This window comes from Solanum dulcamara, chromosome 6 (genome assembly GCF_947179165.1).
Source record: "Solanum dulcamara chromosome 6, daSolDulc1.2, whole genome shotgun sequence".
Classification (NCBI taxonomy): domain Eukaryota; kingdom Viridiplantae; phylum Streptophyta; class Magnoliopsida; order Solanales; family Solanaceae; genus Solanum; species Solanum dulcamara.
In genome coordinates, this window is record NC_077242.1 from 70,712,472 (window position 1) to 70,773,419 (window position 60,948).

The 60,948-nt window shown below is 34.7% G+C and overlaps 2 protein-coding genes and 1 pseudogene across 7 annotated transcripts; 1 reads left to right on the top strand and 2 right to left on the bottom strand.

Moving 5' to 3' along the window:
- Window positions 1–24,941: 24,941 nt before the first annotated feature.
- Window positions 24,942–54,867, bottom strand: LOC129891365 (60S ribosomal protein L7-2). 5 transcript variants are annotated; one of them, XM_055966698.1, is made up of 9 exons: window positions 54,758–54,867; window positions 50,749–50,803; window positions 50,027–50,133; window positions 47,902–47,972; window positions 45,697–45,764; window positions 43,999–44,109; window positions 43,759–43,845; window positions 42,326–42,534; window positions 39,130–39,694 (listed from the first exon to the last, which is right to left on the bottom strand). In XM_055966698.1, exons 4-9 carry the CDS (start codon window positions 47,948–47,950, stop codon window positions 39,388–39,390), a joined length of 831 nt encoding a protein of 276 aa, XP_055822673.1. In that variant the 5' UTR covers window positions 47,951–47,972; window positions 50,027–50,133; window positions 50,749–50,803; window positions 54,758–54,867; the 3' UTR covers window positions 39,130–39,387. The 5 variants fall into 5 exon arrangements, with proteins under 5 accessions (XP_055822676.1, XP_055822675.1, XP_055822673.1 ...); XM_055966697.1 differs by lacking the exon at window positions 50,749–50,803; XM_055966701.1 differs by lacking the exons at window positions 39,130–39,694; window positions 42,326–42,534; window positions 43,759–43,845; ... (3 more) ...; window positions 50,027–50,133; window positions 50,749–50,803 and adding exons at window positions 24,942–25,280; window positions 25,527–25,629; window positions 25,729–25,808; ... (1 more) ...; window positions 26,762–26,859; window positions 26,946–27,129 and having other exon boundaries at window positions 54,758–54,828.
- On the bottom strand, window positions 29,924–33,846 carry LOC129891364 (4-coumarate--CoA ligase 2-like). 2 transcript variants are annotated; one of them, XM_055966696.1, is made up of 5 exons: window positions 32,640–33,846; window positions 31,456–31,636; window positions 30,446–30,659; window positions 30,256–30,358; window positions 29,924–30,157 (listed from the first exon to the last, which is right to left on the bottom strand). In XM_055966696.1, the coding sequence occupies exons 1-5, from the start codon at window positions 33,693–33,695 to the stop codon at window positions 30,038–30,040; spliced, it is 1,674 nt and encodes a 557-aa protein (XP_055822671.1). In that variant the 5' UTR covers window positions 33,696–33,846; the 3' UTR covers window positions 29,924–30,037. The 2 variants fall into 2 exon arrangements, with proteins under 2 accessions (XP_055822671.1, XP_055822670.1); XM_055966695.1 differs by having other exon boundaries at window positions 31,438–31,636; window positions 32,640–33,845.
- A 1,269-nt stretch (window positions 54,868–56,136) lies between the features above and the next one.
- Window positions 56,137–60,113, top strand: LOC129892962 (uncharacterized; annotated as a pseudogene).
- Window positions 60,114–60,948: the final 835 nt, after the last annotated feature.

A 60,948-nucleotide genomic window follows, 5' to 3' on the forward strand; every position in this document is an offset into this window, starting at 1 on the left:
TGAATAGGGAAACATTCTAGACTTTATGTGAAATAATCACTTGCTGGCCTATTTTGTGATGAACCTATTTTTGGTGAAATAATGTTGACTGTGGCTATGAAATTATGATTGCTTGTATGTTTGGGTCGAGTGTCATATTCTAACACATATTTAGATCGGGTGTCACATTCCAACATATATTCAGATCTAGTGTCGCATTCTGACATAAATCTAGGATCGGGTTACATATTCTGACACAAGTTTAGTATTTGTAGATCCCATGAGAGGATCCTTAAGTGAAATTGCATGATATGGACTTGGATGAACTGTGATCTTGTTGAGTACTAAATTTGGTGAAAATGGTTAACTTATTATGTATATATGTGCTTATTGTGTTGAGTTTACTTGTCCATAATCTGCTTACTGGCTAACCGAGTGATCCTACCAGTACACCATTAATTTTGTGTACTAATACTACACTTGCTATGTCATTTTTGAGTGCAGGTCATATTCATCCTCTGTGGAGAGACCTCATCTAGAGAAGTGACAATTGTTCGAGTTCAAGAGTGAGCTATTTCTTTCAAGCTATCATGGAACTCTCTCTTATTTCTAGTCCTTTTTTCCGGACCCAGATTCAAACACTGTTTAGTTCATAGTAGACTGATTTGAGTGAGAGAAAATAGGGGAGAGTGAGTGTTTCTTGATTGTGATGATTGTGTTGTACTTGTCTAGTTAAGGATAGAGGTGTGGAAAAAGAGCGAGATGAGACCCTATGATGTGCAATATATAGGTAAGAGTATGTTAGTGTGTCTCTGGGTAAGATATCATGCAATGATTAAGGTAGAAGTGTTAAAGTAAGCCTGACAATTCTTAGATTTGGTTGAGATGAGTAGAGTGATAGGCTTGAGTGTGTGGTTGTCACTGTGAAAGTGATGGTAGTAGGCTATTGATGACTTTTGGGGGAATGATTGGATGTACGTGAAGGATTTTATGAGGCTTGGAAAGAAGAAGAAGTTTAGGCACCGATATATTGTCCTTACAAAATTGTGAAGAGGATTAGGGATGCCACCCATGAATTAGAGTTACCTTCTGAGTTAGCCGTCTTTCGTCTGGTGCTTCATGTCTCGATGATCGAAGGAGTGCTTGGGATATCTTTGTTGGTAGTTCCCATTGAAAGTACTGAAATCAAGGATAGTCGGTCCTATGAGGATGACATAAAGACCAAATATCCACTTCTATTCGTGCCTAATGATGAGAATGTTAAAGGTAATGTCCCTACTTTTGACTTGAACTGATTTGCCTATTCTTGAGTCTGAATAGTTGATTGTCTAGATTGCTTGATTTGGTTGATTGGTTGATTTGATTGAATCTCGATTGTTATTCAGGCCACAATTCCATCTCTTGTTGATCTTCATTCGAGGACTAATGATCCCAAGAGGGAGATAATGTAACACCCAAAAACAAAATCGCCAAGACTCAAACCATTCTTCATATGCGTATAGACTCGAACTGAATGACTTGTAATTATATATATGAGTTAGGATCAATTCCTAATTATTTTAAGGGTATTATATGTGGATTAGGTTTATGAGAGATCTCTAACACCAAGCCAAGTTTAAAGGATTTCATTGGGCTAAGTTTCCGGATGAGTCCATATAAGGGTCAACTTCAAACGACCATAACTTTCAGAATATTAAGAGTTAGGTCGTTCATAGCTATAAAATTAAAGATCTTTGAATTCTATTTCCAACTCCACCGATTTTGCCTCATTCTGAATTCGGAGTAAAAAGTTATGACATTTTTACAAGAGACCATCACTGCAGCGATTTCAGGCCTGGCGCCGGGCATCACTATAGCGCCCAAAATCATCTACAGTAATTTTGGCTCTGGCGTCTAAACACATTTTTCAAATTTTTTCTTAAGAAAGGGCATTCCGGAATTTTCTCCACCAATTCTAAGTATAACCCTAGCCGTTTTGGGCTAAAAATTAGTTCCCTCATAATATCCAAGGAGGTTTTCCTCTCCTTCACCTTAGGAGATTTGAGAGAAGAGACTAGAAAGGAGAACAAGAGCTAAGATTTAGGATCTTCAAGCCATGTCTTTGATTCTTGGTGAGATAATCTTCATTCCAGGTATGTAAGGCTACTCATAATATTGGATTGAGTTCATCCACATGCCCTACATCTTCCTTGAGTTGAGTTGAGTTGAGTTTTGAGGTTCCATGAGTTGAGTTCTTGATTTATCTATAATTTCTATTGAGTTTTATATATAAATTCATATGCATTAATGATGTTCTTGAATTGAGTTTTGTTGAGAGTATGGATTCATGTATTCATTCACATTAAACCAAGATGAGATTTAATATTTTTCATAATTTGTCTTGAGGATGAGATTGATGGTTTCATGTATAAATAAAAATATATCTTTCAAAGTGAGATGATTGTGTATAACAAAATTTTCATGTGCATACTATAAATTTCAACACAATTCTCATAAAATAATAACCGGGTTTAATGTAATAATGAGAATCTTACATAATTGTTCATCTATGGCAAACTAATTGTCCTTGTCTATTGATTGTAATTTACATTTCTACTCATTAAATATCACGACCTGATCCATTGTGAGTGGCACCTACACTAATCCTCCGATAGGAGAACCAATACTAACTCAACTAAGATATGCAAGAAACCCAAAAAAAGCACCTCAACAAGTGTAAACATTTAAAAATATATTTATAAAGCTGAGTTTTCATAAACTTATGCAATTTATTAAAAAATACGGATATTATTCCCTAAAATCTGAAAGTCATTGTACCAAAATTCTATAAAAGGGTCTAGAATAAAGGGATGAAACCTCAAAATAATAAATATAAAACATTGCCTAACAGGTATGAGTCCGAAAAGAAAGAACTAAGCACTACGATGAACCCACGGTAGCCTAAAAAAACTAGCTCACCTTTGAATTCGATGATCACGAGTCTCCTAACTGAGGTATCTCAACAGCCAGCTGAATATGTCCTATACTCAATAAAGAAAGAGCAACTGCAGTATCAGTATACAACCACAATGTACTGGTAGGATCCATGCGGCTAATTGCAGTGAATGAGATATGAACAAGCAACTACAACATAGTAGGGGATATAATATACGATCACCTAACAGCTAATGCAACACCTGAATTCTAGTCCTCACATTCGAATCATTACACCAATGAACATAATTAGTCAAGATGCAACATTCAAATAATGGTCCTCTCATGAAACCCATACCCAACTGTTAGTGTAGCAGTGTGGTATCCATTCCAATAGTTAGTGTACCATCGTGGTACCCTTTTAAAATATACGGGCATGGTACCCGATCTAATTATACCGGCATTGTGCTCGATCCAAATAAATCAGTGTGATACGCAATCCAATATGAAATCACATATCACAATGATAACCACAATGAATAGAAATCACGCTTGCACAACCAAGTAAATAAGCCATTGCATACAATTAGATCACAATTATCATTTCAAGTCATGCTATTTCTTTCTTTCCTATTTATATATTATGCATCCAATACTAAATAAAGTAGCTAACAAACACATATAACACAATGGGAAAGCAAAACCATCACCTACCTCGAATAAAGCTTGAAAACTCTATCAAATTGGAGTTTTTCCTTTTTCCAATGTTTGGTTCATTCTTGGTCGAAAACAAACAACAAACACAAGTAATTAATGAAAATGGCCTAAATTAAACCTAAAGCTTGGCCAAGTTCATGATCTTCTCATCCAACCAGGGATTTTCCCACCATTAATTTTAGAAAAAGGCCTTCCCCTAGGAGAATTTCCATAGATTCTAAGGTCTAACAATCGAATTACAATTTAGAGGATTGCTTAACTTACCTTTACCAAAGAAATTGGTGAAAAAATGGAAGGAAACAGCCCTAGGTTATCTCTAGCTCTTCAAAACTGAAGTTGCAACTATAAAAATAGTTTTGGGACTTTTCAAACTCAAAACTCGCGAATATCCCGCTATGGCGGCCCTCAGCGCGCTATAGCCATGGTGGGATACAGCCTGCTATAGCGGCTTGTACTGAGACAGATATTTGAAATTCATGTCCAATCCTCCATTTTGCAACACAAACTCAAACCTTGATGTTCTAAACTAACCTCTTCACACCAAATTTAATTTTGGAAGTTATACCCACTCGTATTCACTTTTGTAATGCCCTATGGATTCCATAATGTCTTAGCTACTAGATCAAATAATCAAAACTCAGAAATCAACCTCAATCTATTATCAAATTATCTTAGACCTCACCTGACTTAGATTTCATCCAAGTCTGGCTTAGTCTCAAAATTTCTAAGTTATTAATCAAAAGTTTTCTAGCCCAAATTTCTTTTCCGTTGGCTCATACATAACGACAGGAATGGGTCATTACATTAAATTAATCACTATTATATTCATTATATTTTTTTTGGGGGGGGGAGGGTAATTACCTTTTCTTTTTTGTCCATTTATTTCTTATAGAAATACTAAAGACCCCCTTGAATTTGTAGCTTTTTATGTAGTGTTACGGCCCTAAACCATTGTGATTGGCACCCACTCTAATCCTCCAGTGGGAGAATCACTATTACAACCCATACTAAGCAGTAATAACAAGAATTAAGCAATTTAAGATGTGGGAACATGTTACTTAAAGACAAAGTGCTTAGTTCCCATAAACTCAAACAAAGACACTAAACTGGCGGAAAATACCCCTAGAACCTGAAAGTCATTGTATCAAAACTCTTACTAAAACAAGTCTAAAGAAAAAGGAGATGCAACCCCAAAAATCATAAAAATAAACAATGCCTGAAGAGTCTAAGCCCGTAAAGGAGGGACTATGATTAAGAAAAATTCATGGAAGCCTGAATGAACTAGCTCACCTTTGAACTATATAACTCAACGATTGTAACTCGAGGTCTCTCAACAGCCGCCTAAAGATTCTATGTACTCAACAAAAAATAGCAATTGTACTATCAGTACACATATATATAATACTTTACCACTTATTATCTCATAACAATACATATACATATACACAGGTTAACAGTCTCAAGTTCAATACAACAGTTAAAGAATGGCTCTCTTATGGAACCCATACTCAAACTGTTAGTATGCCGAAACATGACACCCGAACCAATAGTATGTTGGCAGGTGACACCTGATCCAATATTACGTCAGAACGTGACACCCGATCCTAATATATATCAAAAAATGACACTCGATCCAATTAACCACAAGCACAATCACAATGAATAGTCTCACATAGTTATAAATACCAATTAACAGGTTCATTGCATACAATTGATCATAAACAGTCATTTCATTTGGTTTATTTCACCAAATATCTCTAAATCACACGATTCATAAAGTTTATTGGAATCTATTCTAAACTTAAATCTTGTCAACTCTCATACCAAAGGGAACTTTACCCAGGCACTAATACCCTAACAAATGTTACAACGAGCACATCACCCCCATTCAAAGAGAAGTAACCATAAAGTATCTCACGAATCAAACACAAGAATCAATACACCCAAATAAGTATGCAAGGATGCTTATTCACAATGAATAATTGAGCATCAGTCACATTCATCGACAATGACATCGGCGTCACACTCGCACTGAAAATGACATCGGCAACACACTTTTGCCAGCAATGATCTTGACATTACACTCTCGCCGAAAATGACCTCGGCATCACACTCTCCATCTCATTAAGCTTTCACACTTTTCAATCACAATCATAGCAACACATTGCCTTTTTATTAACCTCATTTATTTATTAAGATCAACCGATAACCCAACACGTCAACCCGACAACATTACCCATATGAACCCAACGAACGTGGTGGATTTTGACGAACTTAAAAATTAAAGTCACTTAGACAGTATTTAAATAGATCGATATATCTAATATTTTGGGAGCTTGGAAGCTCCGATTGAACTAATTCTCAACGCGTAATGTTGGGAACGTGATTATATCTTTATTTTTCTCATTTTCCAAGAATATATATTGTTTTTTAATGTTTTGATTCACATAAAAGTATTATAGCATGTTTAAGACTATAAATTTTAAAATTCTGATAATAGACTAATATTATAATACATTAAAGATCATAAATTTTAAAATTTTAAAATTTCTCATTTATTGATTACGCTTCGCGTGAAGTTAAGATATACCATATAAATTAAAATCAAATGGATACTCAAAAATAGTAATTTATTCAGTTGACCTTTTTTTCTCTTTTTTTAGTTGTTATTTTGGAACAATGGAACTGATTTTATTGACTAGCTTCGTAACTCCCATCTTAAATATCTTAAGGAGAATATATTTAATTTTATTTCAGAAGAATATTCATCAAACCTTGATCTTATTAAAAAGAAGCATATTTTATAGAATTAAAACATCCATTATAATTCAGGAAAAAGGACGAAAATTCCCTTTAAAAATTTAATTATATCTTTCATAATTCTTTTTTTGTAGAAATTAAGCTAAGAACATGTGCAGTGACATAAAGTCTTTTGTCCAACTAATTTACAAATTCCACCACCCTCACATGATCCAGGGTCGCTAATGCATAGTTTCCAACATTTTCCATCTTTATCTGGATCATCATCTTCACCTGCTATACATGGACTGATCTCTGGGTGATCCCTACAACACTTGGAGTCTGCATCAGCTATATTATTACAACCTACAAAATATGTGAGGAATGAAAATGATCTGATAAAACATAGATAAATCAATTAATGAATGTTAAAATTACCTATGAAAAGTATAAGGACTACAAAAATAAGAACTAAACAACTCTTGATGGCCATGCTTATAGTAGAAAAATATTTGAGAATGTTTATGCTTTGTTCTGATAAGTGAGAAGGAGATGTTGTTATTTATATTGTGAGACATGGTTAGGGATCTTTGACTTTAATATTAAAAAAATCTATACTTAATTAAATTGTATATTACTAGCCTAAAAAGGAATAGTGTTTATTATCTTTCCATCATTAAAAAAGGTAAGTAACTAGAGTATTATCTTTCTAAAAATAGTTATCTAATAATGAAATTTCCATAATGATTTTAAAAATTGGAGATTGTGATGATATGACATTTGAAAGTCTGATTGATTCATATATGAAAGCATATATATGTTCTAACTCCAAAAAACATATACACAAATATATATATTCCCTCTAGATTTCAATTTCGACCTCGATCCGATATAATATATACTATATATGAATTTAAAATATTAGTAGAGAGCTAACAAATATGAAGTATAATTAATAAATAATACTCCATTTAAACCTACCAAATTGCCCTGATCCGGACCCCCGTTACTCAAAGGCACCTAGTGCGGGGTTCTAAAAATCTCTTGATATTTGGTGCCAAATTAAAAATTTAGGGTGCACAATGAATTATTAAAAATTGAATTGATTCGAGGTGACATCAGCCCACCATAGAGGGAAGCCTCTCTCTATGGCAATGCCTCTATACCGGGGCTGACGAAATCAAAACATAGAAAAATTAATGATTTTTATTTATTTATTCCCTATTTTTTTATGACAAAATAGATGAGGGTTATCCCAAAAGCCCTCCCAAGACACCCGTAGTCTGAGAACCATGGAGGAAAGAGATTCCAGCATGGGAAAGGCTAAAGCCAAAACTTCTCGATCTACTTTCACCCGAATTCGCCCCTACGGAGCCAGAAGCTTGAGTTCTGAGTTCTTCATCGGTTGCTTGGCATCCACATAGGCTAGATTCTTTTAATTAAATATTAGACTAGTGTCTAATCATATTATATCTTGTGGATTATCAGATTCAACATGCGTAGGCCTTTGGACACACAGTTTGGAGTATCGGCGCGGTACCCAATTCAAATGTACCAGCGTGGTATCCGATCTTACAAAAAAAATCATATATCATAATGACAACCACAATGAATAGCAATCACACTTATACAACCAAGCAACACATTCACTGCATGCAATTTGATCACAATTATTATTTCAATTCTGGTCCTTGCTTTTTCCTAATCATATATCATGCATGTGGAGACTAGTGGAGCAGCATAGGGAGAGGAAGAGGGACTTGCATATGGTATTCATCGACCTAGAAAAGGCTTATGATAAAGTTCCAAGAGAAATACTATGGACATGTTTGGAGGCTAAAGGTGTACCTGTGGCATACATTAGGGTGATCAAGGACATGTACGAGGGAGCCAAAACTAGGGTAAGGACAGTAGGAGGGGACTCAGAGCACTTTCCAGTGGTGATGGGGCTGCATCAAGGATCAGCTCTTAGTCCTTTTTTATTTGCCTTAGTGATAGATGGATTGATGCGACAAATTCAAGATGCGGTGCCATGGTGTATGCTTTTCGCGGATGCCATAGTGTATGCTTTTAGGAATAAAGATGATGAGGAATAAGAGGGTCGGGGATGATCGATCTAGGATTCGATGGAGGAGTTTGACCACTGCAAATGCCCTGGAGATGGGAGAGAAGTTGAAGGTCATGGGGGCTTGGGATAGTAATAGGGATGCGACCAGTATGTGGGATAGGATGGCTAGTTGTATTAGGACTGTGGCAAGGGAAGTGTTGGGAGTCTCGATTGGTAGTCATAGTCGGCATCGAGGAGACTGGTGGTGGAACGAAGAAGTGCAAGAAAAGGTGAAAGCAAAGAAGATGGCGTACGCAAAGTTTTTAGAAAGCACAGATGAGGTGGAGAAGTGAACGAATATGGAACTTTATAAAATAGCGAAAAAGGAGGCGAAGTCGGCGGTTTCGATGGCAAAAACAACAGCTTTTGAACGCCTTTATGCTGAACTAGAAGAGAAAGGTGGGGATAGAAAATTGTTCAGGTTAGCCAGGGTGAGGGAGAGAAGGGTACGCGATGTGGACCAAGTGAAGTGCATTAAGGACGAGCATGGAAAAGTATTGGTAGACGAGACCCTCATTAAACAGAGATGGCAGTCCTATTTCCATAAACTTTTGAATGAGGAAGGGGACAGAGACTTTGTGTTGGGAGATTTAGAACATACAGGGAGGCGTCGCGATTTTGGGTATTGCAGGAGTATTAAGGTCGAGGAGGTTAAGAGTGTCGTTCGTAGGATGCGCTGGGGAAGAGCAACCGGACCTGACGAGATTCCTGGGGAATTTTGGAAGAGCACGAGCTTGGTAGGTTTAGAGTGGTTGACTAGGTTATTTAATGTCATCTTTAAAATGGAAACGATGCCCGAAGAATAGAGGTCCAGCGTAATGATCCCTCTATACAAAAACAAATGGGATATCCAGAGTTGCAACAACTATAGAGGTATTAAGCTACTAAGCCATACTATGAAACTGTGGGAAAGAGTGGTAGAGATGAGGGTGAGGAGAGACGTGTCTATTTCAGAGAACCAGTTTGGATTTATGCCGGGACGCTCAACTACAGAAGCCATCCATCTTATGAGGAGACTGGTGGAGTAGCATAGGGAGAGGAAGAGGGACTTGCATATGGTATTCATCGACCTAGAAAAGGCTTATGATAAAGTTCCAAGAGAAATACTATGGACATGTTTGGAGGCTAAAGGTGTACCTATGGCATACATTAGAGTGATCAAGGACATGTACGAGGGAGCCAAAACTAGGGTAAGGACAGTAGGAGGGGACTCAGAGCACTTTCCAGTGGTGATGGGGCTGCATCAAGGATCAGCTCTTAGTCCTTTTTTATTTGCCTTAGTGATAGATGGATTGACGCGACAAATTCAAGATGTGGTGCCATGGTGTATGCTTTTCGCGGATGACATAGTCCTGATCGATGAGACTCACCGCGGAGTTAACGCTAAGCTGGAGGATTGGAGACATACCTTGGAGTCTAAAGGGTTTAAGTTGAGTAGGACAAAGACAGAGTACTTAGAGTGCAAGTTTAGTGAGACACCTCAGGAGGTTGGCGTTGAAGTTAGGCTTGGTTCTCAGGCCATCCAAAAGAGAAGTAGTTGCAAGTATCTTGGGTCTATCATGCAAGGCAGCGGGGAGATTGACGATGATGTCACACATCGTATTGGGGTAGGGTGGATGAAATGGAGGCTCGCTTCCGGAGTGCTGTGTGACAAGAATGTGCCACCAAAACTTAAGGGCAAGTTCTATAAAGTAGTGGTTAGACCGGCTATGCTGTATGGGGCGGAGTGTTGGCCAGTTAAGACTTCTCACATTCAAAAGATAAAAGTTGCTGAGATGAGAATGCTGAGATGGATGTGTGGGCACACCAGGAGCGACAGGATTAGAAATGAGGCTATTCGGGACAAGGTAGAAGTGGCCTCGGTGGAAGACAAGATGCGGGAAATGCGACTGAGATGGTATGGACATGTGAAGAGGAGAGACATAGATGCCCCAGTGCGGAGGTGTGAGAGGCTGGCCATGGATGGTTACAGAAGAGGTAGGGGTAGGCCGAAAAAGTATTGGGGAGAGGTGATTAGACAGGACATGGCACAGTTACAGCTTACGGAGGACATGACCTTAGATAGGAGGGTGTGGAGGACCCACATTAGGGTAGAATGCTAGTTCATAGTCTTGTTTTTCTTCTCTATTCATAGGCGTAGTAGTGCATTACGATCTCTTGCGCTGTGAATTCTGATTTCTGTTATTTATGTTATTATTTATTACTTTCTATGCTTTGATTACTCTATTGAACCTGTGACGCTATCTTTATTTATTTAATCGTTATTTGTTATTTGTATTTATTTATTTGTATTTATTTGTTATCTATTCGTTATTTGTTTGTTGTTTTTCTCATAAAACTTTTAATTTCCTATTCTTATGCATTTATGCTTTTACTGAGCCGAGGGTCTTTAGGAAACAGCCGTCCTACCTTGGTAGGAGTAAGGTCTGCGTACATTCTACCCTCCCCAGACCCCATGTTGTGGGATTTCACTGGGTGGTTGTTGTTGTTGTATATATCATGCATGTGATACTAACAAAGTAGTTAACAAGTATATAAAACATCAATGGGAAAAACTACCTCAAAACAAGCATGAATGCTCTAAAGAACCTCAACTTTCCCTTTTTGAAGTGTCTTGGTTTCTTATTGGTCTTAAACAAATACAAAATATAATAATAAATGAGCAATGGCCTAAAATACCTGGATTATAACTCAAATCCTAACCCTTGGCCAATTCCATGATCATTTCACCCAACTAGGATTTTTTCCACCATTAGTTTCAGGTCAAGAACTCTCTCCTAAGATAATCATTATAAATTCTAAGATCCAAGAATCAACATACAAGTTAGGCGAGTTACTAACTACGTTTATTGCAAGAATTGATAGAAAATTGAAGAAAATAGCCCTAAGTCAGCTCTCTCTCTCTATCTCTCTCTCTCTCTCAAAAACGAAATTTGCAAAAATAAAAACAGTTTTAGGACTTTTCTGTCTTTAATTTGCAATCCACCCGCAATAGTGGGATTTTCCCCGTCATAGTGGCTTGCAAAGAAATAGAACTCAAAAATTCTCCCCCAAACCCCCATTTTGCAATGCAACTTTAAATTTTGGCGTTCCAAAACTCTTTATGCCATGTTCGACATCGGGAGTTCTACTCACCTGATTTCACTTTCAAAAATTCATACGGACTCCTTAACGCCTTAGGTATTAAAACCCCAATCCTAAAATACCTGGATTATAACTCAAATCCTAACCCTTGGCCAATTCCATGATCATTTCACCCAATTAGGATTTTTTCCACCATTAGTTTCCGGTCAAGAACTCTCTCCTAAGATAATCATTATAAATTCTAAGATCCAAGAATCAACATACAAGTTAGGCGAGTAACTAACGTACCTTTATTGCAGGAATTGATGGAAAATTGAAGAAAATAGCCCTAAGTCACCTCTCTCTCTCTATCTCTCTCTCTCTCTCTCAAGAACGAAATTGCAAAAATAAAAATAGTTTTAGGATTTTTCTGTCTTTAATTTGCGATCTGCCCGCCATAATGGGATTTCCCCCGCCATAGCGGCTTGCAAAGAAATAGAACTCAAAAATTCTCCCCCAAACCCCCATTTCGCAATGCAACTTTAAATTTTGGCGTTCCAAAACTCTTTATGCCAAGTTCGACATCGGGAATTGTACACACCCAATTTTACTTTCAAAAAGTCATACAGACTCCTTAATGCCTTAGGTATTATAACCCCAATTCATTCTCGGATTGCACTAGATATCACCTTACTCATATTTCATCTGAGACTGGCCTAGACTAAAATTTTTTAAGTTACTATCCAAAAAGCTTTCTAGCCAAATTCTTTCACCATTTAGTCTACTCATAACAACGAAATGGATCATTACAGTTGCCTCGAGCAATCTGTACTTCCTTTGATCAATCTATAATCGCATCAACATATCAATCTCGTGTTAAATTCCTTATTAAGGCCAATCTGTGACTAATTTAAATACACATCCATCAGGGTTTCATGTTTGACTCTAAGTTCGACAAATTATCTCTACCCATGCTATGTGTAACCTTGCTACTTTTTATACACCTCTAGGGTATTAAATTTAAGTACCTAAAGGAATTGGATAACTTTATATCTGAATTTTAAAAGATTGACTCCAACCCCTTAAATGTTTTTTTGTATGCCATTTCGTAGGATTTTGACCCATTCGGTTCTTATTCTTATATTTTATTTTATTTTATTTATGTGGATAAAAGACTTATTTTTCCACTTTTAATTTGGGTATTTCAAGATAATGTCACTTTCATAGTTCAGCTAAAAGGAAGATATATAATAGGATACAGAACAAAAATATTTCATTAAAAAAAAATCCACATATGATCTGCAACACAATGGTTATATATATGTTCAACAAATCCATTCACGTGATAATTTGACAAATTTCTTTACTAAAGCATTATCAATATTTAAGAAGCTGAAATACAATATTGAAATGCGACGTTTTCAACATATTAAATGAAGTTTTCATTAGGGATGTCAAATATGTGTTACACTCTTTTTTTTTAGTAAGACTCTGTCCCATTGAATTTTTCTGGTAAAGTTTTTTAATGAGGCAGCATGCAAAGTGTATTATAAGATGTGTGTACTCTCTTTTCTTCAATAAGCTTTTTTCCGCTGAATCTTTCTAGTAAAATTTTAATGAGGCACACTATCTATGAGCATTCGAATCGGGGCGGGTTTTTATGAATTCATTTTTTTATGGATGTTTCATTCAATAAGATTGTAACTAGCGGATGATTTATATTCTATAAAAGTGTATTCTTCACATTTTTGAAAGCAAATCTTGAAAATATTTAAATAAAATGATTTCTACATTATACTCTCTATATTTCTTGTTTCTTATTTCTTATTACTTATTACTTATATTTTATAACAACATCTTTATTTTATGAGTCATTATGATTCCATCCGGCAAAGTGTTCAAATTATCTGTAAAATAAACTATGGAGAATCTTATGTAAATAACTTGTGTTGCTTCAATTTTTCAAAAATATTATTGCGTCTCAATATGATCCTTCAAAAATGTTATGTTGAAAGATCTAACATGCACTTTGAAAATAACTAAAAATATTTCCTCTGGTCCATTTCTGTTGGGATGCTTATTAAAACTATCTAATCTAAAATATTTATTTCGTTTATTTATATTTGTATTTATAGAAAAAATAGTTGTTTATTTTTACTTATCCAAGTTTTAAAAATCAAGTAATAATTTATCCCCTAGTTCCTAATTTATCCTTATTACTAAGTCATTTCTCAAAGTATTAAATTTAAAATTATATTCAAAGAGTGATATGATTTTTTTGACATTTGATTGATTATATTCACTATTGAACATATAAAAATGGCCGAAGGAAGTAACTGTTATTTTAAAAAATCAAAATATGATTAATTACTTCTCTTTTATTCTATCTTTAAAATTAATCTTCAAAATAATAAACATTTTATCTTATATCTTTTATATATAAAAGGATCCTTAGCCCAGTGATGTGGCGCCACACCAGCGCAAGATCCTCAATTATCTTTAATTACTATTTTTTCAATTTTTCAGGAAAAAACAAAGTCCCTTAAAATAAAAGCACCGCTTCGGCAAATGCCCCATAATCTAATCCCGAATCAAGGTTAGTATTTTCTATTTTGATGATCTTATTATTTTTATTAAAAAATATGATCTTATATTATAATATTATATGTAAATTAATCATCAATTGATCTATTTAATTTGTCATATCAATCTTGAATTATTGATGTTATATTTATTTTTGGAGAAATTACACATCAATTGAGCTCTTCACCTTTGATATACTTCTTGAATTGTTAATTCCCTTGAGATTGTATTTTTAATTTGATTATATGTCTAAGCCTTGTTCAATGATGAATGGAATAGTCTATGTCTCATGTCTTGGAATGTATGACAATTATTCAAAAGATGTATTTTTGTTGAGATAAAAGATACTTTATGCAATGAATAACTTTGAGAACATGTGAATTTCTGTAACAAACTGTTCCTGTCATTATGGATAGGCCAATGGAGAAGTATTTTGGGCCAGAAAACATCGGTTAGTAATTTTAAAAATATTTAGCCTAGGCCAGACTTGAAAGAATTCTGAGTCAAGTGAGTATAGGGTTACCTTGTGAATGGTGGAGGATTGAATCTCTTATTTGGTTGGGTAAGCAGATAGCCAAGACGATACAGAGAATTTACGGCTTCACGAGATCGCATTCGGGCGAATAAACTCTCAAAACTAGACTTGGCATGCAGGGAATAATTTAATACGTCTTTGAAAGGAGGGTGTTGTGAAATAGTGTCTTAGAGCTCAAATTCCGAGCTCACTGTTTCCTCATATCTCTCTAGAGAAGGATGGATCCCGTCAGAGTGTGACAGCATGAATTAAGATGAGAAAAACCCCATAAATGGTTTCATTCTGCAAAAACTATTCCTAAAACGATAGGAGGTGACCTAGAGTAATTTTCATCAATTTTCCATAGATTTTCATGCTTAAAGTAAGGATTTTACTCCCTAAACTCATCCTTCGATCCCTAATACTCATAAACTAGGATGGGTGATCATTGTGGAAGGGTTTGGGCTTGTGTGTAAGGGTGGAAAATAGCCCTAGGGTAGGATTAAGATCATGGGTTTGGCCTAAGATGAGAATTGTGCTATTTTTCATGATAGTTAGGCCATTTTATTGATCCTTTATATGTATTTACTATTTTCAGACCACTCATGGGTCATGTGATGACGAGCACTGAGTATGACATGCTCACCAAGTTTCTAAAGCTCAAACCTCTAGTCTTTCATGGTACTGAGAATGAGAACGCTTACAAGTTTATCTTTGACTGCTACGAGCGGTTAGATAAGCTAGGTATATTGCACCAGTATAGAATGGAGTTTGCATAATTTTAGCTGCAGGTGAGGCCAAACAATGGTGGAGAGCTTATGTAGAATTTCATTCGCCAGTGTTGCCTCCACGTACTTGGGTTAAATTTCATTCCTTTTTCCTAGAAAAGTATGTGTTATGTACTTTAAGGGACCGAAAGAAGGATGAGTTCATGGCACTGGAGTAGGGAGGGTTATTATTGGCTGCTTATGAGGCCAAGTTTTATGTGTTGTCTAGGTATGCTACTCAGTTGGTCACTACAGAGAAGGAGAGGATCAAGTTATTTGTGAAGGGGTTGAATCCCGAGTTACAGGTGATGTCAGTTCATATGACTTCGTCAGTCAGGAGTTTCAACGAAGTCACTAATTTTGTGAAAAAGGTAGAAGGTGTGAGAAGAGATGGGCAGGACAAAGCTTTAGCTAAGAAGCCCAAGAGTAGAAGTAATTTCCAAGGATCCTATTCTAGAGGTTCAGGTAGTACGATAATTGCAACCCGGCAATTGAAGGTGCATGAGAGGAACTATCCGACTCATGATTTGGAGTTAGCAGCGATAGTGTTTGCACTAAAAATCTAGAGGCATTATCTATATGGCATCAAGTGTGAGGTGTTTACTGATCACCATAATTTACAGCATGTATTCACCTAGAAGGACTTGAATTTGAGACAGCGAAGGTGGATGAAGTTGCTCAAAGACTATGATGTCACTATCTAGTATCATCCAGGTAAGGCTAATATGATAGCAGATGCGTTGAGCCATAAACCAATTAGCATGGGTAGTCTATCCTATTTGGGATCCCTTAAGCGGCCCCTAACTAGAGAAATTCAGTCCTTGGAAGCCAGTTTCATAAGGCTAGGCATCTCAGAAAAGGGTGGGGTAATGGACGGTGTTGATCTAAGGCCCATTTTTATAGGGGAGATCAAAGCCAAGCAGTTTAAGGATGTTAATTTAAATGAAATTAGAGGAAAGGTGGGGTGCTCCACTTTGGGGAAAGGATTTGTGTTTCTCGGGTAGATAGCTTAATTCAGAAAATTCTGCTTAAATCTCATGGTTCGTGATACTCTATTCACCTTGCAGTAACTAAGATGTATCAAGACTTCAAAACGCCTATATTGGTGGCCGGGTATGAAAAAAGACATAGCTGAATATGTAGCCAAGTGTCAGAATTGCTAACAGGTGAAATATGAACTCCAAAGACCTGCAGGTTTACTACAAAGAATGTCAATTCCTGAAAGAAAGTGGGAGAGAATAGCCATGGAAGTATGGCTCCATTTGGGTGGTGGTTAACAGGTCAAAAAAGTCAGCACACTTCATTCCGGTTAGAGTGGACTATAATGCAGAATAGTTGGCAAGGATATATGTGAAAAAAATAGTAAGGTTGCACGGGGTGCCCCTCTCTATAATTTTAGACTGGGTATGCAACTCAATTCTAAATTTTGGGGGAAGTTGTATAAAGAGTTGGGCACTCAACTCACTTTCAGTACAGCTTTTCATCCATAACTAGATGGGCAGTCAAAAGGGCAGTAAAAAGGGACTATCCAAGTGCTGAAAGATATGTTGAGGGCATGTGTGATCGACTTTGGGGGACATTGGACAAGTTTCTGCCTTTAAGTGAGTTCTCCTATAACAACAGCTACCACTCCAGCATTGAGATGGCACCATTCGAAGCCCTTTATGGAAAAGGGTGCAGGTCTCCTATAGGGTGGTTTGAATCTGGAAAAGTGGAGCCATTGGGGGTAGACTTAGTGAGGGATGCTCAGGATAAAGTAAGGAGCATCCAAGCTAAGCTTCTAGTGATTCAAAGTCCTCAAAAAGAGTATGTTGACCGTAAGGTGAGGGATATAAAATTCGAGGCTGGTGATCACGTACTTCTAAAGGTGTCACCCATTAAAAGGGTAATGAGATTTGGCAAAAAAGGTAAACTCATTCCTCACTATGTTGACCTTTTTGAAATTCTTGACTGTGTAGGGCTAGTGGCATACCGATTGGCCTTACAACATAGCTTTTCTGGGGTACACCCACTGTTCCATATATCGATATTAAAAAATTACCATGGGAACTACATTATTAAATAAGGCTCGGTGTTGTTAGACAAGGACCTTTGGTATGAGGAAGAGCCAGTTGCAATCCTTGATCGTGACGTTCCAAAGTTGAGGACTAAAGAGATCAATATAGTTAAAGTGCCATGGAAACATTGTTCGGTGGAGAAATCTACTTGGGAGACTGAGAAGGACATGCGAGAAAAGTATCCTCAACTGTTCGTCGAAACAGGTACTACTCTATCTCTACTTAGCCTGTTTTCCCTAGTTAGTCACTCAGGGATGACTGATGGGTAAATTGGTATCTATTATAATGATTTATCTCCGTTGTTATGGATAGGCCAATGGGGAAAGATTTTGGTCTAGAAAACTTTGGGTAGTTACTTCGAAAAAATTTAGCATAGGCCAGACTTAGACAAATTTATAGTCAGATTAAGTCAATGGAGACCTTGTGAATGGTGGGGGATCAAATCTCTTATTTTATTGGGTAAGCTGATAGACAAGACGATACGAATCATTTACAGCTTCACGAAATCACATTCGGACGAGTAAAACTCTTGAAACTAGACTTGGCGTGAAGGATATAATTTAATACGTCTTTGGAAGGGGGTGTATTATGAAATGAGGCCTCGGAGCTAAAACTCCGAACTCACTATTTAGCATATCTCGCCAGAGTAGAATTAGTCCCGCCAGAGTGGGGCTGCCAAAGCAGGATGGGTCCCACCAGAGCGAGACGGTCGCAAATTAAGAATGGGAAAAACCCCAAAAATGGTTTTATTCTACAAAAACTATTCCTAAAATGACAAGAGGTGACCTAGGGCAATTTTCATTAATTTTCCACGAATTTCCTCCTTTAAGGTAAAGATTTTACTCCCTAAACTCATTCTTCGATTTCTAATTCTCATAAACTAGGATGGGTGATCATTGTGGGAGGGTTTGGGCCTGTGGGTAAGGGTGGAAAATAGCCCTAGGGTGGGATTAGGATCATGGGTTTAGTCTAGGATGAGAATTTTGTGTTATTTTTCATGATAGTTATGCCATTTTATTGATCATTTATATGTATTTACTGTTTTTAGACCAAGAACAAGCGCAACGAATCCAAAAAGGAAAAGCTCTTGTATTTCAAGGTTTTTGAAGCTCGAATTTGAGGTAGGTGATGGTTTTATTTCCCATATGTATTTTATGTACTTGTTAAATTGCTTCATTATATGCATATGTGTCTATGAATAGGGAAACATTCTAGACTTTATGTGAAATGATCACTTGCTGGCCTATTTTGTGATGAACCTATTTTTGGTGAAATAATGTTGACTGTGGCTGTGAAATTATGATTGCTTGTATGTTTGGGTCGAGTGTCATATTCTAACACATATTTAGATCGGGTGTCACGTTCCAACATATATTCAAATCTAGTGTCGCATTCTGACATAAATCTAGGATCGGGTGACACATTCCGACACAAGTTAAGTATTTGTAGATCCCATGAGAGGATCCTTAACTAAAATTGCATGATATGGACTTGGATGAAGTGTGATCTTGTTGAGTACTAAATTTGGTGAAAATGGTTAACTTAATCTATATATATGTGCTTATTGTGTTGAGTTTACTTGTCCATGATCCGCTTACTGGCTAACTGAGTGATCCTACCAGTACACCATTAATTTTGTGTACTAATACTACACTTGCTATGTCATTTTTGAGTACATGTCATATTCATCCTCTGTGGAGAGACCTCATTTAGAGAAGTGATAATTGTTCGAGTTCAAGAGTGAGTTGTTTCTATCAAGCTGTCATGGAACTCTCTCTTATTTCTAGTCCTTTTTTCAGGACCTAGATTCAAACACTATTTAGTTCATAGTAGACTGATTTGAGTGAGAGAAAATAGGGGAGAGTGAGTGTTTCTTGATTGTGATAGTTGTGTTGTACTTGTTTAGTTAAGGATAGAGGTGTGGAAAAAGAGCGAGATGAGACCCTGTGATGTGCAATATATAGGTAAGAGTATGTTAGTGTGTCTCTGGGTAAGATATCATGCAATGATTAAGGTAGAAGTGTTAAAGTAAGCCTGACAATTCTTAGATGTGGTTGAGATGAGTAGAGTGATAGGTTTGAGTGTGTGGTTGTCATTATGAGAGTGATGGTAGTAGGCTATTGATGACTTTTGGGGGAATGATTGGATGTACGTAAAGGATTTTATGAGGCTTGGAAAGAAGGAGAAGTTTGGGCACCGATTTATTGGCCTTACAAAATTGTGAAGAGGATTAGGAATGCCACCCATGAATTAGAGTTACCTTCTGAGTTAGCCGTCTTTTGTCTGGTGCTTCATGTCTCGATGATCGAAGGAGTGCTTGGGATATCTTTGTTGGTAGTTCCCATTGAAAGTACTGAAATCAAGGATAGTCGGTCCTATGAGGATGACATAAAGACCAAATATCCACTTCTATTCGTGCCTAATGATGAGAATGTTAAAGGTAATGTCCCTACTTTTGACTTGAACTGATTTGCCTATTCTTGAGTCTGAATAGTTGATTGTCTAGATTGCTTGATTTGGTTGATTGGTTGATTTGATTGAGTCTCGATTGTTATTCAGGCCACAATTCCATCGCTGGTTGATCTTCATTCGAGGACTAATGATCCCAAGAGGGAGATAATGTAACACCCAAAAACAAAATCGTCAAGACTCAAACCATTCTTCATATGCGTATAGACTCGAACTGAATGACTTGTAATTATATATATGAGTTAGGATCAATTCCTAAGTATTTGAAGGTTATTATATGTGGTTTTGGTTCATGAGGGATCGCTAACACCAAGCCAAGTTCAAAGAATTTCTATCGGCTAAGTTTTTGAATAAGTCCATATAAGGGTCAACTTCAAACGACCACAACTTTCAAAATATTAAGTGTTAGGTCGCTCATAGCTATAAAATTTAAGTTCTTTGAATCCTCTTTCCAACTCCACCGATTTTGCCTCATTCTGAATTCGGAGTAAAAAGTTATGACTTTTTTATTAGAGACCATCACTACAGCGATTTCAGGCCTGGCGTCGGGCATCACTATAGCGCCCAAAATCAGCTACAGTAATTTTGGCTCTGGCGTCTGAACACATTTTTCAAATTTTTTCTTAAGAAAGGGCATTCCGAAATTTTCTCCACCTATTCCAAGTATAACCCTAGCCGTTTTGGGCTAAAAATCAGTTCCCTCATAATATCCAAGGAGGTTTTCCTCTCCTTCGCCTTAGGAGATTTGAGAGAAGAGACTAGAAAGGAGAACAAGAGCTAAGATTTAGGATCTTCAAGCCATGTCTTTGATTTTTGGTGAGATAATCTTCATTCCAGGTATGTAAGGCTACTCATAATGTTGGATTGAGTTCATCCACATGCCCTACATCTTCCTTGAGTTGAGTTGAGTTGAGTTTTGAGGTTCCATGAGTTGAGTTCTTGATTTATCTATAATTTCTATTGAGTTTTATATATAAATTCATATGTATTAATGATGTTCTTGAGTTGAGTTTTGTTGAGAGTATGGATTCATGTATTCATTCACATTAAACCAAGATGAGATTTCATATTTTTCATAATTTGTCTTGAGGATGAGATTGATGGTTTCATGTATAAATAAAAATATATCTTTCAAAGTGATTTGATGTATTTTTTTAATGAGTTTGATGAAATTGATCATAGAGTTAAATGAGGTTTTTAAAGCAAGATGTTTGATGATGATGTAAATAATGTTTTGAAATGGATTGGAGTCTAATGTGATTGGAGTCTTTTGAGGATTTTGAGTATAAATGATTGTTGAGAAGGAGTTTTAAAAATGATTTGTGAACGTTTTATATAAATTATTTATGCACTATTTTGAATTTAAAGAATGATTATCTTCATATTTGATTTAGAAAGAGTTTAAGCATGAGTTGAGTTTGAGAAGTCTCTTAATTATTATTTTGAACATGAGTATTTTGAGTATAAACGAGTTGAGCATTTTTACATTAAAACGTCTATTTTGAGATTGAGTTGAGAGGTTAAAATTATGTTTTAAATGCATTTAATATTTACTGCATTCATTGAGTTGAGATTTTATCAAATTTAAAGAGAAGAGTTTGATGATTGATATAAATTGATTTTGAAAGAAGGTCCAATGAGACCATATTGATTGAGTTTTGAAGAGAGTCCAACGAGACTAAATGAGTTGATTTGAACTAAGTCCAAAAGAGACTAAATGAGTATTTTGAGCATTTTACTCACCTGATAGATATGAGCATATTGAGTCTTGGGAGGAGTATCGAGCACCGAATTAGGTAAGAGTATAGTCCCTACTCGAATCCCATGAATTATGTAGCCAACATAGGAGAGGATTGGACCGTTAAAGTCAGATGTTTCCCTATTTCATTATCCTGACATGATAGGACTTGATTGATTGTTGAATCCATGATTGGTTGAGTTGTTCATACCCTGACAAAGTATTGAACGGACATGACAACAACGTCGGCTTGTTGTACATCACTGGCTCATAGGTGATGGTTGTCAGTTAGAGAAACTCTCAAATTGAGTGGATTGTGCATGATATGATTGGTTTGATTGAGATTGTAGGTGATTGAGTCAAATCGTAAAACATTGCTAAATTCTAATTTGCATATCTATTAAGTTAAGTCCTTTGACTTTATTGTTGAGTTGATTGTATATGATTGGATTGGATGTGATTGTATATGATTGGATTGGATCTAATTGTGTATGATTGGATGGTATGTGATTGCATTGAATCGGATTGTACATGATTGGATTGGATCGAATTGTATGTGATTGGATTGAATCGGATTGTACATGATTGGATTAGATTGTATATGATTGGTCTCTTTCTAAACCATATTATTACTTTAGACTTATGACACCTTGATTGAGTCTCTCTTATCTTTCTGATTTGAGATATCTGAACTGATATTATTCTACCTTGATGCATGTTTCATTCTGCCATATTACATACTCGTACATTCCACGTATTGACGTCCATTTGGACCTGCATCATTTCATGATGCAGAGACAGGTTTAAGAGATCATCAATAGGCGCACCGTTGAGGATACGTTCACACTCATCTTATTGGTGAGTCCTCCCCTACATTCGGAGGATACCACTTATATTATTCTGGTGCCAAGTTTAGTCTTTTTATTCTGATTTGAGGTAGCCATGAACCTGTCATTGGCACCAATTAGATAATAGAGGTAGAGGCTTCATAGACTAGATAGTGATGGGTCTATTGAGTATTTTATTTTCTTGAATTGTTCTTGTCAGACTATTTTAATGACATAGATTGGAGTTCGATTTGTTGGCCCATGGCCTTTCTTCCTTGAGCTAGATTATTGATTGGAATTGCCCACCTAATTTTCTCTTTATTTTAAGTCTTCCACTGATTCAATGAATGAACGGATGTGTGATTAGGCCAAGTGGTTCACTTGGGAGCCAGTAATGGCTTCTGAATGCCGGCCACGCCTAGGGTACCCTCTTTGGGGCGTGACATTTATTTTGTTTCATATAGAAATGAATGTGTTGTTCCACTTTAATCAAGAGATCAAGCATTTGTTTTGGCTCAATAAATTTGACTTCTTCAATTTTTAATTTAATGATCCTCTTTAATGTGTTGTTGAACCTTGCTACTAAAATATTTGTTCTTTCCTCTCTTTTTCCCCAATCAATTGGAAACCTCAAAATATATACGTTTAGGATCTTTTTATTTGTTTTCAAGAGAATCAAATACCTGTTATGAAAAAATATATATAAACATGATAGTTTGAGAATGCATTTGTCACATTACGGATAGTAACTATTGATGTTTAGCATTTTAACTACTAATATTTAGCGTTACAGTAAATGCATATTAATATGTATAACAAAGAAATTGCATCTGAAGTATAATGATATTATGAAATTATGTTATGGACTAAAATCATATTTATAGTTAAGGTGAATATTACTATTGAAAAAGAATATTTAGCATGGAATTTGCATTATGCAAGGCATAACGAGGTAAGCTGCTATTGTCATTAGCTAGAAACTTGAAGAGATATATAAGGATGACTATTATCTAACTCAAATTTTTTGTTCAGATCAATAAAGTGACTTTGGAATGCACCATTTAAAGATTGAAGTCTCTAGTGAGAAGCTTTTTGCAGTTCAAGCATATGGATCTAAAAGTGAAAAATAATTTTTTACAATTTTAAGCTGAATATCTTGATAAGAAGATGTTGATATGTTTATTTGACACTTTGATTTAATTTATTACAACACGAGAAAAATCTTCAATTGTACTGAATTACGTTTGTTATATAACATAAGAAACATGTGTGCTTATTAATTTTTATGAGCCCAAAACATTTGAAAACGGAAAAATATATATTTCATGCTTTATGAAAAAAGCCACAATCAAAGGAGAGCCAATTAAATTCATCCTTTATAATCTTTGTGCTTTATTATGTCAAATTTATTTGATTGTCATTATTTTATGCTTCAAAAACAAAAGCTCCCAAGAATACGTACGAAGGAGATTGGAGTAAGAGATTGTCAACTTTTTTGACAATAAAATACTACCTTCATTATGTAAATCAAGGAATATATATAACTAATTGACTTTGTTATACCTTTTTTTTTTAGTTTATCAAAGGTAAGACATTCAAAATTATTGATCCAAAGAGTGAAATGACTAGGTATAATCATGAATATTTGTTTACTTTTTAATGTTTGTTGCTAGACAATTTTATTGGTAAAAAAATTATCAATATAATTTTAATGTAACTGATTTCTTTTCTTCAAATTTTAAGTTGTTTATGTGAAGTTAGTAATATAAAATTTACTGGAGTTAATTGTGTCCGCTTTTTCCCAATCAGGAGGACTCCTTGGAGAACTCTATCATTATAAACTCACACAACAATGTAAGAAATGTTCTCGATGAATTTATTTTTCATAACTATTTTTTCTTTTATCTATTAATTTTCCTAAAAAAATATTTATATGACGTGCATATATTTGCTATTTCGAATTTTTCATTTGTGTATCTAGAAGAAGTTTCATGACTTAATTTTCCAAGTTGATTATATAGCATAAGAATCTAAATGTGAAGATTATAAACACGTAATTGGTGAAGAAGGCATATAAATAGAAAAAAAAAAATTAAAAACAGGCAACTATGATAAATAATTAAAGACGTAAATAAGAAAAACATGATATCAAATGGAATGAGCATATACTATCAACGTGATTTATATATTATTTAATCATCCAAACGATATTTACAGGTAAACCTTATTTACGTTTAGCCGCTCTATGTAGTAAAAAAAAAAAAAAAATTGGTAACCTTCTCATCCCTCTTTATACAAAATGGATGTTGGTACAGAAGTTTCTTCACTTTCTTTAATTGGTATCATTTCAAAAACAAACAACAAATTGAAACGAGGAAGACTATCAAAGTTCAAAAAACCATATTAAATTGAACAAAGCACACTTCCATTTTAATATTGAACAATGAGAAAACAAGAGGCAACTGGTATACTTGATCCAAAGACTAATTTTTAACCTCAAACTGAAATGCGTCTAGTTCGATATTACAAACAGTTCAAAACACAAAAACAAACTTGTAAAGAAACAAAATTGTAGCTTAGTGAGAGATCTTTTAGTTCATCCTCCTGATGAGCTCATTGATGAAATTCTCGCGATTTCCAGCATCACCGCCTTCAACATAGTGGTTTCTCTTCTTTTTGAGTCCACCAAGAGGTGCCTTGAGTTGGAAAGGCCATAGGAAGTTGTTAGCCTCCTTGAAGTGTGGTCCGACAGTGATGATCTCATGAACAAGATCTTCGATGCAAATAATTCCATGTTTGCCCAACACCTATAAACATGGGAGCATTGTGATGAAAAACAGTAGAGATTAAGGTATCCTTTTGTTTGAAGCTTGGGGGATTCTTGAATTTTTGTCATGTACTATCTGACCTCTATACTACGACTAAGTTCATTTTGGAATCAATTCTACATGTTATGTTATATTATTATAGCCAAAAAATATCCTGACGAATGATGTTAAAAGAGAGTTTTGATTGTACACTATGAATAAATTTCAAATATATTTTGCACCAACCTGCTCGATGACAGCATTGTCGGTCAGAGCAATTCTCTGCTTGTCTACCTTTCCATAACCTCGTTTGTAGATCAATTCTTTAATACTCTTCAAGTTGGGATAACTGGGAAGATTAAAGAGATTCATCAATCAATAACAGATAGGGGAATCAAAATCAACCCCTGAAGGGCACAACACACTTAGAAAACAAATAGAAAGATACCCGTATGTAACATATGGTTCAACCCTATGCAGCATGTTCACGGTGGCCTTGTTAACTTTCAGGAAGACGCCGTTGAAGATCTGTCATATAGCAAAGAGTCATCTCATTAGACAAACAAAAATGAGCTGGGGAAGTAATTAAAACAGAAAAATAGAGAGACTTACATAAAGAAAAAGCAAATAAACATTACATGTCCAAAAGTTTAAAAGCAATTCAATGGCACGTTATCACATCTTCAGAAAAGATCAAAGAAAATAGTAACCGGCTAACTAAACAAGATCATAGCTGTAATTCCTGGACAGAGATTCATATGCCCTTTTGCAACACAACTTCGACTTGGTAACAATTCACTAGTGGAAATCATGAAGTAACCACAAAAAGTAAAAGATGTACAAAGTAAAATGGCGAGTCCAATCATGTACTATCACTGGGTAAAAGATAAATTATGCAAGGTTACATGATAAGAAAGTGAAATGATAAATTATGCAAGGTTACATGATAAGAAAGTGTAATGAATGAATCAAATAAATAATGCAAAGCCTAGATGTAAGAAAATGGAATGAATGAATCAACTACTACATCCAAGTTGAATGTCAAAGTTTATCTTGGCATGGAAGTAATAGATGTAATTGGAAGCTGAAATGCTATTCTAAATCTTTTGGGCTGAAAACAACACTTGAATGACCATAATAGTGGTGCAATCCGCATCCGAGTTGAGCAGATTGAATCCACTTAAAAGTTACAGAGTGGCATGAAAACAAGAGAAAGGAAAATATAATCCAATCATACATAAAGTAGATCATCATATTTTTGTGACAGCTAAAAAACTTGAACCAGCATCCCCTTACGGATTTCTATGCATATTAAACAGGAAACATCAATAAATCACCTGTCGCAATCTGAGAAGCTGCAGAATCTTTTTTGTCTGAGGAGGCATTGCATTAATCCTAAAAATTTGAAATGACAGTTAATAAACAAGACTTAATTCATCAAATCCCTAAGTTAAACAATCCAGTAACTTCTTAGTTCTTACCCACGGATTCTGATGATGAAGAGCAACTTTGCTTCAGGGTCAACATAGAATCCGCCCTTCAATCGTGCCTCACGCTTCAAACGGATCAACTCCCTCTCCTAAACGCATAAATACGAACTCTTAAATGCCAATAACAGAAGGAACAAACCAGCATCATTTACTGAGACATTAAGTTTATAATTACCTGCTCTGAGTACTCCTTAGAGTACTGTTTAGCCCTGTTGTAGATTAGTTTGCGATTCTCAACATTCTTTTTCTTGGCAACTGCAAGCTCTTGCTTCTTTACAAGGGCCCACTCCTCGTTCCTTTTCTGCTTCTTCAATACCGACTCTGGAACTGGTACACCTCCCTCACCCATAGCTCTATCTCTAATATATGGAAGAGCACAAAAATACAAGTTTAGAAACACAGTATTAACATCAAGCTTACTACTTGCTTTCAGCTACTACTTTACTCCACATAAACAGCATTTTAGAAAAAAGACCAGATAATTTAATTTCCCCATAAGAATTTAATCACTTTCGGAATGTCAAAAAGAAATGTTTCTAATGTTTCTCCCCATAACCAGCATTACAATAAATGGTGAAACCAGAATTTCTATCGAAGCCCAATTCTCCCACTTGGCTCCGCCCCTAATTACACCAACATTTTACAGGATTCGTATTTGGCTAAATCCAAATTCATGTGAATTAACCTCTCAAAAGGAGTAGATGGTAACAGATGTTCAGTTTACCAGAGATTCTTTGCAAATACTCTCACTAATATCAAATAACACAAAAAAATAATCCTAACCCAAAAACCAAAAAAAAACTAACACTGGATTAAATAGCCCAAAAACAAACACATAAATAAGAAAACAAACAGAAACTAACACAAAACCTGAACAGAAAAACAGACAAAAAAACCCAAAATTTCAAGAATCAAACAATTCGTTGTATTAAACTGGAAAAAAAAATAAAAAATTGAAGCTCTTGACACAAACCCATTTCAACTTGGATTATTATCTAAAACCCCAAAACAACGATTCGGTCAAATGCTCAAACTTTATAAACAGGATCATTCCAAAACGTCTAAGACTTAGATCTTTTCCTTTAGCTCAAAAAAGATGGTTTTTTTTCAAAATCTCAAAATCTGATCAACTCATAAGCAAAACACAAAGGCAACTGTAAATAAAAGACGAGAATGTGATTACCCTTTGGATTCCTGCAGCGGCGTCTTCTTCTCTGCAGCGTTCTCTGTCTCTGCAATGGCTGAGTTGCCTTCATTTCATTTATCTAGTAGGGTTTTTGGGGAAGATGTTCTTAGTTTGGGCCTGTTGCATGGCCCAATTAACCAGGCCCAAATTTAGTTCCAATCTATCTAAGCACTATTATAAACGGAGTTGCACGTTTTGTCTCTCAAACAAATTGGTCTTTAATTTGTGGTCTACAAATTAGGGGTGGCATAAATATTAAAAAATTGAATCAAATCGAACTAATATGATTCTGTAAGTTTGGCTTTTTTTTCCAAAAATTCGATTCTTCGATTCTATGTTTGATTTAAGGATCTCAGTATTTTTATTAAACATATTCTGAATTACAATTAACTTGTATTTTGGCCCAAAACACTTTAGGACCCAAGCCCATATGCCTTTTTTATTGGATAATTTATATAAATCTCATAGTGTTAAGAGTTAATTATATTATGTATATTTTTTAGGAATCACATAGTAGAGGGCTAATTACCATTTTTCCTACCCTTTTTCAATTTACAGAAATCCCTTAAAAATATGGTAATCTAGATATATTAATTGAATAATCCGGATACATTAATTCAGTAATCCGAATACATTAATTAGGATTTTATGTATCGGCAGGTAACATTTAAAGCATGATACATTGAACATAGAGATAATTTGTGAATCAAAATTAATGTATCTGGATTACTGAATTAATGTATTCGGATTACTGAATTAATGTATCTGGATGAAAAGAAGGGAATTTTGAATTTTTTTAAAATGGATGAGAGTAATAAAAAATATGATAAATAAAAGAGAGTAATTAGGTAATTTTTCCTTATATTATTCCCTACTTTTTTTCAAATTACAAAAATACCTTTAAAAATTATGGATTTCGTATACATCACTGACTTTCGAATACATCAGCAGACATTCGGATACATAGGGGAATGATGTATTCGAAAGTGGAGATAGAGATGTATCATAAAGAGGATAAAACATCCGAATACATAAGGGATGGATGTATCCGAGAGGGAAGGGATATACCCGGGAGGGGGTAGGAATGTATCAACGAAAGGGGAGTGATGTATCCGAAAGGAAATTTTTGATTTTTTTAAAAATGTTTGAATTCTTTAGAAAATTTAAATGCTTCTACGTTTTTAAATTTTTGATATTTTGTTTTGGTCCTTAGTTTATTTTTTATTTGTATCGAAAAATTATTTTAGAAATATTGAATCCAATTTGAAGAAGAAAAAAACGAATCGAATCGAACTAATTGGTATCATATTTTTTCATAACTGAAAATTGAAGAACCAAATCAAAGTTTGATAAAACCAAATCGAAGAACCGAACGTCCATCCCTACTTCAAATGGGGAGGGTCTAGTGAGGTATAAGTTCTTTAAAAATTGAAATTATGTTCGGACATAACTTGTGGATATTATGATATATAAACATAAATTTATAAATGATCCTTAGAAATCATTTTCGATAAAATATTCTTTTGTCTATAGTCTGATTGTACCTTTAAAAATTATGTTGCAACAGTTAAATGCATAGTAATTTATTCAATTCACTTTTTTGTATTCTCAATGATATACAATTGTAAATATAGTTGAATATCACACCTAAGTATGCAATATGTGAATTGTATATCCTATAGGCTATAGGTATATACATACATTCTTTCCAATAAAAAGGAAAAAGTTTAATACCTAATCAATCTCTAAAATTTGTCAGGATATTTCATTTAGATACTCGAATTAAGTCATGTATCAATTGAGAACCTCAACTTCTAATAAAATATTCCAATAGTTTCGCTTTAAATTTTAGATTATTTTTTTTGCGTGTGTTTTCATTTGTCTATTAGGTAGTTAAGTTAACCACATAAAATATGTCATTTCGTTTAATTAACCAAAAAGAATAAGTGGATCAATATACAGATCGAACAATTATAAGCATATTATAAAATTGGTTCATATTTTTTACAAATTCCTATATATCATGAAGTAACGATTAAATGAAAAAAAAACATATAGAATATCTATTTCCATAGTAAAAGTCAATTAGCTAAATCTAGAGCAAGCTTAGCTCGTAAATCTTTTCGAAGTATTTTCCCAGACGGAGCTTTTGGAATTACTTCTATGAAAAATACTCGATTTATTCGCTTGTAGAATATAACCTGTATGAAACATAATTTTTTTAGTTAGGCATAATTAAATTATTTCTAAATATAAAAAGTTTTTTTTTTTGAACGAACTAATAAGAAATAATATTTACCTGTTTGGATATATATTGTTTGATCTCATCCTCAGAAATATTGCTACCATTTGCTCTCACTACAAATGCAACAGGAACTTCTCCAGCAACCTCATCTTTCATCCTGTAATTAAATGGACGGGTTATTTATTCCAATTTAAATGAATTATTTTCATAAACTAATTTTATCATTAATACGTTAGGGACTTACGGAACGACGGCAGCATCAATAATGTCTGGATTGGAAATAAGCATAGCTTCTAATTCAGCAGGAGCTACTTGATATCCTTTGTATTTTATTAATTCCTTCAATCTGTCTACTATAAACACTTGATCATCGTCATCTATGTATCCAATGTCACCCGTATGTAACCATCCTTCTTTGTCTATCATCTCCTCTGTCGCTTTTGGGTTATTCAAATATCCTATCGATATTCAAAAACCCGATATTTTTCAGGATATTAGAAAACTATATGCAATAAAAATCGAAAAGAAAATGTGCACAAACGTACTGTTAGTATACAAAAGTTTGATTAATACAATTCATATTGGAAAAATGACATGAATTAGCAACATATACTAGTTAATTAATATACATAGCTATAGTTTAAGTTAATTCACGCTCGCGGCAAACCTTTTCCAGTAATTAATATACATAGCTACAGTTATCAAGAATTTGTATAATTAAGCTCTCACTTGTATAAATTCAGAATTTGTTTGTATAAATTCAGAATTTTCTGATTGAATAAATTCAGATTTTATATATGCTTACCATGTATATAATGATAATATTGATACATTTGATTTGTATAAATTTTGAAAAATTCCTAAAATGTATAAATACAGAATTTGTATATACTTACCCTGTTTGTATATTGCAGTGAATTATACAAACGGGTATGCGAATTATATAAACAGTTGTTATAGCTATAATTACGAAATGTAATTACCTAAACTGTAGCTATTTCGGCATATTAAGATTTTATATTAGTTATTTGCAAAATTTTCACTTTCAAGCCTTGTTGCAGCCCATATATTGCATTTTTATGTGCCAAGAAACTTCTTACTCATTATACTTGGGCCAAAAACAACATGAAGACGTCCACACATAAAGTCTATTAATTAGGCCAGTAAATATTATTGGGCCTGATTATGATCTCTATCAATACATATTATTAGAATTAACGCGAACGCATATATTACCTTTCATGATCTGGTTACCTCTAATGCAAATTTCTCCGGCGTGATTCCGGGGAAGGAGTGCCCCGGTATTCGTATCGACGATCTTCATCTCGGCGTTACGAACAACTGTCCCACAGGAACCTGATTTGACTTCAAATTGTTGTTTTGCAAATGCTAGACACATTGATAATACTGGGCCTGCTTCAGTCATTCCATATCCCTATTCAATTTAATTTGCACATCACAATAAGTCATAAAATTAATTTATAGACTTTAGTCCAAATTGTACATGATTTGATCCATTTCTAGCTTTATGTCTTCTGTCATAAATGCCGTTTTGTTTGAGAAAAGTTGACATTTGATGTAATATCATGTGATCTAAATGAAAATTCTCATTATCCATAAAATGAGATTTATAACCTCAAAAATAAAGGGTTAAAAATCAAACTATCTTTAAACATGAAAATGTATCATTTTTTTAAGACAAATTAAGATAAAAGAGTATACATAAGGAGTAATAACTAGATCGCCTCCTATCGTTGTTTTCTCCTCGTAAACCATATCTATTTAGTTATAAAGCTTAACTTATATACAATGTTAATATAAATTATATATATACTCCTATTTCAAAAAAAATTTAGTCCGTTTAAAAAGAAATGTTTCGTTCCCTTTTTGGCAACTTTTTCGTTCTAATTTTTCACGTGATATGTTTTAGACCACAAGATTAAAAAACGTTTTGGTACATTCTACATATCCTTAGTTTAAACCACAAGATTTCAAAAAAAAATTATTTTCTTCAACTCCGTATCAAATCAAGACCATACGAACAAATGGAATATATACCACAATTGTGCTTGTAACTTATTATAGCATATTATGTACCTTAATATTTTCTTAATATTTAAAAAGAAAATATGTTTTATTATTTTTTATTTTTTTATGACGAAAGTGTTCGAGCCATAATTCTCGCATACACCTCAACTATTTCACATTAGGTACTTAATAATAACTCATATAAATATAGGTATTAAGTAAATCAGTCTATCAAAATTTTGACAAATGAGAAATTACTTATAATTCTTTTTGTCCATCCCAATCACTAGGCCGGCCACATAGTTGAGTGAAAAAATTCTTCTATAACACTAGAAACTAAAACTCTTATAAAATGCCCCATTTTTTTTATATAAAAAAATATGCAAGAACCAAAGTTAGTAGGATTTTACCTGTCCTAGTATGGCATTAGGCAATTTAGCTCTAACAATATCTTCAAGCTCTTTCCCCATTGGTGCTGCCCCTGACATTATCATCCTTATAGATGACAAATCATATTCATCTACCAATGGACTTTTTGCAATAGCCAATACTATAGGTGGCACAAATGGTGCAATTGTCACCCTATACTTTTCCACTAATTCCATTAATGCCTTTATCTCAAACTTTGGCATTATCAAAATAGTTGCACCAACTCTCAATCCACAAAGCAAAATGGAATTGAGAGAATAAATATGAAACAATGGCAAAACACACATGATCACATCTTCACTATGGAAATAAAGATTAGGGTTTTCACCATCAACTTGTTGTGCCACACTTGTTACAAGTCCTTTATGTGTTAGCATCACCCCTTTTGGCAACCCTGTCGTACCGGACGAATAAGGCAATGCCACCACATCATTAGGAAGAATTTTTACACTATCTAATAAAAAGATGTCATCGTGATTGTTATTGTTTTCGTTCGATTGATGAGTAGGTAACAATAACTCCGCAAAACTAAGGCAACCGTCAGGCAATGGCAAGGAATCATCCGCGCACACGATTTTCACCCTGTTTTCCTCGGCGTAACGCTTGATTTTATCGACGTAGCAAGATTGTGTTATGATGAGCTTCACGTTCGATGCTTTCGCTTGCTTTGTAATTTCCAACGGAGTGTAGAACGGGTTCGCCGTCGTGCTAATTGCCCCTCGGAACGACGCTCCTAGGAATGCGAACACGAATTCGGGAGAATTTGGGAGCAATAGCATGATGACATCTCTTTGTTCGATTCCGAGTTTGTGAAGCCCGAGGGCAATTCTTTTGGTAGCAAGTTCAACGTCCGCATAAGTATATGTTGCACCCGTGGCACTATTGATTAAACAAGTGCGTGAACTAAATTGAGAAATGTTTTCAAAGCAATATTTGTGGAGAGGTAGATGATTTGGGATGTAAATATTAGGAAGTTTTGATCGAAAAATGTATTGATGATCATCATGATGATTTTCTAATTTGTTGATCATCTCCATAATCTTTTGTTTTTTGCTTTGGATGGAGAGAAAAGAGAAGGTGGCTTATAGGTATAATTAAGATGAATCTTTATATTTATCTTTGGTTTGTTTGGAAATTGGTAAGAAGTTATAGACAAAGGCAAGAGGATTAGGTGATGGTAGAGGGGTCTAGTAAATTTATAATGGATTACCATTGGTTATTGTTTTGGAGCTTGTTAAAAAAAAATGGTTTACAAAAGTATATAAAAGTGGATTAGCTACTTTGGCCAGCTCATTATTCTTATGCATTTAAGATATGAGTTTTTAAGTACTATTACTATAACACTAATCTGGAAATTGGGACAAGATGTATGCATATTTTATCCCGTGGATAGAGAGATATTTTCGATAATTCATCGACGTAAAAGGAAAATTATTCATAGAAGGAGCGCGGAAAAAAAAAGACAGCACAATATCAAGTTACAAAGTAAAATAAAGCAACAAATAGTAAAAACATATAGAAGAATAAAATACAACATGATTACTAAATACTACTAGTAATAAGGAGTTAAGTTATTTATAGTATTACCAACTTAAAAATATTTTATACCGTTGGGATAGTTTAATCTATTATAGCATCCTTGTTTTCATTTTAATTTAATTAGTTATCAATCAATGCTTGAAAAAGTTTTATATGCTAATACTATAAAGATGTTTTTATACTGTAAGTTTTATGTGATATAGTAAGTTAGTTATCATATTACCAATTAACGTTTATCAAGATATTTAGCTATAAATACCTATAAATGATTCGATTATGCATATATATTTTGCTATGCCAATGCGCAGAACTTAAACTCAAAACTTATTATATACAATTTATAGTAATAATAGAAGGTATTAATTTGTTTCTATTTTTTTATTAATATTTCAGTGAAGATAACAATTTTTACGTATCATATTTCAAAAAATTAAACGATGTGAACATATAATGCTCGACTTTAGATAAAGCGTTTACCACCTATATACAACAACAACAACAACAACAACAACAACAACAACATCAAGCCCAGTATAGTCCCACCATGTGGGGTCTGGGGAGGGTAGAATGTACGCAGACCTAACCCCCACCTTGAAAGGTAGGGCAGCTGTTTCCGAAAGACCCTCGGCTTAAGAGAGAAGAACAAGAGAGGAGAAACAAGGAAAACAAGACATAGGTCAGTAGAGCCAAGCATATCGAAAACAATATAAAAATATGAGAAATGAGAGCGAGAAAGTCAGGTAGAAAGACCGGAAAGAAAGGAGCATTAACTACTATAGATAAATAGGATACCCAAAGTAAACCGGACCAACAAATATAAGCAGTAATCAAATGCAGAAATCAAATGTTAATAAACAAATGAGCAAAACTACGGCTACTATGGAGAAAAGATAAGCCACCTAGCCCACTATCTTGGTCTGAGTCCTCCACAGCCTCCTATCTAAGGTCTTGTCCTCGGTGAGCTGCAACTGTGTCATATCATGTCTAATCACCTCTTCTCAATACTTCTTCGGCCTCTCTTTGCCCCTTCTGAAACCGTCCATAGCCAACCTCTCGCACCTCCACACTGGAGCATCTGTGTCTCTCCTCTTCACATGCCCAAACTATCTCAGTCTCGCTTCCCGTATCTTGTCCTCCACCGATGTCACTCCCACCTTGTATCAGATATCTTCATTCCTAATTCTATCCATCCTAGTGTGCTCACACATCCACCGCAGCATTTGCATTTCCGCAACTTTCACCTTCTGAACATGAAGTTTCTTGATTGGCCAACACTTCGCCCCGTACAATAGAGTCGGTCTAACCACCACTTTGTAGAACTTGCCTTTGAGTTTTTATGGCACTTTCTTGTCACACAACACTCTGGAGGCGAGCCTCCATTTCATCCACCCTGCACCAATATGGTGTGCAACATCGTCGTCGATATCCCCATCTTCCTGTATAATAGACCCAAGATACTTGAAGCTTCTTTTCTTTGAATGGCCTGGGTACCAAGCCTCACTTCCCCATCAGCCTCACGTGGCAGGCCACTGAACCTGCACTCCAAGTATTCTGTCTTGGTCCTACTCAATTTAAATCCTTTAGACTCCAATGTCTGTTTCCAGCCTCACGTCAATTAGGACTCTGTCATCCGCGAACAACATACACCAAGGCACCTCACCTTGTATTTGTCTTATCAATTGATCCATCACCAGGGCGAATAGAAACGGGATAAGAGTCGATCCCTGGTGCAACCCTATCGTGACAGGAAAGTGCTCCGAGTCCCCTCCTACCGTCCTTACCTTGGTCTTACTCCATCGTACATGTCTTTAATCGCTCTAATGTATGCCACAGGTATATATTTTGCCTCCAAGCATCTCCATAGGACCTCTCTTGGCACTTTGTCATAGGCATTTTCCAGGTCAATGAATATCATGTGTAAGTCTCTCTTTCGCTCCCTATACTGCTCTACCAATCTCCTTACAATATGAATGGCTTCTGTAGTCGAGCGTCCCGGCATGAATTCAAACTGGTTCTCTGAAATAGATACACTTCTCCTCACCCTCATTTCCATCACCCTTTCCCACACTTTCATAGTGTGACTTAGCAGCTTGATACCTCTATAGTTGTTGCAACTTTGAATGTCTCCCTTGTTCTTGTATACGGAAATGATTGTACTCCACCTCCATTCTTCCGGCATCTTCGATGTCTTGAAAATGATAATAAACAAGATAGTCAGCCACTCCAATCCTACCCTACCTGCATTCTTCCAAAATTCCCCAGGGATCTCATCAGATCCGATCGCTTTTCCCCTGCACATCCTACGAATAGCTCCCTTAACCTCCTCAACCTTTATTCTCCTACAATACCCAAAGTCGCGACGCCTATCCAAGTGCTCCAAGTCTCCCAACACAAATTCTCTGTCTCTTCCTTCGTTTAAGAGTTCATGAAAGTATGATTGTCATCTCTGTCTAATGCGGGATTCCTGTACCAGTACTTGGCCATCCTCGTCCTTGATGTACTTCACTTAATCCAAGTCGAGTGCCTTCCTCTCTCTCGCCTTGGCAAGCTTAAATAGCTTCTTATCCCCGCCTCTGTCCTCTAGTTCTGCATAAAGGCGTTCAAAGGCTACCGTTTTAGTCGCCGAAATTGCCATCTTCGCCTCCTTATTCGTCATCTTATACTTTTCCCTGTTCGTTCGCTTCTCTTCGTCATCCTTGTTATCTACCAACTTTGCATATGCCTGCTTCTTTGCTTCTACCTTTCCCTGGACTTCTCCATTCCACCACCAATCCCCTCGGTACCCACCATGGCGGCCTCGTGAGACCCCCAGCACCTCTCTAGTTGTTTTCCTAATGCAGCTAGTCGTCCTATCCCAAATACTGCTCGCATCCCCCCTACTATCCCACGCCCCATAGCCATTAGCTTCTCCCCCATCTCTAGGGCACTAGACGGAGTCAAACGACCCCACCTATATATCATACATATTTGTCGAAAGAATTTAATATGGTATGTAATATGTTACTATAATAAGTCTATATGTGAATAGAAACTTTTTCATCATTAAAGTTAATAATTACACTAATCAAGGGTTATCTGTTTGGAAACAAATCAACATTGAATCCATTAAATTTTTTACCATATTAAAATATATGATGTGCTCTTGGTAATTCTTCATAAAAATATCTTTGACATCTACGCTTTCTTTCTTTTTACTACGTAAGCTCAAATAATTAAATTTAAATTATATATAAATTATATACGATGATTGTATAAAATTTTTTCTATATTATCGGTGCAATTTAATCCGCAATAGCAAGCTTTGGATAGAGGTTAATATGAGGTATTACGTTAGCTGAAGTGTACGGCTAACATAATTACTAGTCAAAAACATAACATAAATTAATACACTAACATAAATTGTTATATACAGAAATAATGATAATTTTTTTATATGAAAGAAAATTTAATTTAGTTAGGTCAAAACTTTGAAATAGTCTAGACATAATGTAACAAATGGTACAGCTTACCTACTTCCATACTAAAAATATCTGATTAGACTTGGTCTCTCTCTATATATGCTTTATTTACTTTGTTAACTTATATATATTTTGATGTAAAAGCTTTTTTCTGAAATGAGTTGTGAGAACCAAAAATTTCACATAAATAATACTCCTTTTGTTTCGTATTAGTTGTCAGTTGTCATATTTCTCTTTTATGAGTTCTCTAAACAATCATGAATAAGAAATGTATTCTACTAATTTTTCCTTAACGCTTAACAATATAATTAATATTGTTTACTTTCAAAAACACTTATATTTTCAAGGTAAAATGGAAAATTAATCTATTTTATTTTAATTATAGAAGTTAACAAGTATTTTGAAATGAGTAGTTAGCCCTTCCCCGGACCCCGCGCATAGCGGGAGCTTTAGTGCACCGGGCTGCCCTTTTTTTTTTAATGTTTTTTTGGTTTTTGTTTGGATAAAGAAAAGTAATTTACTTTGACACCACCAAATTTTTATCCAATTAATTGCATTCTTTTTTCTTTGTCAAATGTTATCTTAAAACAATAATTGTCATTTAATCTTGAGTTACTAATAAAGGTAGCGGTCTATTTCCTTTCATGCACCTTCAATATAGATGCACTCATGCTATACTAACCTTTGAAAATTTTATATCCCATATAGATGTAGTTTTTTTATGTACTCTATATACGATTGATTTAAATTTGTACCACGTAAGATTATATTAAAAGAAAAATATATTAAATGTTATTTTATTTTTATGATTTGAAATACGATCATGATTAAATATGAAAATAACTGATGTTATTTTCACTATGTAGAATTATCTATGCTATATATATTAAGATAAAATATACACAAACCTTATTCTTATTTTCTATCTTTGTGAGGTAGAGAGACGGTTTTCAATATAGCCTTAGCTTAAAAATATTAATATTTATAATTTATGTACCCCATAGATTTAATGTGAAGCTAGTTGAGAGGTTCACCAAACTTCACTATATGTCATTATGGACGTTAACTACGAAGTTCATTTCCATCATATCCATCCATGATCTTCATGAATGATATTTTCTCCATCCCATATTAGTTATCCACTTTTTTCTTTTAACGTTCTTTAATAAATCATAAATAAAAGTAATTTTACTAATTTATCCCATAAAAAACTTTTTCAAAACCTTACAAATTCGTTTACACTTCCAAAAAAAAATTAATTACAAAGATAAAATAAGAAAAATTAAATTAATTACATGTTGATTATGTAAATTGACAAGTAATTTGGAACAACTAACATCAGACACATCATCATTAACCAAAAATACAACCATAAAGTTGAATATAAAGCTTGATTTTAGTCTCATCACCTAATCAAACAGTTTATAGTCTATGTTCAACAAAAATCTACATCACAATAAGTTGGAAGCAAAAGTAGGTAAAACAAATGTTGCATCAGAAATATTTCATTCTCCAAAAAATACAAGGTATCAGAAGTTTCAAGGTAATAAAATGTCAATAAACCTTGAAAAAGCTTATGTAACAACATATTCTTTCAAATTTATCATCATTATATGAATCTTGACCAAAAAAAATATGATGTAAGATGTAAGGGCAACACTTGAGGCCTTTTGGAAGAATTTTAACAAAGTCAAGCTACCAAAGTAAAAATGGTTGAATTAGAGAGCAGTTTTTATGGCTTCAAAGCAAGGGCAAGACCCAACTTGGGTACTGAATTCTTTGCCTTTGTGTCATACTCGGCTGAGAAAGTAATAAGTGACTTTGGCCTCCATTCCCGCTGGCAAAGCATTGCAACCTTGCCATTGTCGGAAAATCTAGTCTTCAATGATGTTAATGGGTCGACTTTGTGAGCACTACCGATGCTGAAGCTGTTCTCGTAGGTAGACAATCTGTGTATCATCTCTGCACCGACTTCAGTTCCATTTGCTGGATCCACTGAGTGTACATATGATGCCCTCACAGCTTGTCCCCTGTCCGTTCTACATGGATAGCAACAAAAGTGCAGATTAGATACTCGACATATGTGAATAATTTTCCATGTACTATGAAGAAAATAGCATCTTCAATTTTTGCTCAAGAAAAGGCACACCTAGATAAACTTTGCTTTTGACAGAATGAATATCAATTAGGAAAATAAAAATTAAAAGTGTGCTACATCAATTTGGTTCGGGAAGCCTAGACACTGCATGCAACTTCAGCCATCGGATGCATTCTCGGTCATACACTTGATCTTGACCAACTTTTTATGAGCTCAAGAAACCAATGAGAAATGGAATTAAGTTCCAACAACAATCCCTCATTGCAAAGCACCATATAAAGCTATATCCCAGACATGCAGATTTCAACATATGATTTTACATGTTTTAACAAAAAAACACTACTCAGAAAGTTCAAACACAATCTCTTTAGTGTATTGTTTCAACAGGAAAACACACTTCAGAAATAGAAGCAAGTTTTGTAATTCATGTCATGGTTGCTTCCCCAACTAGCTTGGGATTGAGGCACAGTTATTGTATGACATATTTGCACATTCATTTAACTACTACAACAAACAAAACAAACTTGAAATAGGCCTGTCATTAGGATTTGCTTGGAGCACAGAAATGTAGTAGAAAATTTCATAGATAATATTTGTAGTCCCTGAATTGCTAGCTTTATCTTCAAGTCTCACGTTTTTAATTTTTTTTTTCTTGATAACCGTGGTGTCGGGGCCATCTTTTGCGCACCTCGACTAATTCCATGAGATACCTACCACCGATAACAAGTACAAGGTACTCTGTCCACCAAGGCCAGGACAGTTGGGAAGAAATCGCCTATTGTTTTTGTCTCTGGTGGGATTTGAACTTGAGACCTCATGGTTCCTAACCCACTTCATTGACCACTAGGCCACACACCCTTGGGTGCTCAAATCTCACATTCTCACTGAGAAGGTTATAGTCTAGCTGACAGCATATTTTTAGGGAATGGTGCTAGAATCTCATGACAGTTTACTGAATGAATTATAGTCTTCTCATATTGTCTCATGCTATCCTTACTGCTGGGGATAGAATTAGGCCAAAGGTCTATATGGTTGGTATCACAGCAAGGTTCATATATGATTTTGGATCTACTCAACACTAAAAGTTAGCTTACGCAATGAAGATTGTCCAAGACTATATAACGAGAATACACACGATGTACGATCATAACAACATTTGTTAGACCAATATCAGAGAAAGAACTAGATGTGATACCAAGTTAAGAAAATGTATCTTGTACCTAACTCAACACCAAAAGCTAGCTCAAGTGATGAGGAGCGGGTAAACTATAGTAGTCAAAAGCAGAAAAAGCAGAAAACTCGTTGGGGCATTTAAGTGCAAACAACAATGACTACATCAGTTCCAAACAAGTTGGGTCGGCTATATGAATCCTCAATGACCATGTTTCGCTATTTAAATTCATATATGTATGTGTATATACATGGGCGCAACGCAAAGAAAAATTACTATAGACACATGCCATAACTACTTGGACAAAGAATTGAAATATCCATAATTAAGCAACATCTATGAAATAAAATCCTGATAATCAACTTAAAACCTATTTAAATTTTCTTGAATTAGATATAAAGTAGTTATTTATTTTTACAAGGTAAAGTATCAAAAATAAGTTGTTGTTTTTTTGGAAGCTTGTATTCTTGTACCAAAGTTTTAATTTATTAATACTAATCACTAACAATTTCTCAAGCCACTTTTAAACTTTCAACCTATCTATTTACCAACTATATCTATGCCCTTTTAAAGATAGAGCTTTAAAGAGACTATAGCTAAGATCTGGGATTCCAACAAATGAATTTCAAAAGATAACCTAGTTTCCTATCCTTATTTGACTGCCTATTTTCATCCCTTAAAGACTTTGCATTAGACATTACTGGCATGTTCTTTCTAGAGATTATATTTGGGTCCATCAAATTCTGGCAGAATTTTTGTTCAAGCTTTTGCTTAAATAATTCTTTAACCTCTAAACAACAACATACCCAGTGTCACAAGTGAGATCTGGGAAGGGTGGGGTGTATGCAAACTTTACTTTGTGGGGGTAGAAAGATTGTTTCTGATATACTTCTTTAACTTTTAAATTGATGACAATTTGGTTGGAAACTTTATTAGATTAAACCAAACAGCACATTAATTTTTTCCAAAACCTAGTACTACATGCATTTCCTCAATCAAAGATTTCTCGCCATTCTTTTCCTTCTCTTAAGAATGTCCAGAAAACAGTTTTTTTTTTTAATTTTTGAAGTGTTAAAAGATTTATTCATAGTCAGATTAGTAGATTACATAGGTACAAGTTATTTTTATGTCTGAAAATGGTGGTGCACCCAGACTTCAATCATTAAAGCTAAAAGTCAAAACATCTTCGGAATAAATGATGAAAGTTGAAACAAAGAGAGCAAGGCAGATATAAATTGACAAATACACTTCAATAGTCAGCAGAACAATTTGACATAATAAATAAAAAGCATATAACTTCATGTTGTATAGTGGATTGACCATCCCACCTTTACTTAGCTAACACAGGAAAACATTTTAAGAACTCAGATATTGAGCAGAAAGCCAAACTAGAATACTTACAACGTAAGTGCAGCAGAAAAATCCGGTTTGTTAAAACTAATCCCAGCATTGCACTTGGTAAAAGAAGATGAAGCAGTATTAAATCCTATTTCACCACCAAGGGCTAAATCCTTGCTGCCAATAGCAGCCGAGAGCTCCAAGAGAGGGGAGGGATTTAAGCCAATACTGGAATTAATGGCAGCATGCTCATTAAGGTACTGAACATCGAGCTGAAAATACAAAAAGAATGATTCAGAGATTGATATGGAATCCACAAACCAAATAACATACAGATTGTTTTATATCAGCCTAATAAGATACAGCTTGAAATCATAGCACATTTGGAAAAAACATGTACAACATACTATAACTAAAGGTTATAATAGATTTGACTCTTCCGAGTATGTGCATGAGTCACATTTTTTTAATAAGGTAAGGTAGTTTTTTCTTTTGAGGATAAAGAAGGTAAGGTAGTTTTATTGAAAGCCAGACACTGTTTTATAGCAGGTACAGCTTGCTCCTCTAATTGACACGATAGGTTCAATTGCTTTCCTTCCACTCCACTAAACTGCTGAAAAAGAGATTGTGATAGAAATAAATTGAGATTTTTATACTGTTCACGTTAGCATCATCTGAAACTATAATATTTAAAATAATAGAACCAGTAATCTAGATGACCCACAAATTGTCTTCACTAAGCACTTGTCCATCCGGATAGAAAGAAAAGCCTCTGCTCCCATTTTCAAAGACAACTTAACAAAAAGACCCGCCCGACAAGGGTGTCTTTCATAAGATTTTATTTTGAGTTGTGTGAAAAAAGAGGTCTGGAATTAGCACATTATCCCCCAAACACTAGTCGGAATTGAATTAAATATAAATTAAACAAAAGTGCAACAGCCATTAAATGTTTCAAGCCCATATGTCCAGCTCAAAGGCTCAACATTGCACCGCATGATGTAATGAGCATTACCTGAGATGATGACGCTCAAGGAAAAGATGATGCTATGGGGGAAAACCAAAAAGGTGAAGATGTAATTGGTGATAATATATTATATCGACCTATATGATTTACTTGCATCCACAGAACTTTTTAAGAATAATACTTAGTAGGTAGCACGTTAATTTTAGTTCACTTAGCAGCCAGGGACGCTCTCACCAAGTTTCAGCTAGTTCACAGTAAACAACTAATCACTCACAAAATATTATCTGCCTGAACCAGTACGACCAAATGAAACAAAAAGGAACTCTTCATATCACTTACTATATTATTCTGACGTAACTGGAAATAATCAATTTAAAAATGAGCTATCTTTTATCCTCTAATTTGTCTCTTGGCCATTATATATGTGGTAGCATGCACACTAATTTAATTCTTTGGCTTATACATGTGTTGATGTGTATCATACAGACCAGAGATTCTTTTGACCAGTACTTTAGAAAGCACAACGATTAACCTTGCCAGACTTGTGATCAGGTATGTTGAAACCTAACGACACTTTCGTGGATCGGAAAACGTCAACCAGTGTAACTTTTGTTGAGACCTGCATATAAGATAACATATAAACATCACGTAAGAAATCAACTTTCGTTGAACTTACAAATAAGAGACCATGAGTTTAAATATATCTCATGATCACAAATTAGATTATTAAGAGGACAAGCAATTGCTGGTCTTAGTGGCAAACTGCTCTTACATTGGAATAGGTATCAACTTTGATATCAACAATTGTACTTCCGAGCTTATATTGAGTACTTATATCACCAACAAAAATTTGATCTTTCTTCACACCAGTAGCTGTTATTCCCTAATATGAGAAAATGACAGAAGTTAGGATCAGATTCAGATATAACTCTAAATTAATAGGATACAAAAAAACTTCCAGAGAAAGTTGCACACATAGCAATGATAAATATTAGAAACACCAGATTTTACAGCACACCAGCACCATCTGTTGGGAAAGGTTCTATAGTCACAATTAATGAAAGCATACCAAGTACGATTGCCAATGAATTCACCACCATCACTTTCAAACAAATTGCAAACTTATGCAAGATATGAAACATTTTTATATCAATTTCAAGCGGATATACTTAATGGAACACCATAATCAAGCAGAATCAAGAGGTATTAGCAAATGCGAACTGTTATTTTAGACAAGGTAAGCTGAGATCAGGTGAGGTCCTAATACCTCTTTTCCTTGCAAACTATATAACAGGTGCAAAGTCGCCAATCATGGCCAAAATAGAGGACAATTTCCATTTCTACCAAAACCAAAGGAAGATGCAAGGACATTTTCTCAACAACTAAGAACATAAATGTTCTTCTGAACATCTTTCTACCATTTATATTTCATTCTCAAGGGATTTTCCTTATGTTGTAAACCCAACTTTACGACAGCTCAGGACACTGAATAATGTTATGAAAATCCATCTCAATTAAAAAAAAGAATGATCATCCTATAAAAGCAGTACTCAAGACACAGTACAAGAACCACAGTGCTTTAACATCTTCATTTTTATGAAACTGATTTGCTTGAGTTCTTTAACATCTTCACTTGTACCCTCAAAAGGGAAACTAGTGGATCAATAAATTTCACAACCAAATTAAGTTCTTACAAGCCTTGCACGTACTTTAGGACCAATACTTCATTGCGAAACAAGTAAAATATATATAGAAGTGGACATGACCAGGTTTTAATATGAATTGACTTTAATTATCAAATTGCAAATGCAGCAAGTACTACTGTGTCAGCCACACGTGAAACAAAGGAAGTCTTACCTGAAAATTAGGCTATATGGAATACTGTTAGTATACCTTAACAACGTTGCAAGAGTACAGAAGTTTCAATACCTCATATAAATTTAACAGAAAACTTGTGTCAGTGTGTGGGTGTGTATACGTGCACATAAGTAGATTCTTTTCTTTCTATTTCGATTTATATTACTTCATTCCTATTCTCCTTTCTTGGAATAAGGGCCTTCAATGTTTAGATGGGATATAATTTGTTAACCCAGTACTGCTAGAATGGCAGCACTAGGTGATTTTGTCCCATCAACTTAAGCCTTGATGGGCAGAATACCCGATACTTGTACGGAGTGGAATAGTCGAGGTGTTAAAATTGGCCCAGACACCACTGTTATTAAAAAGAAAATCTAATACAAAGGACAGATACCAGACTTGAAGACACATAATAATATATTTCAGAACGAACGAACGATTTTGTAACTTAAAGTACATAATTATCCAATATCAAGATAATAAATAAACTACAGCAGAAAGATAGATAATGTGTGCAGGTGGAAAAGTTTGGCATCCTTCTGAAACCCAACTAGAAGATTCAACAGCTCAAATAATCTAAATGAGAATAGTAAATGAGAGACTAAGCTAGTACCACTCCACTGGAGCTCGGAATAGAGAAGGTGAACTTCTGATCATAATTGTAGTCTTTGGTCAGTAGATCTGCATGAACGTTAGCATTTCATAGCACATTAGAATAGTTTCTCATATAGCAAGAAATGCAAGCTCCCGTTCCAGAGAAGATAATCTAAGACTAAGAGATGGATAGAAGTTATCAAAATTGTTAAATGATGACCTTTACGAATCTTACTATGATGCTCACTAAATAGAAATCTATTCAAGGAACTTTTTTGATAACAGAACAGTCAAAATTCAAAACTATTAACTTCACCTTGTTATAACAATCTAAGTGGAAGAAATCATTACGAAACAAATAGGTTGCAGTCTATATAAGCAAGCCGGTTAAAGTTTGAGCTCACTTCACCCTGCTGCAATCTCTGCACAGCTTCACAGTGACCTGACGCAAGCTCATTCAGCCTGACTTTAACTCTTATTCAAGGCTTGGTATAACCTATTTCAACAAGTTTGGGAGGCGAGTTTGAGCAAACCCAGCTTAAAAAGGCCTATACACTGTCATACACAAAATTTAAAAATCCATATATTTACAACTTTTGTTGCCTATAATCAGGAATATATTAGGCATATTTTTCAGCGCTGGTGAAAGTGCAATCATTACTCAGGGTTGAGCATAAAATCTTTCCTTTTCCCTTTTTTTATGAGTATTTGAGCACAAAATCTTCTCAAAAGCACATATTACATGAAATTTTTCTTTCCGGTTCATTATCACAACTGTTAAAAGCTTATGCGAAATTATATGTTACAAAACAAACCTACTACACTCTTGATTTTTTTATAACATAAATAAATTTTATTAATGTTTGGGCCAAGTATGCAAATAGTATACCAAAAAATAGAAAACCTAAAGAAAAAAACTTATTATACTCTTGATAAATAGTGTTAATACATGTGTTATAACTGATACACCACAATCACATATTTATTAAGGGTGGAAACATGAAACTGCTTCCAAGAGAGATTGTGTAGAGTTGGTTGGTCCAAACTCCAAAGCGCCAAAACATTGATGTGAATTGGCTCGACAATGGTACTGGTATACACTTGAAAACTCTCCTGTAAATGTGAAGTTCCAAATAGACAGTATCTCTTTCTTTACAACTGTGGTGTCTGTACCAGCTTGCGCGCACCTCGACTAATTCCACGAGGTACATACTATCTCCCACTTCAGCCCATATGCAGAAAGAACTTGACTAAATTTAGCAGACCATGCCCTCTGAACTCTATCCACCAAATGGAAAGAAATCACCTAGTATTTTTGCTTCCGCTGGAAATTGAACCCGGGACCTTAAATATACAGTATCTTGGGGCTAAAATCTAGAAAAACCTCCTGCATGGTAGAGTACGTAATTTGTCCTAGCTGATTTTGACAGGTTTAATTACCTAAACAGTGTAGGAAGGAGAAATTGTTTGGTTCTTCCAATTGGTTATGTAGATCAAGTTTAATAATTGTATTAGTATGGCATCACAAATGTTTTTTATACTTCTTTTTCCCTTCCTAACAAGCAGAGGCGACCCTTCATCGCCTATTAGCTTTGTGGCGAGGCGATCTTCAAAAGGCGACGCCATGGCGACAATGGAGAGAGGCGAAAAAGGCAAGAAAGGTGTCGCCTTTTGTATTATCTTTCTTTTTTTTAAAAAAAGCAACCAATTTAGGGTTTTAAAGTTAAAAGGTAATTTTAGGGTTTTCTTTCCAAATTTGCACAGTCTTAGACTACAACTCCTACTAGACGACTTGACTAGACTTCTCCGGGACCAGCTACACTTTTACGGTGACTCCAAAGTCCCACCAATATGTATTTCTTCTTTCTTCTTCTAATTTCTTCTTCCTCTGTTTCTTTTTCCTTCTTCTTCAGAGTTACTTCTACCTCTGTTTTTTTCCGACGGTTGACTTTTGCTCTGTTTTTTTCTCATTCAAATTCTAGACCTTTAGTGTGTACTATCTATTTTTAGTTTTTGAATTGCAATATTTGCTAATATGTTATTGTTATTGAGATTTTGATTATTTATATATGCAATTAAATATTTTAATTTTTTGGTATTAATTGGCGCCACACTTCGAGTGGCTGTTGTGAGGCAGACCCTTGTCGCCTTTCGCCGTTCAAAACACTGCTAACAAGTGTCCAAAGAATAAGTATTCATTAAATGATGGTGAATCATTCATTACCTCTTGCCCGCCTGCCAATTTCTGAAAATGGTGTCGGGCCCTGCTCCATCTCTTCTTCTAATGAAATCACTCTGATCAATATTGATGAACAATTAGTATACAATTAGTTACGCCCACATGATCGAAAGAAACACAGTTAGTTAAGTGAAGGAGGTAATAACAAATTTGAAGGAAATACGACTTCTCTCCCAGTATGCATAAACCATAACCAGAATCAAGCAACATGAAGTCTTGCATTTATGGTAGACAAATTAGGACTATTAACAAGTTGGGTGAAATTTTTCTCTGTTTTTGATTTCAATATTTATGGCCTTTCTAGTTTCTTCAACTAGTTGTATGCCCTTGCTCGTTCACAAGCAGAACAATCCTAAAAGAATATCCACAAAAATTAACCATATACAAGCTTGTTCTTGATGAATACAGAATCACGAGTATCCAAAAGAACACTAAATGAAATTATTTTGTTCCAGTTTCAACAACACATAACATATTTAAACTTGCAAACAACTTCGGGCCTGACACAAAAAACTGAGTTAGAATATCATACACTTGAAATATCCTTTCTTTTCTCTAAATTGATAAAAAAAAACTAGAAATTTCTTGGGACAAGTACCTCATCATTATAAAATTCATAAATACTTCTCAAATGTCAGCAATGTCTAGCTTAATATATTTCTTTGACTATATAAGCATATTGTTACCCAAACCAATGTTTTGGACAGCGAAAGGCGACACAAGGCGACAAGGGTCTGCCTCGCCACAAGGCGAGGGGCGAGGCGCTCACCTTTTTGAAGTGAGCCACCAATTAATATCAAAAAATTAAAATATATAATTGCATATACAAATAATCAAAATCTCAATAGCAATAACATATTAGCAAATATTTACTAAAATTCTAGAACTTGAATGAGGAAAAGGAGTGAGAAAAACAAAACAGATGTAGAAGTAACTCTAAAGTCATCAGAAGAAGAAGGAAAAAGAAACAACGGAAGAAGAAATCTGAAGAAGAAAAGAAGAAATACATATTGGTTGGACTTTGGAGTCGCCAGAAAAGTCTAGCTGGTCGCTGGAGAAGTCTAGTCGAGTCGACAGGTTGGAGTCGGAGTCGCAGTCGCAGTCTAAGAATGCAACTGTGCAAATTTGGAAAGAAAACCCAAAAATTACCTTTTAACTTTTAAAATCCTAAATTGGTTGGCTTTTTTTTTAAAAGAAAATACAAAAGGCGATGCCTTGCTCGCCTCTCGTCTTTGTCGCCATCAAGTCGCCTTTTGAAAATCGCCTAACCACAAAGCTAATAGGCAAATGAAGGATCGCCTCACCTCACCTCTCGCCATTGGAGACGAGGCGATCGCCTTTCATAACACTGACCCAAGCAGCCATTTGGTTAATGGACATATTAACCCCCAAACTCCATATATTTTTCTTCCTTTCCAGAACAAGTACATTGAACTTATTAGTGAAACTTCAAATAAGATTGTCTCCTGTAAACCCTATTTTTGTTTATATTACACTAAGTGGCTTTTCAATTATTCGACTACCTAAATGCATCAAAACAGTAATACCTATTAGAACTCGATGCAATCCAACGAAAACCAAAACTAACCCCACGTCCCCTCCACCACCACCCCACCCCACAATTTCTAATCTTAATACATTTCTTTGACACTATAAACATACAATTACACAACCAACCATCTGGTTAATGAATATATTAACCCCTAAACTCCGTATATTTTTCTTCCTTTCCAGAAATTATTACTGAAATTTCAAACAAGATTGTCTTTAGTAATCCCCATTTTGTTTATATTTCTAAATAAGTGCCTTTTCAATTATTTAACTAGCTAAAGGCATCAAAATAGTAATACCTCTATTAGAAGTCAATGCAGTCAAGTCAAGGAACAACCAAACAAAACCCAAAACTAAAACCATCCCACCTCAACCCACCCACAATACAATCAACTACAACTAACAGATTTTGTACTAAATCAATGGAATTTTTTTTCAAGTTTCAAAATTACAAATCAGCTACATATTGCATCATCATTAACATTAAGTATCAAAGAAAAACTCAAATCTTGGAAACCAAAAAAAAAAAAGACAGAGAGAGAAGTGGGTTCTAACGGACCTTTTTGATTGTCGACAGAGACCCAGAAATCACCGTCGAGATTTGTGTTGCGCAAAAGAAAATGACTGAATCTTAGCTTAAACCTCTTAACTCTGTCCCTTCAATACCTGAGGGGTAGATTTGTCATTGCAATCCATCATTTCGTCATATTTGGACCTTGGGCTTCGGTCTAATATGATGAATGAGCCCAAACCACAAATTTAAAATTGTGTTTAAGACACCAAATTACAATATATATAAATTTATTTTTATTTATTTATAAAATATAGTTTTTAATTATAATATACAACAATTTATTTGGGCACATTTATATTGCTGATTTTTACGTTTTGGGATTGATTTTTTGAGGGTGGTCGTTTGTTATTTTACTTTTCAGAAACAACAAACCAAACCAGCCTAATTCTACCATAACTTGTCTTCAAACCAAACGACCCCTTTGTGGTAATTGTATTGAGAATAGGACAAGGGGAAAAAAGTACTGAGTTATTATGCATTCTGAATGTGAACTTTTTTTATCCTTTTAGCTGATATCAACTTTCCCGATCTCAGTAATAAATGTGATTTGATGACGACTATTTGATATACTTCATTTAATGGTTCTTCCATTTTGCATGAATGGACATATGGATTGGTTGGAGCATTTCTATAGACAATTAGAATAACAGGAATCAAGGACTTCAAAGTGAATGTATATAATAAAATACTCTCTCTAGAGAATGAACCTTTTCCATCACTGCCAACCCACAACATTGCCACCCACCGGACCACTGGATCCACCTGATAGCAACAGCTCAATGATAGAAGATACACAAAATTCTCACTTTTTCAAATAAGTATTACTAAACAAACAGCACTCCATCAATAAAATATATGAACCAAATGAAGCCTAGAGTCCCGACGAGGAGATCGATAATCAAGAAGCAATCCCTCTAACGGAGGAGGATAAGCACGGGATATACAAGCTTTGGAGCCTTTCCGTCATAATTAAGGTGTATGGAAAGAAATTATTACACACCTATCTAAGAAAACAAGCTAGTGGACATGTGGAAACTCACTAAACCACTGACTTTTATAGATCTGGGATGCTTCAACCACATTGCAAAATTTACCCAAACACAGTTTGCACAAGGTACTTCATGAAGGGCCTTGGTTTGTGGCTAGACACTTTCTATCAATCAAAAAATGGAAGTCAGATTTTGTCCCTCACCAACGCACACTACAATTTAGACCAGACTACCCCAACTTCCAATGGAATTCTATGATCAAAATATCCTAGAAAAGGTTGGAAACAAATTGGGGGTACTACTCAAAATAGACACATGCACCTCATCTACTTTGAAAGGGAGATATGCAAGGATCTGCATGCAAGTGCCAATCGAAATTCCAATCAAAAGCGAGCTAGTATTCGGAAGCCACAGACAAAGAGTGATCTATGAGGCAGAGGGAATAATGTGCACCAACTGTGGTAGAATAGGTCACACACAATGAAATTGCACAAAGATAACAATATCCTCCCCAAACAACCCCCAAAAGACACAAATGACAGAAAAGGCGGAGAAAGACTGGCAAGTGGTGTCGTTTACAAAGAAAAGAAGAAGGCCAACAATGGCCAGCAAAAACAGATCTAGTCACAAGACGTAGGTAAGTCCCTCTACACCAACATCTCCAACCAAACACACGGAGATGAAGGAAATAAAAAAGCATAACAAAAGAAGATGAAACAAATTCGGAGGTGGGGACTGGGTAACTGGTCCCACAAACCCAACAACCTCCTAATAGTGCTCTAAATACCCCTAATCCTTTATCCCATAAAGCTGCGCGGAATGGTAAAAATCCAATCCAAGTGAGATTTGGAGAAATAAATAGGGATCCCAATTCTAGTATAGAACACTTCAGTGGGACCCAAGAAGAAATATTTCACTACTACTCCACAAAATCGTTGGCGAGTATCAAAAATAACCTACACCAAAACCTCCCCAGCACTAGTATGAACAATCATAACGCTATGGATGTTGATATGACTATGGAAGTCACATCAACTAGCCATCTCATTACTCCTCAAATGGCAAGTAGAATACCATTAAAACTGGTGGAACCAAATGCCCAAGGAAATATCAAATTTGCAAATGGCAAACCACCCTTCCTCTTCCCAAGCCCACTAAAGTCACCCAATGTGTTCACAACAGCACCATTACCACCAAACCACATTCCCCAATCGTGGCTGGAACTCACACTTCAATCCAAGTGACTAACTCTCCAAGTCGAGATAGCAGGCCAACGAGTAACATTGATCCTTCAGGATCCAGCCTACACGCAATAGAGAATCTAGAATATCAGTTATGGCAACAAACACTGTTGCAGACCCAACTAATGGGCAACATCAACACCACCACAATGGAGGATCTCAACACCTTAATGAGGCAAACCTTCCACATTCTTTCATTTTTTCCTACCCTCCCCACCTAGCAAGCATGCAGAGTCGAACCTTCATCCCAAGGATCCCACAAGACTTCCTAAACAGGATGTACTCACAAGAAAAAATCATGAATCAAGGACAAGAGAAGCCCTCACTCCTAGAGCTGCTAAGAAAAAGCAAACAGGAACTGGAGGAAATCTTAACAAGTCTTGGAGAACAAAATATGGCATCGCTTGTCTTAGAGAAACTGTTCCTCAAGAAATTCGAGGAACCCAACAGCAATTTGATAATATTCCATTGCCCAGGGACTTGGAATAGATGCACACTCAACCTAAGGAACAAAATGAAATCAATTCCATCAGCTGTAGCACTGAATCCACTGTGGGAATCAACACAGACATCCCGAATGAAGAGAGAGAAAGGCCTGCAGGAGAGTCCATCCAACACACTGTCAATGATGAAGTTCATCATCTGGAACACACCAAGGGAGCCAATAGTGCTTTCAAGCGCCAGTGTGAAGCCATGGTCAAAACGCACAAGCCCACCTGGAAACTAAGATGACTGAACATAAACATCTAACTAAACACCTTAAGTTTGACTCCCAAATATAATCCATAGCAAATGGCTCCTTACGTAGGATTGTGATCATGTGGGAGGAGGATGTTCTCAAATTGGACAACCTTTCAGTGACCCGCCAAGGCATTCATGTTATTATTAAGGTACTTCCCAACACCCACCCTTGGTTTTTTTCTACTATGTATTCCAACCCTGACTTTGCCACTAGAACTCAACTTTGGATTGACCTTTGTAATCTCTCTCAAAACATAAAGGGAGAATAGCTAATGGGAGGAGACTTCAATGAAGTCCTAAATTCTAGAGAGAAAATGAAACGAATTCTTGCAAGGCTTGATGGGATTCAAAAATCCAATAGCTACCATCACAACCCCTTCCTTCAAGACTTAAAGGGTGACCTTCTCAAGGAATATGAAGTCCTATTAAAAGCTGAGCATGATTTTTGGAAAACTAAGTTCAGAATCAATTGGCTGAGTGAAGGGGGTGCCAATATAAGCTACTTCCATACCTCCACCATTAACAGAAAAAGAAGTAGCCAAATTCCTACTATCAAAGATGATGTGGGAAACACCATTGAAGGCCCAGACCTCATTCAAAACCACATCACCAACTTCTTCACTGGCCTCTACACCACTAAACTTCTAAGCTTTGGTAGAAGCCTAAGCCATAATGAGACTAATCCCCACATTTTGCCTAATGCCATATCTATCTCCCTAGACTCTACACTCAGAGACTTTGAGATTATCAAAGCCCTCAAATCATTCAAGCCCTTGAAGGCCCCTAGTCCTGATAGCCTCCATCACATATTCTACCAAAAGTACTGGGACATTGTCAAAGACAAAACCAATATTTTTTGTAAAGATGTCTTTGAACAATCCCTCAAGCCCCCTACAAATAACATAACTGTGTTTTCTCTTATTCCAAAATGCCCCAACCCTCCCTCCATCAAATGCTACAGACCCATTGGTCTATGCAACACCAACTACAAACTAGTGACCAGGATCATTGTCAATCGTATCAAGCCCATCCTATCCACTATCATAGGCCAAGTCAAGCCATTTTAGAAAAAAGACCGGACAATTTAATTTCCCCATAAGAATTTAATCACTTTCGGAGTGTCAAAGAGAAATGTTTCTCCCCATAACCAGCATTACAACAACTGGTGGAACCAGAATTTCCATCGAAGCCCCATTCTCCCACTTGGCTCCACCCCTAATTACACCTACATTACTGGATTCGTATTTGGCTAAATCCAAATTCATGCGAATTAACCTCTCAAAAGGAGTAGATGGTAACAGATGTTCAGTTTACCAGAGATTCTTTGCAAATACTCTAACTAATATCAAATAACACAAAAAAATAATCCCAACCCAAAAAACAAAAAACACTAACACTGGATTAAATAGCCCAAAAACAAACACATAAATAAGAAAACAAACAGAAACTAACACAAAACCTGAACAGAAAAACAGACAAAAAAAAACCAAAATTTCAAGAATCAAACAATTCATTGTATTAAACTGGAAAAAAAATCTAAAAAATTGAAGCTTCTGACACAAACCCCAAAACAACGATTCGATCAAATGCTCAAACTTTATACACAAGCTCATTCCAAAACGTCTAAGACTTAGATCTTTTCCTTTAGCTCAAAAAAGATTATTTTTTTCAAATACTCAAAATCTGATCAACTCATAAGCCAAAACACGAAGGCAACTGTAAATAGAAGACGAGAATGTGATTACCCTTTGGATTCCTGCAGCGGCGTCTTATTCTCTGCAGCGTTCTCTTTCTCTGCGATGGCTGGTTTGTCTTCATTTCATTTATGTACTAGGGCTTTTGGGGAAGATGTTCTTAGTTTGGGCCTGTTGCATGGCCCAAATAACCAGGCACAAATTTAGTTCCAATCTATCTGAGCACTAGCGGTGTACATAGATCGGGTTGATTCGGATTTTTTACAAATCAAATCAAACCATCTGTGTCGGGTTATTAAATTTATAAATCAAACCAAACCAATAAAAGTCGGGGTTTTCGATATCAATTTTTCTCGGGTTTTCGGGTTTTTTCGGGTTTCTCGGATTTTTCATAGTATCTAATAAAAAGCACAGAGTAGTACTTCTTTAAAAGAGTTCTAGTACAAAATATCAACATATAAGATGGAGGCAGAACACTGTTTGAAATTTTAACTTTATAATATAACTTTATAAGATGTTTTTTTTTGTATATTATTTAGATGAGCTTCTCAAGTCCAAATCTAAATGTAAGAAAGAAAATAAAAATTATGAAAAAAATTTTAAAAAATATTTATAAATTACATTTTAATAAATATTTTTATGTATAACATAATTTTAAAGTAGTATATCTATAATCGGGTCGGTTTGAGTTCGGTTTGACTTTTTTTAGTTAAAACCAAACCAACCCTATAATGATCAGGGTTTTTTTCCAAACACCAAACCAAGTCAAACCAAACCACTAGTCGGGTTTTTTTTTGGTTTGGTTCGATTTGTCGATTTGGTGCGGTTTATCGATTTGCTCTGTACAACCCTACTAAGCACTATTATAAACGGACTTGCACTTTTTGTCTCTCAAACAAATTGGTCTTTAATTTGTGGTCTACAAATTAAGAGTGAGCATAAATATTGAAAAATTGGATCGAATAGAACTAATATGATTATGTAATTTAAGGGTTTTTTTCAAAAGTTTGATTCTTCGATTCGATATTTGATTTAAGGGTCCTTGTATTTTTATTAAAAATATTATGAATTATAATTAACTTGTATTTTGGCCCAAAACACTTTAGGACCCAAGCCCATATGCCTTTTTTATTGAATAATTTATATAAAGGGAAAATTACTTAATTGAATGTGTTTTAAAAAATATTTACCATTTTTAAATATAATTTTATTTTATTATCATTTTTAACAATTAATAGCAATATTTTAATTAAAGAAACATTATATACCATTTTTATTTGAGAAAGAGGAAAGGGCTTTCTCTCTCTAAGGTTTTTCTTCAGTTTCTGCGTCTCTCTCTTATTCCTTCATCTCTTCTTCATTCTTCCCTTATTCCTTCAGCTTCTTGTTTATTTCAGACGGAACTTATAGGTCTTAGGTGTACAATTGTAATGGAACGTCAGAAATCTCCTAGAAGAAGCCTACGAATTCGAATTGTTGATTCAACCGGCAATGGTGAAGTGAATGTCAGTCCAACTTTTAGTTTAAAAATTTCTACAAATCAATCTCCAGAAGAAGTTGGTGGTGAGGTTAATCAAAATTTCCAAGCATTGCATGTGAAGAAAAAGAATGGTAGAAATAAGAAAAAACCAATGAATTGAGTTCTAAATCTAAATCAAAAAGAAAACGAGTTGATGTTGCATCAGCATCTAAGAAATTTATTGACAGTGATGATGATTTTGAGGATTTACCTCCTCAATTTCAGTCAAAGAAAGTGAAACCTACAGTTTCTCAGAAGAAGAATCCAAAAATTCGAAATCGATTGTGCAAAAATACGGTTCTACCGGAGAGTTTATATCCGGTATGTCATTCTATCAACACATTATTTAACTGATAGCATTTTCAATCTGTTTATGTGTATTTTCTTAGTTTGTTGTTGTTTTGAACTTGTGTGCTAGATGTTGAAGAAAAATTTATGTATTTGATAATTTTATTATAGTCTAAATTTATTTGCTCAAGTTTATTATATCAGTGATTAGGGCTGTTCACAGTTTTGGTTAAAACCAAAACCAAACCGAAAATTTAACCAAACCGAATAAAAAAACCGACATTCAGTTTGGTTTTAAATTTGAATAACCGATAATATTTGGTTTGATTATGGTTATAGAAAAAAATAACCGAATAAATAACCAAACCAAACCGATAATTATATACTTAAAATTTATAATTATTTATATGTATAATATTAGTTTTTCATAAATAATTAAAGATATTTTATACGTTTTAATTATTAATTTAATATTAATATACTTATTTTTAAGGCCCAACAATACAAACCCAACTCTCAAGCCCAATTATAAATTCTAATAAACACTAAACAGCGATCCAAGTCCAACAATCCAAGCTCATTAGCCCAACTCTTAAGCCCAATTCTAAATTCTAAATCCTAAATCCTAAATTTCTAATAAGCATTAAGCACTTGAGCAGCAGACAGCAACATAAAGTAAAAGTTAAAACTTTAAAACCCTAGTTTCTGTTTTCCTTTTACATTTTTTGTTCCTCTCACGTTGGTTTCTCACAAAGTCATAGACTCACAGTCATAGACTAACAGTGAAGGCTCAAGAGCAACCTTAACTCCTCAACCCCAAGTATAAGATTGTCAAATTTTGAGAAAAAGTTTGTAAGGAGTTTTTCAAATTTTAAATTGATTTTAAGTTGTTTTCTTTTTTTTTCCGAATGTTTAAGTTGTTTCATTTTCTGTTTTGAACCTCTGTGGGTCGTGAGGAAAAAAGAGTTTCATAAGAATTTGAAGAATGTAGAGAAAAAATATTTGAATTATCTCGGCTAGTCATAAACCGAATAACCGAATCAAACCGAACCAAACCGACAATAACCAAACCCGTGGTTATTATTTTACTTGGTTTGGTTATGGTTTTAGACATTTAATAACCGATTAAATTGGTTTGGTTATGGTTTTAATCAATAACCGATCCAAACCGAACCATGAACACCCCTATCAGTGATTATTGGGAGTTTTGCCATTAATTGTTAGATCTTTTGTGTTCTAATTTATTTATTTATTTTAAATAAATAAATATAAATGAATTAAACTTTGAACTAAAATGTATTACACATACATTAAAGTTGAATTAGAAGAGAATAAGAGATGAATGAAATCTCTAGTTAATTGAAAAACGTTTTCAGCTATCTGTACACCACAAAAATGAATTAAACTTGAATGAAATTGTGTATTACACACATTAAAGTTGAATTAGAAGGGAATTAGAGACGAATGAAACCTATAGCTAATGAAAAAAGTTTTCAGTGATTTGTACACCACAAAAATAAATTAAACTTTGAACTAATATGCAACCTATGTTAGCATCTTCCTACTTATTGGAACAATCAATAATCTAATTCATCATTCTCCCATAAATCTAATATTTTTAGAACTAGCCACATGTAGACCAGCAAAAACTACAGGCAAAAATGAATCCAAAGCAGATTTCTTTACCATATGATTCTTCAAGCTTATTCTCCCTCACAACTATTAGTTTTTCAATGAGAACAATTTATTCTACGCTAAGACTCCTTTAAAGAGTCTTCCATTATTAAAAGAGGAGTGAAAATAAAACAGTAATACCCTTTTTTTTGCAAAAAGAAAAGCAATCATTAAAGTTTAGTATGCTTGTGATGATGTGTTTTCCTTGAAACTTGAGGAGTACACATTGGTACATATTGACAGTAGTTCATTTTTAAATAAAATATTTGATTTGCTTTTATTTTACATCGGAGCCATGTCTGTTTCTTTTCCTTTCTCCTTGATTGTTGAAGAAATCTTTAGATGTATAACTATTGCATGACTAGCTCCTTTTTATATATCTACACTCTACAGTATCTCTGTATGTTCACTTTAAATCAAGTGTAGTTTGATAAAATTCTGATTTATTGTCGAGTGTAGTTTCTCTATTTTGAAATCAATTCTTACGTTGGATTCATAATCCCTTAATCTTTTGTATTTATCTTATCTTATTGTTGAGCTTAAGACCAAAGGAAGATTTGATATCAATAAATAGATCTCTAATATCATTGCTTTGTATTATCAATTATTGTCATATAAAAGACATTCCAATATAAAAACAGTAATGGGTAGAATTTGCAATCTTCTGTTTTCTCTTGCAGTTTTCATTATGCTTCATTACCATTCTTCTTCACTAGCTAATATTAGCACTGATAAAGCTACTCTTCTTTTCTTGAAATCGCACATATCTTTTAAGTCCTATTTGAGGGTTCATGTTAAGATATAATTATCTATAGTGATAGATTGATATTATTCATATGTAGGATCGTAAATTCTGAAGACATCCAGATGTTTTGTATTCTTCAAGTAGGTAGTCGTCATATACTAATCATGACGTGATTGAGAAGATAAAATTTTCTTTATCTGAAAAATAGCTCGAGTTGTTTAGAAATACTTGTTTTGGTTACTTTCTTGACCTTCCGAAAGTAACCACACAACTCCAGCTTATTCATTGCCTTATGAACAGGGAGTTAAAACACACACCAGATGATGTGTTTGCTGTTGAATTAAATGAGAAGATGCTATTTTTCGGGCTTAGGAAATTTGGGTTAATTATAGGCTTAAATTGTGTTAGTAATGGTTGCTCTGTTAATGTTCTAGATTCTCTTTGTCGGTTGTTGAGCAATTATTTCCCTGAATAAATTACTATTCAAAAGAATCATCTACACGAGTTGTTTTTATCAAAAAAATTCATAGATGATGATTCTGTCGTTTCACTAGCTGTTTTATTCTTTATTAATGATTTTTTATTCTCATATGAGAAAAATGAATACCAAATTAATAATAGAGATTTCTACCTTGTGGAAAGTGGACAATTCAATTCTTACTCGTGGGGTTTAGATGTCTATAAGAAGTTGCTTGATAATGTGAGGCACAAGCTTAATTCAACCAATCAATACTATAGATTAGGTGAATTGTCTCTTGCCCTTCAAATTTGGATATTTGAGTGTTGTTATAAAGTCGATGAAGATTTAGCTCTTCGAATTTCTGATTCTATTCCAAGAATTTTGAGGTGGAAAACAGTTGCTGAAAGTCCTTGGCAAAAGCATACTGAAAATAACATTTTCATGCCTACGAAATGCAAGGTATCTATACAAAGTTAATTCAATTTATGACACATATATATATTATTTCAACTCAAGTTAATACATCTATTTGTTTCTATATTTTAATTTCTGTTTGAGAATATAGTGGCGAGTGAAGATGAGGTATCTAAATTGAGGTCTTCCTAAACCTCGTCATTACCATTCTGAAATCTTAAAATTGGAGCCGAAAAGATCAAACCATAGTCTAGATATGTTGACCAAGGAGGTTATAGAGTTGAGAAAAGAACTTGCAAAGGTATAAGCTAACTTGCCTTTAGGCTTTATCTTTTTCAAAAATGTTATTTTAATATTTGTATTATATTTGATTATATACTAGGCGAATAAAAATCACAAAGCTCTTGAAGAGAAGATAGATTTACAATCTATTCAAATGAAAGAATTTGTGATAAATTCCAACAAATAATTATTGAAGGATATTTCTTTGTTGTTTGCTAAGAGAGACAACAGTTCTTTTACTCAAAAAGCCAGGGAATTATCTAACAAAAAGGCTGGCGAGACATTTTCTGGTGGATTAGACTTCAATGGAGGTTATTTTATATTTTAAATACATCTATATTATCTTGTTTTGCTTGCTGGCAGGGACTTAAGTTTATTTACTGTTTAGAGTTTTTACTTATCTAAGTTGTAGTTTAAGCTTGAATTTTTTATTCACATGTTTTTACTTAGAAGAATGGTGAACTTTGACTATGAATATAATGTGTTGTATGGTTTTAGCTGCTAGTGTTACTATTCATAATCATAAACCTTGGAACTGAATAGTAGAGTGTATGCTTGTATTCTCTGTGCTAATGTAGAGGAGTTACATTTTTATGAATTAGACACGAATAAAAATTGTAGCTAATAAAAAAGCATTCAGTGATGTGTTTCAGTAGTGTTATCAAACTAAAACCTGCATTATAAATTAAACTTGAATAAAAAATGAATTAAACTTGAATAAAAAAGAAATTACATACATATTCAAGTTGAATTAGAATAGAATTAGAGACGAATGAAAAGTGTAGCTAATGAAAAAGCCTTCAGTGATCCATAGGAACACAAAAATGAATTACATACACACTAAAGTTAACTCTACCTCC

Bases quoted from the DNA above. Each gene is read 5' to 3' on its own strand.
- LOC129891364 (XM_055966695.1), bottom strand. From the start codon at position 33,695: ATGGAGATGATCAACAAATTAGAAAATCATCATGATGATCATCAATAC. The intron at 30,660-31,437 runs GTAATATATGCG...GAATATCGATAG, and splicing joins AGGTAACCAGATCATGAAAG to GATATTTGAATAACCCAAAA. The intron at 30,158-30,255 runs GTAAATATTATT...TGTTTCATACAG, and splicing joins AACAATATATATCCAAACAG to GTTATATTCTACAAGCGAAT.
- LOC129891365 (XM_055966699.1), bottom strand. From the start codon at position 47,950: ATGGAGCAGGGCCCGACACCATTTTCAGAAATTGGCAGGCGGGCAAGA. The intron at 42,535-43,758 runs GTTAATCGTTGT...TTGTATTTTCAG, and splicing joins CTGATCACAAGTCTGGCAAG to CTCGATGTTCAGTACCTTAA. The intron at 39,695-42,325 runs GTAAGTATTCTA...CTATCCATGTAG, and splicing joins TTTTCTGCTGCACTTACGTT to AACGGACAGGGGACAAGCTG.